A 72,089-nucleotide genomic window follows, 5' to 3' on the forward strand; every position below is an offset into this window, starting at 1 on the left:
AACTCAAAAATTATTATATATAAATTGATTAAAACTTGCATGAGTCTTTATCATGAAGTGAACTAGGGCACCTCCTACTTTTGTCTGCCTCCAGCCCCTATTTTCAGAGTTATGGCCCCTAAAATAGTCAAAAAATGCACATTTTCACCTTCTGACACACCTAGCTCAAGAAGTATATGATATAAATGGATGAAAACTTGCACGAGTCTTTATCATGTTATAAACTTGCACACCTCTTATTTTTTGGCTGGCTTCATTCCCGATTTTTTAAAGTTATGTCCCCTAAAATGGTAAAAATAATGCACATTTTCATCTAATTATGTGCCTAGCTCAAAAAGTATTTGATGTTAATTCATGAAACTTTGCTTGAGTCTTTATCATGATGTGACCTTGCACACTTGGCATTCTTCTTGAGAATCTTAACGTTAATTACAGAGTTATTGCCCTTGAAATAGCCAAAATAGTGGATTTTAGTCGAGCCCGTAAGGGAGCGAATACATAGTTGTCTAAATGGCTGTTCGGGGTATGTGCGTGCGTCAGTGCGTCCGTCCGGATTTCTTTGTCCGGACCATAACTTTGTCATTGATTGTGGGATTTTAAAATAACTTGACACAATTGTTCACCGCTATGAGACAGCGTGTCGCGCGCAATACCCGTGTCATCTTAAATGTCAAGGTCACACTTGGAGTTTATAGGTCAAATATGGCTAAAAATGACATTTTCCGGACAATAACTTCGTCATTGAATGCGGGATTATAGAATAACCTGGCACAGTTGTTTACCACCATGAGAGAGATGGTGTGTAGCATGCAACACCGGCGTCAATATCTTAAAGGTCAAGGTCAAACTTGGAGTTTAAAGGTCAAATATGGCTATAATTGACCTTGTCCGGACAATACCTTTGTCATTGATTGTGGGATTTTAAAATAACTTGACATTGTACCACCATGAGCGGTGTGCGCGCAACCGTTAATCTTAAAGGTTAAGTCACATCTGAGTTAAAGGTCAAATATGCTATAATTGACCTTGTCCGGACATACTGTCATTGAATGTGGATTTAAATACTGCACAATTGTTGCACAATGTCTCAGTGAGCAGAGTTTCGGTGCAACTCCATCCTTTTGACAGCTGGTGGGCTCGACATGTTGCCCTTGGGCATCTAGTTTGTTTGTGATGCTCATAGCTCAAAAAGTATATGGCAAAGAATAATGAATCCTTTTCATAAAATGTTTGTTGAGGCTATACCCCTTAAGACTGCAAACATTTGAATTATTCCTCTTATTTGTGACAAATGTACCTGTGGGACACAACCTGTGTCCTACAGACACATTCTAGTTATTATTTTCTGAGTTCAAATGCGACTTAAACTGATTGAGAAAATACTTTTTTGTAATTGGTTTATCAGTTTCGTTATTATCCTACTTTCTGTTAATTTTAAACGTTAATGTGAAATGTAGACGTTCTAAAATCGATGTAAGGTAAACATAATTTGAAATGCATTCTTCCATGACATTATTTGGTAACTTCTTTCTACTATTTTACCGGCCTTCTCCGGGTACATTCGTACCTCATCTAAAAGGATTTAATTTGAAACGCAATGTCAGTTTTGCTAGTTATTATATGTAATATGTGTCATTGTACATTTCTTTTGTACTTCATTTAAACGTAATGTCAGTTTAACTAGTTCTTATATGTTATATGTGTCATTGTATATTTCTTTTGTACACTGTCTGCTGTTGAATTTGTGTCTATTTATGTCATCATGGACTTTTTTAGCCTACTTGATTTGAAAAAAATGTCTCTTTATATAAGTGTACGTGCGTACCATGAAATCTTTATTATTCGTGGGGAACTGAACTTCGTGGATTTCGTAGTCAAATTCACGAAATAAAGTCAGTCCTAACGAACAAATAATATTTCGGGGAATCCACTGCTTTCATCTTTTAAATTTAAAATCCATTAATTTATGCAACCATATAGCCTTAAACAACAATCATGTTTTCGTACGACAGTTGATTAAAGATATCCATTGCCCATCTTTTGTTCCAATGTTTTAACTTAATTAAGATATTTACTTAAACTGTTGAAAATGCTCTTGAAATTCTTTTTGAAGAAATGTATGAATTGATTGTATATGTAAAGCTAAATTCAAGATAAAATCTTAAAAAGCCTTTATTACGAAACCTTTCAGATTTTAGTAGTGGTACACATTTATTCTGTATTTAGCAATACAGGCATTAAAGGTGTACTATTTTAAACGTAAGGCAGTCGAACTTCGTTCTCTCGAACTTAGATAATTCGAGCACCAACCTTCGCTCGAACTCATCATAAGGTCCCGACAACACCCCAATATAATGTATATTGTTCGATAGCTCGAACTGCCTATAATTCGAACAAATTTTGACAGTCTCGTCGAGCTCGAGTGAACTAAGTTCGACTGTACTAAGTACTGTTAATACAAACATCACGTCAATTGTATGTATGCATAAACTATATTTAAATTTCTTCATATTTTCAAATATGGCACTTCAGTCTAGTATACCTATTTTAAACAATTATCACTTTTTCTTTAAAAGTCGAGTAATATCTCCTGCACCAGAACCCTTGCATGTTTCTCACTAAAACTCTGATAACCTATAAATATTTGGGAGAATTTCTTATTAGCATAAAATGCAGGGCATGCTTTCACGCAGTAGTTCAAATGTTCAATGTTTAGTCTTTTGCACTAAACTCAAAAGCTAAACTGAAATGTCGATATATCTGGTTTGTGAAAACATATGTCAACATTTCATTGCATGTATAAGAAAGCAACGTAACGGGCACAAGACAGTTACAGAGCTGAAAATGTTCATATTACTTTAACGGTTGAAGATGTACAGGATTTGTTAAATATCCATTTAAATCTCTGCAATTTATCAAGGATTACTGTTAATAATGATTTCAGCAAATGGTATATTTTAAATTGAAGATAAAATCGAAGCACTCGGACTTAGGTACATCCATCAGTTTGCAGAAGCGGTTGGAGGTTGGCCAGTGCTTGGTTCAAACGCTGGTGGAAATTGGGATCTTAACAAATACAGTCTTGAAGATTTGCTAATACAGTCAAAGCGGCGGGGGACAACTACGTCACTTATCGCAGTTGGTGTCATCAATGATTTTTTACATCCAACGAAATACATACTTTATGTAAGTTTTAATACTTATAATAAAATATGGTTATTACAACACTAATTTGATCTTGGAATTTATCTTCCGCATGTGCGGAATTCACCAGGCCTGTATCTCCCAAGACGCACAAAAAGCATCTAACAATAAAACTATTGAATACTTTACATCTTTCAAATGCTATGATGTCATTTTTGCTTACGGATATTTGACTCTCGGACCGCTGACTGACAAAATGAAACTTGGCGCATAATTAGCGTAATACTTCTGAATGTCAAAAACATGAAGAAAAAAAGTACAGGTTTTAATTTTGATAATAAAGCTCTATATACATGTATATTAATTGTCGGGAACATATTTTCTTTCAATGTTTTGTTAAAACTTGTTCATAATATGTGTTGCCATGCCAATTCTCAGATTACCTTTCATTTGGGAAAAATGGGTGAGTATCTAGTGAAATTTGCTGTACATCTCAGGCCATCTTTTACATAATGCTCTTATGAATACATTGAAGTCTAGAACACAAAACATTACAGGAACTATTAGGCCTGGCTTTTCTTTAAAGTCTTTGAAAGTATATGACAACTTATTGTTTGTAATAGCGTCGATGACGTCACTAGCGTACCATGAATCACGAATCATGGTGGTGTAGTAGTGATTCCAATATGTTTAAGATAATTCAACATGTGTGATACAAATTTTTGTTACTTTCACTTTGTCTTTCCGCATATTATGAATATTATATAAAATAAAATATATACAAACAAATTTTATTTCCTTTAAAATTATGTACTTGGTGCCTTTGCACTTCTGCAATGAGCGTTTCCTCTTTTTCCTCCAGAAAGGAAAAGAATTTCTCGACAGATGAAATCATGACTCCATATATTGAACGTCATGGTGCGAAACAGGTCACACGCGGTTATCAATAAAACATCAAAACCCCGTATCTGACGTCGATCCAAAAAAGTAGCTTTTTGTTGTTTTCAGATCGACCAAGCTACGCTAGGAATGCCTAGTCGAGAGTACTACCTCAAAGATCGCGATGACAAAACTCTTATAGCGTACCAGACACTGCTTGAAAAGAGCTATGTTGCCTTCGGTGCTGAATCCAACTACTGCTGAAAAAGATGCAAAAGATGTTGTTGACATGGAAATAGAATATGCAAATGTATATGTACACTAGAATTATTTTAATAGTAACATCTAATAATGAACTTAATACTATATGTAAGTGAAGTTCCATTTAAAGTCTGAATGATAAATATATTTATTACATCTATATTAGTTTATTATAAGGTAAACCAAGTAGGACAATGAAGGCAAAACGGGGTTTCCCACATAATATTATACACAAAAATGGAATGGAATCAAATTAATTTGTTTAAATCGGTGGTTCTGTAATAAAACAAAAATGACGCCGTGAAGTACAGTTAAATAAAGTATACCAAAAAAGCAAAATTTTATGTAAAGCCGGAAGGTTATTCTGGTTCGTATCACTGTAATTGTGTAGCTGTATCAACAATATCAATGGCAGAAGCATGCGATAGTATTTCTAAATAATCAGACACTTCAATACTATAACGCTATACATATACAATGTGGCGGCATCAGCGAGTCCGATATGTCTCTTTCGGATGGGTACGAATCCAAATAGTATCCGTGTTGTACCGAATAATGTCTTTTTATTCTATGCTAAAAATGATAAACAATGCAAACGGGCCCCATTTTATCTATATTTAACGTGTTAAAGTGACTGGAACGAGTGATAATGGACACATATGCATTAATCTTTCATTGACGTTTGATTTCATGCGGGTATGGAATACGAGTGGTGTTCCATAAATACATAGACTCGCTATACAACTTTGTCCCCGTTATGTGCAATTTAGTAACATGTCTGCTAGCAAATGTACGTATGAGATTGGGATCACGTCACAAAATACAGAATTAGAGGGTATTTAACAACCATATAATACTGCACTAGAGGCCCAGTCGACGTTTAGTCGTATTAAAGGCAAAATCACCAGTAACTGCAAATAAATGTCTGTAGTAAAAATTACCTCAACTGTCTGAATTATAACTTATGATATTTGAAGTGAGTTTCTTAAAATTCAACGTCATTCGAGGTTGAAATAAACAATGTTTGTCTATTTATTCGTCACAAGAATATATAGAACTCTTAGGAAGAAATTAAACAAGGCAAGAACTCAGTAAAACACCGGCACTAACTTCTGAATCACTGTAAAAAATCAAGAATTTTAGTTGATCAAACTTGAAACGTAGCTCAATCATCAATTAGCAAAATTTTAGAACTTGATAAGGCATCACAAACCTACAAATAGTTTGTTGTATGGTTTCCAGAGGCAAATTGACAACAAGTCTAATACCTAATACTTCTGCTAATAGAGACTGATATTTTGATAAATTGACTATTCTTATTTTTTAACCGATTCACTTCTTTTTAGGTGAGAAAAATTGATAAGACTTTAATTTCAGCGATGAGAAAATGATTAAACTGATTTTGAAAAATATCGTACACAAGGTTGACGTTATGAAGACGTCATTGACGGGGACCGGGCAGTCAAACTGATACAGTTATATGCCTTTTTTTGGCCTATTTAGAAGTTATCGCATCTGTCTACATATCTTCTGAACGACCGTTTTCTATTGTATCAAATACAAAACTATATTGTACGATCACATTGTGCAATGGTGAATCGCTAGCTGGACGGCAAAATTGGTACAGAATATAAATCATGATATAGATGTTTCAAATGTAAAAGCTCAGTGTTATAAAAACGAAATTTTGTGCACTTTAGATAACACTGCCAAGTGATTTAAGAAGAGATGTTACGAAATGGTACAACAAAATGACCACTGGAGAGCTTGGTGATAAATTTCCAGGGGTAATATTGCAGCTAGTTTTAATGTTTAACATACTATACAAAACATAAGGTCCAAAATATACAGACTGGACATCGATATTATTAAAAGCAAATCTGATGTCTATATTGCATTTTTGTCTCAATCCCCAGTCACAGTCATGATTTTATATCGAAAAGAGACAAGGTTTTTATCTAATAATTTGTTTTGCCGTCGTCTTCTGAGAAATGGGCATCAAAATTGTATCATAAAAGCGAACTCGCGACCATAATATAGCAGAGTCGTTCAATATGCATGTACTTTTTCATGAATGCTTGAACTAAAAGAGAAGTCATAACTTTACGGCCAGAAGATGGAAAAACTTTTTCATGAAGTGGAATGTGATGTGTTGATTGTGAAGTTAGGTTTAATGATTTCTGTAATTATGGACAGTACTAGAAAGAAATGCAATTTCTTATAAATAATTACAATTTAAATTGTATAAATACAGTTAAATTTGATAAACAATACCTGTACACTTTGTAGGTTGAATGGAAAAAACTGATAACGGGCACGATGAAAATTATTGGGATGTCAATAAATGACTCTGAGCCGGTTGTAGCCGTATCACCCTCCTTTCTCCAGAAAATTGGTAATGTCATCAGCAAATACCCGTCTAGGTATGAGAACAAATTGTTTTGCAACAAGTACTTTAACACGCATACTATGACAATTATCAGACTGGAAGACTAGGGAAAAGGTGTTTCTATTTAATCCAGAAAATCATTTTGCATATATGCGTGCATGTTTTTGTGTGTGAGTGCGCACATGCGCGTGCGCATGTATGTGTGCGTGAGTTTGTTTGGGACAAGCGTCGTTTTTAAATTTTTTCAGTCATATGAACTATACTACTGGTAGTGAACACAATTTCCAACTTTATAGCACTACCTGACGGTCGCATCACACTGACTCCGGGCACTTACTGTCAAGCAAGAAAGCTTCTAGTAATATTTTCTTTATTATGACGCGATCAGGGATGCTTAAATAACTTATTCTTTACCAACATATAACTTCCTATGAACTAGAATATGACCAGTAAAGATATTGCTGATATCTTAAATATAAATCTTTAAGTGTAAAATGTAAAATGTAAAATCAACAGCGTGCATTGTGTTCTAACAACATATAAATGAACAAATAAACGTATGTTTTTCCGATTTTTTTTCCAGATTGATTTTACTCAACATGATAGCATGTTATTTTGATTTCACATGTAAGCGTATCTGTATTGAAATAATACATGTCTCTCTTTTTAGGGTGATTGTTAACTACGTTATTGGGCGTATGCTACTGAAGGGCAATGTACCATTATACCTTCCCGAAATATTTACAAGTATAAAGCTTAGATATCAGCAGGTATACACTAAAAATAATATGATTCATACAAACATCAATTTAAGCTAACGATTACAATAAAATCGTAAAAGTAGATCCGTTGGAAGCACCGAGAACAAGGCAAACAGTAAAAAATTGCAGACTCGGTTTGATTGAGTCTGTTCATGAGCAGTAATGGAAAATGCAACACTGCCCACGCCCCGTAGCACCGGCTTAAGCACTATTCAATCTTCAAATCTAAACAACACTTCTATTATCATTTAAAGAAAAAAAAGAAATGTGGCATCTAAATAATGCTCAGATAATACCCTAACATATATACCCCTTGACCATTTAAATTTTATACAGCGTCAGTTTGATATCTAAGTTAAACAATATAATACTGCATACTGCGTCTTATCAGTCAAGAAGTAAAACGAGCTATTTATAGAAACCATATTTCTAAAATTGAATTTCATTCTAAATCTTTATTTTTTGATATGCTACTTACATCTATGTCTGAAAACTATACAAGAAGATAAATGCAAATAGCTTGCACGAACTATCAAGGAATGCACATTTTGTCAATTTCTGTGAACAAATCGAAGTCCAAACATGAAAGATATATATTACGATCACCCGTCAAACAAAATCAGACATTAAGAGGTTTATTGTTAGTACAGATGAAACATATTTATATTTTCTTTTATCTCAAGTAAAATGAACGCGGATTTGGGAACGTGACGCTCCGATTTGCAGTCTATTGTTGATATATACCCGTTCCCATTCGTTACCTTATCTAACTTATTGTAAGTACATGTATCAGCATTTTATGGTGCACATGCAATGTGCTCTTATTTTCGGTGACCTTTGTCCTTCAGGTTTTAAGTGGAACTACACAAGCGTCACCAAGATGGCAGAAGTGTTCCACGAATGTTAAGCACGCGTTTCCAGAGGCTGTTGGAAGGCTATTTGTTGAAGAAAAATTTAGAACAGGAGCCAAAGAAAATGTAAGATGTATAGCCAGTTTATATGATTTGTTATCAAACGGTTATTTTCAAGGAAATACTTTAATTGATAGCACGTTTCATTCCATTTCAAAAGCATTCATAAAAGTACTAATAAAAATACAATGTATAACTTGTTTTTGAATGCAATACTGCGATACATCATTTATCCTGACATCATTGTTTTCTCGACATACAGCTATTATTGAGCTCTGCATATTTTGTATGAAACATAATAAAAAAATGAAAAAGATGAACAGTTTCCTTCGTGTCATAGTGAGACATTTTATTATGATTTTAATCATCTATTTAAGCTAGAAAATCTGAAAGTATAAAATGTTAGTATATATTTCTGCACCGGATATAAAGTAAAATAAACCAAGATGGCATCAATTTGCCTGATTTCCACTTTTAGACATGTGGACTGCATAAAATAGAAATAGGCGTTACAAATAACAACTGAAACACAACTTCATTCAGGAAAGTGTTTACTTTCAAAAAAGGTCAGGCTTGGGCCTTTTGATATTGATATGCAGGTTGTGAAAAAGGTGTGATTACTACGTGTTTTCGAATGATTTCAATTGATCAAATAAATGTTGTTTCAATTTATAAATATTCTAGAAATTAAATCCCATTTTTATAAAATAGCATATGAGCCGTGCCATGAGAAAACCAACATAGTGGGTTTGCGACCAGCATGGATCCAGACCAGCCTGCGCATCCGCGCAGTCTGGTCAGGATCCATGCTGTTCGCCTTCAAAGCCTATTGCAAGTAGAGAAACTGTTAGCGAACAGCATGGATCCTGACCAGACTGCGCGGATGCGCAGGCTGGTCTAGATCCATGCTGGTCGCAAAGCCACTATGTTGGTTTTCCCATGGCACGGCGCATATATTATCAAATTATATTTTTTTCAGTAGTACAGTTACACAACAGTAAATTTTGCAGAATATATCTGGATAATCCGAAAGGGATAAAATTATGAGAAAATGGTGATTTCACAGAAAAGTTTATCCTATTATTTTATTAGAAAATGTCTGTTTTTTGTTAGACTGTCGGGAACACATAATACCAAAATAAGTTTTATAGTTAAACTAACTATCATCAGTCAACTGGAATTTTCAGGTTCTTGAATTAGTTTACAACCTGAAAAAAACCTTCAAAGGAATGGTAGATGAATTAACTTGGATGGAAGACAGTACAAAACAGCTTGCAAAGGAAAAGGTAAAACACATGCCTTTCTGATGCAAAAGCAATGAATGGTAATGCAAAGGTGCCAATCTGCCGTCAATATAAATTTCTGTTTGATACCAGATATAATTGTGTTTCCTTCATTTATATATCAAAGAGAGCTTCTCTCATATTGTGTTTCTGTAAAAACAGATCTATTACACGTGCTTGTAAGATTTATGTCCTAAATAATGTTGATCATGTGTTAATCAAAATATTTTACTAATGTCGTAATAAAAAGTGAATGAAGATTTAAATGAGGTTTTGCAATTGATGACTTCAACTATCCATACTGAGATTTAAGTGTTATGAAGGGGACACATGAAGCAGTGATGTTAAGACGAAAATCCGTTTGTTTATAATCGTTTAGATACCTACCTGTGGTTAGCGACGATGCCCAGATTATTTCATAGATCTATCGTAATTCACAGCTTTTCATTACGGTTAATCATAAAATCAGTTATAAATATTTACAATTTCGAGAAGTTTTTCCACTTACCAAAAAGTCACTGCAATCGGAAAAATAACTGCAGTTATTCCCATAACACATGTTCATGCCAAAATACCATAATTGATTACGATTTCCTTTACAGGCAGACTTCATGGAGGTAATGATTGGTTACCCGGAGCTAATATTTAACGATAGTGCTCTTCATACCAAATATGAAAACGTAAGTTACTATGTTTCATTGATTTAAATGTTCTAATTTTAATTTCGTCAGCTGGGATTTCTGAAACCATTTAAACAAGTGAAAGAATTATCAAAATTGGAGTAAAAAATGAGAAAGGTATGAGTTTTTAAATATTTGGTCAAACTGGCGGCCGTTTTGCTTCCATGGCAACAAAAAAATGGCGGATTTATTAAATTTTTAGATATGCATTTGAAATGTATTTACTTATTTCTGTAAAAACTTTTCTCTACGTATTCCAGCTATAATGAAATAAATTATCATGTTTTACACCTTACACTCAAAAAACATATGAAAACTAATCTATTTAAAAGGTTATTCGTTAAATAAAGAATACACAGTGTGTAAATGACGTCATGAACAAAAAAAATGGCTGCCTCCATGTCAGCCTTTTTCTTAAATTTCAAACTATTTGATAAACGACATTGTGTCTGAAATCATTAGTCCTCCACCTCTGATTCATGTGGGGAAGTTGGCAGTTACTTGCGGAGAACAGGTTTGTACTGGTACAGAATCCAGGAACACTGGTTAGGTAAAATGCCCGCCGTTACATGACTGAAATACTGTTGAAAAACGGCGTTAAACCCAAAACAAACAAACAAACAAACAAAGCCATATCTTTTTCAAAAGAGCTCGAGGATGGCTTTCATATAAAATTAACTTATTGTCAGGCTTACCTTACCCTTTAAAGCAAAGTATAAATGTCAATATATATACATGTTTTGTTCTATATTATAATGAATCATTTATTTATAATATTGTTTTCTTAGTTTCGTTCATAATTAATACTTGAATGTAATTCTCCAAATATGTTAATATGTATTTATTGTTAATTATAATAAAGAAGTATAAATTTTGACCATAAAAGAAATACTTGCACGAGCATCAATTAAACGTATAGGGAAATACAACATCTCTCTCTCTCTCTCTCTCTCTCTCTCTCTCTCTCCCTCCCTCTCTTTCTCTCTCCCGTTAAACTGGCTTTAGTAGATACTTTATTATAAATGTATAATACAAACAACGCAGGTGAAAGTGATAATATAATGTAAATTTCATAAATTATGAATTCTGTCAAGATATGTATATGTATGTGATTTTAGGTCACAGTATACATTGATGATCCATTGAGAACTATTATGAGCGTAGGTGAAGCTGCAGTGATTCGTGGACTTCAGAAACTAAGAAAAGACGTTGACAAAACTGAGTATTGTTAACTTATCTTTTTTCCTGTATTAAATTTAGTGAGTGATAAACGGTTTTATATTTTATTATAATGACTTAAGTAACCGTATACTTGCCATTCCTGTGTTTTAATAAAGCAAAAAAAATTAAGATGATCAACTGCTAAAAGATCTGTAAGAGCTGTTTTGTTTCAGTTGGTTTTTCTCCGCTGCTGAAGTGAACGCCTACAACATGTTTCTAACGAATCAAATTGGTAAGTTTCACGTTAGAAATAGCGGACAGATATTCGTCCAAATATTGACACAATACAATACTGACAAAGACCCAAAGTGAATATTTGAAAATATAAACATTTATCGAAACATAAAATTAACCACTTGCGTATATTAAAAATGCTAATCATTAGGGTTAAAATAGTTCGCATTTAATGCATGTATAGCAAAACACAGTATAAACGTGTGCTACCACTAAAAACTGATGTTTTTATAAACGACTGTTATTGAGTGACATTTAATTCATATGGCTCTACATACAAAAGTAATATTTTTTCTTTAGTAAATCTAAATACAGCTTATGCTACTTTTCTACATTTTAATTAAATATCTAAAGATAAAACACTTTCGTAAAACTGGGGATTCGATTTTATTGAATTCAGATATTTGTAGCCAGGAAAACTCTTTCAAAAATATTGCAGTTTGCCTCAGTTGGTGCAAAGGGCTAGGACTGGCGTTTACAATGAACATTTTGAATGGTTATTTATGTTCTATAATAAAATGGACAAAAATATTTCACGATTATTTATTTCCACATCCCGTTTATGACTCATTCCATATAAAGGATATTTGTTGAACGAGAAAAGAGTGTTTGTGTGACATTCCTTACATGCGCAATAAAATCTTGTTTTAGGGATTGAATGTTGCACTATTTAGAATTTCCACCACTCAGATCCATTCAAAGTGAAAGTGAAATAAGAATCACTTCAAAACAATCGCTATACAAAGGAACCAGTTCATTGTTGACTTTGTTGTTTATAACTATAGGAAAGGAATTGGTGATTAAAAGGGTTATTAAAACTAACTTTAAATGTTACTCTTTCATTAATGAGAAATAATGCATTGAATAGTTCCTTATATTCAAAATATATTCTTGTTTTCATTTCAGTGTTTCCTGCCGCAATACTTCAGCCACCACACTATTCATATGAGCAGCCCGCGTAAGTTTTAGCCAAAAAAACTTAAACCGCTCATGACAAACAAAATGTACTTTTAACTCCGATAATAATCATATATCTATGAATTGTTTTGAAAGAGAAGAAATGGAAAACCACTGGTCGCCCAACACGACATAAATGAAAATGTTGCACGCTCGGTTTTATTGAGCTTGTTCATGGACGGTAGTTGAAAGGAAAGCTACCGTCCACGCCCTGTAGCCCCGGGTTGAGCAGAACCCAACATTATTACACATGGTACAAGTACCGCAATAAACTTTAGATACTCGAAGGTGTATTCATACGGAAGGCATTCCGACTGCGTTGATGTTTTTTTTTTTATTCTACACATGTACAGGTCATACGGTTTAAGGCACAGCATCACTTTAAAACTAGTCTTTTATTGTATTTCATCATTTATCTCTGTTATGTAATTGTGTTATATTTACATAATTATGAACATTTGTTTTTGCTTTTATGTTCGAATTAAACTACAGTAAAGGTTTTAATATTGCAGGTATCTGAATTATGGTGGCATAGGTTATGTAATTGGACATGAGATCACGCACGGCTTTGATGATCAAGGTATGACTAAGGAACAACGTAAAACTGTTAAGGGGACCTTCATTGTCGAGTGGTTTAGGTCGCCAACTTCTAATCTTTAGACCCTCAAAGATTTAGGTTTGATATCTCGCTAGGGGTGTAGAAATTTGCATGTGCTACATCGGTGGTTCTACCTAAAAGTGACCGTCATGCCTGAAATAATACCTAGAGGGACACCTTAGTTCTTCCTCGAGCATCAAAATCTGGAAAATTTGCAATATAATTAAATTGTGTCGATGTCATTCTAGAGCCAACAACAAAATCTGTTAAGGTATTAGACCCTTTATAGTAATGTTTAAAAAATGGCATTTGCTTGGTATATTCTTAAAGTTGACCGTGTTTCGCACCGTGTCACAATTTTACCGTGCTGTTTTTGTTTTTTTTATGACTTTTGTATAATTTATGCTATTTTCTCAAGCTCAAGTAGAGACAAATTTCAAAGTGATAGCCACTACCCAAACGTTTGCAGAGAATTCATTATACCATTAATTTTGATAAAAGAAACATCAAACTATTTGTAAACAATTATAAAACAGAAAATAAAACTGTCAATATCATTTTTTCTAGGGTGCCTCAAGTAAACGGATTTAATGAGACAGAATTCTAGCTCCAAAATTGAAAAAATAAGGTCGAATCCTGCGGGTCTGTTTTGAATTTTGCTCTCTTCATTCAAAAATAAATTTGGGTCAGAAGTAAAACCTACCTACATTTTTTCCACAATATGTAATCTAAAAGTGAAGGCAAAATAGAGAACTTTAACCGCATGTAACTCAGTATTTTTAAAGATGTCTAACTCTACCTCTCCTGTTTCAGAGGTAAATTCACTTTGAACAGCAAAAAATCGCTTATCAAATGAAATGTTTCCACTTTTGTACAATAAAGCAATAATAAGTCTTGAAAGAAGTAAAAACTTACAAGAAAAATGGAAAGTAGGAAAAAAAGTTCGGTCTCAGTGGGGCTTGAATTACGCACCCCTGAAAATTGCAGTCAAAGTAAGTTTATGGTAGGAATTGAATAAAGGTACTCTATTACGGATCTAATACCTTAAGTAATATATTGCTGCAATACCTATATCAATCATTATTTTACTCATATTAATATATAATCAAATATATTAAATTAAACATCAGTTACAACGTGCAAACTTTAAAACGATTTGTAGAATACTTAATGATAAGATATAATTGACAGCAATTATATTAATTCCAGTTGTTCTTCAATTGTGTTAAACATATTTCTAAATGCATTGCTGTTTAAATAATCAGTTTATCTTGAAGAAGACTTACCAGACGTATAACTAATTTTTATTACGGACAAATATAGGCCGAAAGTTTAACAAGTATGGTGGAATGATAAACTGGTGGTCTGACAATGATTCGGCTATGTACAAAGATCGGGCAAAGTGTATAATTGAACAGTATAGTAATTTTACAGTACCAGGAACAGGCGGAATGATGGTAGGCGTGCAAAATTGAATTTTATTATTGATTTTGATAAAATATCGATTTATTTCATGATAGCAATATCTTGTTACAAATTAAAAGAAAGGAATGATTTTTACAGCGGATGTTAATGAATATTTTAGCAAAAGCTGGGTAATGGTGTATCAGTATCTTCCTGGTATCATGCAAGGCCGTCAGCGTTAGAACAAAAAACTGATTAGTTTTTATTTAATGATAACAATGACTTTAATACTAATGTCTAATATCATTATAAAAGAAAAATGGAGATTGATTCTACATGTTTCTCGTTTTATTAAAGAAAGATTACCAGTGCTGAAATTAAAATTTCAGATGCAGACAGTTGACTATGTAATGGCTCAATTTTGATTAAAAATGTCATTCAAAATTTAATTGTATCAGTGTTAACAAAAACTTCATATGTGCTAGAAATAGACAGCAATAATATATGTTAATAGTACCTCAGTATTTGTAGCATTAGTAGCTTACTTCATGTACATTTGTAACGGTGCTTAGTAAAGAGTAGTGTGTGATCAGTTATCTATTGCATTTTAGAATAAGTTCTGTTACTTGAAGAGAAGTACCACACTGTCATTGTTCACGAATTGATATGTATTGTATATTTCAAAGAAACAGTATTTGATCACAAGGCTCAGCTGCGAAAACGAAATATCACTGACATAAATCTGACATAAACCTCTTTATTCAAAATATTAATTAGCATACACCAATTTTGTCCTCGGCTAATTCTTGATTGATCTTTTACAGTTAAATGGTAAACTAACACTAGGAGAGAATATTGCAGATAACGGTGGAGTCAAAGAAACATTTAAGGTATTCTCTCAAGTATGCATATGATATACATTTGATATACTTCGTTTTATTGTTTCACTATGAAAGTAACGCCGACAATGCATTTTATCATCGCATTATAAATGTAGTTCTTGATCTCATCTTTGAAATTTATTTTGACACTACGTTCTTCTTACCATATATGAACATCATTCCATTCTTGACTTGATCTGTAAAAAAAATGCAGTACATGTGATTGAGCTGGAAACTCAGGAACCTTTTCTGGCAGCAAGAGTTATTTATCAGAAATAGATCTTAATTATCATACCTGATGAATTTTTGACATAGTATTTTCAATTTAATTACAAGAAGTCGACCAAAAATCATAGCGTGATATAACAGAAAACCATACATGTTTATTCGGCATATCTATTGTCACTGTTAGGAATCTACTGAACTTTTTTCTTCAATGAACGATTTAGAGTCCATATTGTTCTTACCAGGCGTATCGCGAATGGTTGAAGACAAACCGACATGGCAAAGAAGAGCAAAAACTACCCGGGCTGAACTATACACCTAATCAGTTGTTGTTCCTAAATGCTGCACAGGTATGAACAACACAGAATAAAATGTGTATATCATTTGTTATCATCTACATATTGTACTCAGATTTGTTGGCACTGGCCTTTTTACTCGTTCAAACAAGGCATTGTAGAGACAAAACTTACGTTGTACAGAATTCTGTAATAATGTTTACAAATTTATTTTTTGCTCAACTGTGTGATAAAAAAACTTGCAAATTTGAATCAACCAGCGGAACAATACTTAAGATGAAAAACTGGCGTGGCATCAGCGGAGCTTGACAGTTCGAACTTTTAGCGAGAGACCGAAGGCTTACCCTGTGAATAACTTCCTTCCCCTCTCTGAAACTGTTCTTACTGCATATACAATAATGTTAATGTACCAGGTACCCTTATATTAAGAAACATTACGTATATTTGTAGGTCCACAGAAATAAATCAGACTCTAGTGTCAGACGCTGCTTTCAGACAATTTAATGCCGCTATGGCTAGATTAAATTTAGAAAAAAATGATGTTATCTTTAAAAGAATTCATGTACTTTTGTATAAATTAGGTATGGTGCGGCGAAACAAGAAATGAAGAAAAAATAAAAAGACTATACACAGACCCTCATAGTCCGCTAATGTTCAGGTATTGCAATATATATATATTTTGAAATATAATTTGAAAATTGTTGATAAACATATTCAAACAAACTACTAGTCACCTGTAAGTGTGTGTATGTACGTTCAATCATCTTTGCTTGTCAGAATAAAAGATTTCTAGTAGTAAATCAGGAATTAGAAACACAAGAAAAAACATCATTAAATCCCATATTGAACATTCTGAAAGTTAACAAAGTATCGTGTCAAAATGTTTTTCTTAACTGGTATTTACAAAAGCACAGCGAGTATGATAGTAGTTTATAATGCACTGAAACGGTAAATTCCCAAGACATGGCTTTCTATAGTTTGTCAACCCAACAACTGGATAATATTGGGTTATTTAACATTGTTCTGTACAATACGGAGATATATTTGGACGAGTACCCAGCTGAGGAAACCATATTGGACGAGCCGCTAGGCTGGGTACAAATATATCTCGTATTGTACAGTACAATGTTAAATAACCTTTTTATTCTATATCTATTTTATTCTAGTTTAAATTAAAAATGATTCACTGAATATCGTATTTCTGCCTCCAGCTTGGCATGGGTGCAAATATATATTATACAAACGCATAATCAAACGGCTACTTCACCCGATTTACTTTCGGGAACATTTTCACGCGTTTCGGGCATTATCGTACATAGGACTGTTGAACCGTCCAAATACGGAAAATACAGGATTTGTTTTTGTACGAACGTGCGTCCAATACGGTTATATATTGTAAGGTCACGTGTTGCAAATAAACGTTTACGATTGGATAAATGAAATAGATATAGAATAAATAAATATATTCATTACAGTATACACTTACTGACTACGAAAACATAAAATATAGACAATATCATATCGTCACGTGTGATATTTTTTATCATTTTATAATTTAAATCAAAATTTACATTAGGTATGCACTCAGTCAATCTTTTTACTTTTTTCTCTCAAAAACTAGAGTAAATGGTCCTCTGCAAAATTCGGAAGAATTTTCGATAGCTTGGAATTGCCCAGCTGGTTCCTACATGAATCCTTCTAGCAAGTGCACAGTGTGGTAGACGTGGAGGACAACAGAACGGATGACGACCATGTTTATAATGTTAAAACAACATCTGCATTTGACTTGTTATTAAATAAACTTAGCATTCAATATATCTTGTTTGTTTGTGACTTTCGTATTTTAACTCAGGTAAAATATAGATTAAACAGATATCAAAGAGACTAGGCTCCAGATGTTGGGTAAAACTGATCTTTCTTTTGAATTAGGTCTACGAACATTAGAGCATTAGTCTTTGTTTCTAAATTATCACTAAAATGCTTAATTGAGAACAGAAACATGAAACGTTCCTATTACCGGTATCTTGACCAAAACACCACGGAGGAATTCGTACTAAACGATCGCTTATATTTCAGGCAGTTTACTTTCTGTACCTCATTACAAACGATTTTCAATTTTGGGAAAAAAGCTAAAACTACTATTGTCGTATGATATGGAGGTCAGTATCTTTCAAGTTTTCGACTATTTTAAAAACGGCGTTAACCCCCCCCCCCCCCCCCCCCCCCCCCCCCCCCCTCCCCCCAAAAGAAAAACATACAAAAGATTATAATCGATTGTCTTTGATCATTATTTATGTACTAGCATTTTATTTTTAAATTTATGAAGAATAGAGCTTGTAATTGTTGTTTAGATTATCAGATTATATAGCATTTACTTGTGCAAAGGTATGCGTATATCTAAAAAGTAAAACGAAATTCTATGACAAGTGAATAATTCATCCATGCATACAAATTGAAAGTGAGCAACCCAAAATTGGTTTTAGAGTAACTTAACGACACATTCTAAACACTTGGACTTCTGTACAGGTGTCAACAAACGGGAAACCCATCTATCATAAATCTTCTTTAATCTAAAACGGTCAGTCAGAATATGATGTAGTCCTTCCTGAAATGAATTCACTTACCCTCACCGATGTCGGTTCGAGCCTCACTTGGGGTGTTGAATTCTTCATATGAGAAAGCCATTCAGCTGGCTTACGGAAGGTCGGTGGTTCTACCCAGGAGACCGCTCGTGATATATAAATGCACGGAGGGGCACCTGGGGTCTTCCTCTATCATCAAAGCTGGAAAATCTCCATAAGACCTATATTTGCGACGTTAAGCCCAGAAGTTCTTAAATAGTTAATCAGTCTAAACAATTTTCATCGATCCTTCTACGGTAACATGCAAGATACCTTCCAAAACTGTACTATCAAATAAAAATTGTACTGAGCGTTTAGCTTCGGACACTTTGGGAAAATACATTGTTTTATTTTGTCAGTTAGCGTCTAGACGACTCGTCGAATCCGAAAGATTTGCACATTGTAAACGTAGTAACGACCGGTGGGTTGTGAACCACAACAACTGAATGAAAACAAACTAGAAAAGTGGTAAACTCGAATTTTTCCCATCTTGAGATATCCATGGTCATGTACACAGCAAACATAAGGTATTTTGCGACCGAGCAGTTATACTCGTTGTAGGCATACAATCTGAAAACTGCGAAAGTTTGAAAATTAGGAAAGGTTATGGCATATAATCTATGACAGATAAAACTTCGCGAAAGTACTGGAATAGAAATATTCAGGATATATCTTTTTGGTATTTCCTAAAACGTACGTTAATTTCATTGTAAACAAACGTGATTTTAACCTATCATTGCTTGAAAAATGAGTGTTTTGGTGCAACGATTTACTACAGTATGTCAGAATTACTGCAGGTCATGAACAGACACAATCAAACCTAGTCTGCTATTATTCTATCTTTTACAGATCTTATTGACTGTCACAACAGCAATCTTTAAGTGCCGTATGGCGGCTGTAAAAAGTCTCTCCGTACTTTGGATTCAGTGTTATTATATTTTCTGGTCCCTTTGGATCATTTAGTCTATTCAATAGATCTGTAATAAATGTAAAAGTAAAGTTTCTTGTTTACCGTGGGTAGTCGACGAAAGTCTCCACCTGGAATGGATGGAACAACTTATTTCCAGCCGAGCCCACGGCCGGCGTCATATTTACCTCCCAAACATCCAGTCTAGGCCGATACTGCTGGAAACAGTATCAATTTAAGTAAATCACCCAGCACTGAACACTAGTCGGAATATCAGCTGCGACCGGGAATCGAACCCGGACCGCTGGCTAACCACTGCGCCACTGACTCTCTATAGAGCTCCACATAAGCCAGTGCAAGTGGGAGTGAGAGATGTTGCACATTAAATTACCTCTCATAAACAAACTCAGTCAAACCGAGCCTGCTATTCTTCTTCTTGGTTGTATTCTATACTTTCAGAATATCATTTTACAAATTTTATTGATATGACATTTCACATTGCCTTTCATTGTGTCCCATGTAATTTTCTGTATCAACCTTGAACCTCTATTCGAGTCTTAGTGTATAACCTATTTTTTAAGCCAATGAGACGGCTGCATTTTTCAAATGTTTGAATTTCTATTTCATGTAGACAGCTGAAGTTGAACACTTAATTATTAAGAGTGCACTCTTCAGAATTAAGTCTTCAGATACACTGCGCATGCCCATGTTTGCAAATTTATTAATAACACATCTAAAATGTCAAATTTGATTGAATTAAAAAAAAAAAAAAAACAGACGACAATTTCAGCAGACGACAAATTTCATAGCAAGAAAAAACAGATTTATTAATGACACATTTAAATTGTGTATAAATAGAATATACTGAAATATAGGGGAGACGTAAATAATGAAATAAAAGTAACATATACAGTACATCCTATGTTGTGAACGTAAGTCATTTCTTAAGGTTATTCCGTAACCATAAAACAGTAAACAAAATATTGGAAAAATGTTATTCCGGGTCAGTTTAATAAATGATCAAATGTCTAAAGCAATTTTGCGTCCATCCTTCCAGAGGATAATCTTTTTCACACATTTTTGAACGTACAACGTTAGGCATTCCTGGTCTTGTCCTCCATTTCAGTGTGTTTCATAGATGCGGAAACATTACATGCACTTTCTGGTGAAATGTTCTGTGGAGGGTTGACTTTTTTCTTCCATGACTTTGGCAGGAGAGAGGATGATTTTTTTTTCGTCCATTGTTTTGGCGGGAGGGTCAAGAATATTACTAATATCATTAACTTAAGCATATTGAAATTTTCTCGCTGGTAAGTTTGCACTGCAGCACTCCGATGCTTGCTGCGGCTTGTAACTGCCTTATCACTGAGGCGCTCATTGTACAAAGAAGTACATAATGTGACACGTGCCGAATGGTTGGTTATCTTGCGTCTAACAGTGGGAATGTTAGCTTCAGAGAAAAATTTCTTCATTCTCTGTTTCAAAACGTTTAGAGGTAAAGTACCAGAACTGTAACGGATACTATTGTTTTCATCAAGCCCTTGCAATGGTTTACGATACAGAGGTCCTTTCCTTGGCACATGTTCCAGATATTTTTCGTACATTTTAACAATACTTCTGTCGTTTGTCCCCTGTTCATAGTGAATTATTGGCTCCACGTTTATTTTCCTATGTAACAGACCCCCCTGTGAGTTTTTTCTCACACGTGGTGTAAATTTTACATACTTGCGTTGATTAGAATGATCAAAACCAATCTCAAATTGTTCAGCTTGGCAGTCAACATGCTCCTGAAACCCCCTAAATTCAAATGCTTTGCCATTATAAAAGAAAACAGCGTTACTGTGTCCTTCTGCAGAAACCATGTTAAACACATTGCTACACCACAGCTGCTCTTCGTCGTCTACAGTAACAGGGTCAGCTCTGCAGGGGTTCACACCTACACCAGCCTGTGTGAGTTCCTTCATACGCGAATCTAAAGTTTTACGGAACTGTGCAAAGTCAGTATTGTCCGATTTAAGAACATTTAATCCAGTCATTTTACACTCAGTACGAAGGTAGCGCTGCAAACCAGTTACAATCTGAATAAGTGTGTTAGGTGGGTAGGGCCCTCCGTCCTTTCTACGAGTTTCAACGATAAATCTCTGTAACCAATATTCAAGCATTTCCATGTCCTTAAATTCACCAACATTTTCGGGGATAGGATAATCTGGTTCTAATGTCGTCTCGAAGCGCCCATTTCTTGCAGAAGCCCATTCTCTCCACACTGAAGTTGCCCAGTTATTATTCTGGCGAGTTTTTTTTAGGAATTTCTTCTCAAGTTCATCTGTTGAAACCGAGGGGGCAACTCTTGTATCACCTTGGCCCTAAAATTAAAAACATAGCTTCATAGTAATCATCTTAACATTGTTTTTTTTTTGTTTTTTTTTTCTTTTACTTTTAAACCAAATGCCTGTGTTTTTAGACCTTACCATGCTGACACTAATAATGAGTAACAGAGTAACTCAGCATCTGGTTAAACTTGAAAATATTTTTTAAATGAATAAAAAAGCAGACGAGAATAAATTTTACCTTGTTCAGGCAGCAAATCCTAGGTTGCAATGGACAGAATCTGTGTTAAAGTAGGTACCTCTGTCATATTGAAATCATCGCCAAAAAGAGCTTCAAAATCCCCGGTTGCACATAAATCAAAATTGAATATTTCTTCATTTGAACTCATTGTTGTATGTAAACCTATGCAGACAATAATCACAATATGAATGTCAACTCGCTGCTCTAGGTAAAAACTGCACTGAGTAATCTGAAAACGTCTGCAGAGACATGGCTAGGTAATTATCACTTGACACATACATGGTGCCTAAAAATAGGTTATACACTAAAATATTTAGAGTGCATAAATAGGACTCTTCATGAATATCTAGTACGTCCCAACATGTAACTACATATTTCTTTCAGCAATAACCCTCAACTAGTCCCTTGACAGTCTCTTCTTGTCTGGCTTAAGCCATATAGCAACGGCAGATATATCAAGATCTTATTGTTGAAGTTTCATCTTTCTTTTAGGTGATTTCATCCAGTCTGTCAATCGCCTCTTCATTTTTTTATTCAAAATAACAAATAACATCCATATAAATAATAATCAACGTTTCCCACTGTCAAACAGCTGAAGACAAGCTCTGTCGATTCAAGGTGCCTGTGTGACACACAGGCATAGTTGTGTACTTCTACAGACCTATCATAGACGTTGAAAATGTAGTTTACTGCATATCTGCCTCAATCAGAACAATTTAGGGAAAAAAGATATTAAGTCGACGTTTGAATAAAATGCAATGTCATTCAAACTCTCAAAACAATTTGTTCTTGGAAACAGTCACTTCATGCAATCGCCAATAGTTCACACAGACATGTATCCCATCTCCATCGCGTTTTCTCACAAAACACAAAGATGCTGACAAAGGGTAACTACTTCCCTCAGTTATTCCCGAATCAAGTTGTCCTCAAAGAGTTTCTTCCCTTGCTCTGCAAAAGCGGTTCACATCATGTACTTCTTTTATAGGTCTTGCATCAGAAGTATATAATGTTCGCAATCATTTGGTGAGTCAAAGAAAACATTCTTATACCCATTCAGAATTACACAAGATACAGATATCCAAAAGGTAAAACATTTTTTCTTGTCGGAGGAGTTGTCTCATATGTCTCACAGCAAATTATTTGAATTTAAAGTCCATGCGAACACAAACGCATTGCCCTTAGAAAAATGTGCCTTAACCTTATCAACACCTTGGCAGATCAGATCAAACTTTAATTATTCTAAGAGTTAGTATTGTTTTCCAGAAAACATGAGAACAACCATATTTATACAAGCTACAAAATACTGAAAGTTATCCCAATTATATGGAATGCTATCTCATAAATTGTAGCATTAGCCATTTCAGCTAAGTAGCCTAAACCTAGAAAATAGTTGTGCGACATGTCAACACTGACACTAAGTGACCCCTGCATTATGTACAGAAGGGCAGAGATTTTCTGCATTGAAATACTCTAAGGGAATGAAAATAAGACAAGATTTAAAACATGTACAAAATTACAACAGTGCTACAGTTATGGTTGTAGAGGAACTTAAATTAATGATAACTACTCCTGTTCCAATCTACACGCCAGCCTGAAACAATATAAAAGCAAAGCTAGTTTCACACCTAGATAATTACAACTTGTCATGATCGATAACTTTTAAAGACCGATCTATTAAATTCCAAAAGGTTCCAAGGTTCGATCAAGCAATTAACTTCTAAACCATTAACTATCTGTATCTTAACTGATTCAGAATAAAAAAAATAAATTTGCATTATTCAGAAATATTTTCTTATCAGCGTATCTGGTATCATTCCCTTGAGAACGCCACCAATATTACAGGTACTTCTGTCAATTATTGAAAATATTTGCAAGAATATTTGCAAGCAATAAACACCAATACTTTACGCGCACGGGAACAAAATAATTTACTTGAAAACAGAAATTTGAATTCTGAGTAAACACTTTATAAAATTCTGTGGGAAAAAGCAAAAAGAGTTTATTTTTTATCTCGCAAAAAAATGATTTTATTGCACGGACTATTGTACGGACTATTCATCAAATGTTTGTTACAGCCAGTATTTACTTGTATGAGTGATTGCCTAAACATAGGTAGGGTTCATTTTACCTATCATTATTTTATCTTAACACAAAAATGGTTGCTTGTAGGTGTTAAATCAAACTGACACATTTTATCTTATTAGGTTGGAGGAAGACACATTGTATTTCGCTGGATATTGTTAAGAAATGTGTAGTACCTGACCTTTTCCGAGACCACTGGCAGTCTTGATGTACTGAAATAATACATATAATGAAAACATTGTCCGTATAATTATGTACTGCGATATACTGATTTTCTATAATTGTAGTAGTGTATTTTTCGACAATTCTGAATAACAACAAAAGATTATGTCAAGAATGTCTCTCACGGAGTGAATGGAGGAGAAACACATAAGCGGCATTAAATCAATGTTTAGAATGTATGTATGTATGCTTGTATGTACGTTTATGTAAAATTTATAAATGAGATATTTTAATTATTAGAAAGGAAACCTGTAACTGAAAAACCACCTTATATTACTTGTACTTCTCAGCTTTTAAAATGTTACTGTATTAATAAATTTATAGAAATATTTCTAAATATTTTTTTATAAAATGTTTTTCAGGTATAATTTCTAAAGGTACAGACCATGTTTCAACTGAAAATATATCTTATTATGGGCTAAACATATCTTTTGTTCGGTATTGGATTAACACAGCAGAAATTTACCATATATTTAGAACTAGTAAGAAATAATGATTTTAATGTATTTATTCCATTTTACTCGATTTGTTTTGTATAAAGAATTTCGGTCCATTTAGAACTTCGTCATTCTATTAATTGGCTTAATATGTGTCAGTTTTACAGCTTTATATATTCTGAAATGGAACGCATTTATAATTTCATTCTACATGTAAAAGATATGTTTTATGAATGTAATTTATATATGTTATGGAAAATCAAAACTCAATGCAACTAATGACTGAAACGGACGTATATGAAATTTCTTTATTTGCACATTATTGTCAACTTTGGAATCAGTCATGAAAATAATATTGCATATTATATTGAACATTTTTACCTTAAATAGTTAAATCACTGGACGCTGACGATGATGTTGACGTCATTATTCTGTTTGACTATGACGTGTCTATTCTGCGGATGCCCCAACTATTGAAGACAGGCAACAAAAAACTGATCAAGTGGGGAGAAAGACAAAATAACAATCAACCTGAAAATGTAACACATTTTAAAATATTTAAATATAGTATTTAACATCGAAATCAAAATGTTTGTTTATTACTATGACTGTGTTGTCAGTAATGTTCAAAATGCATCTTATCTTGTGAAGGCGTTTGATAAAAGATTTACTATGAAATTTACATTATCTTATTTGGCCCACTCAGTTAACGAACTAATAATAAACTTTCAATAACCTTGTTTGATGCAACATATTTCTATATACAACAATATCACCAAGTCGAAGAATGCAAAAAATAAAAAGGAATGATAATCATTATGACAAGTTTTACTTGTACTACATATTATTCTTTTTCATTTCTTGATTCAATAAAAGTACATTACGAAATATTTATTTTACAGCAACATTTCAACATTAAGCACATCAATTACACCTTTGCATTTGCATACATGAAACAGTTGGTATTGATTTAACTATAAATTTGTCATCAAAAATAACATCAGAGATGCAATACTCTCATGCTTTATGCTTTAAATATTCATTGCAATAACTAAATTGCCTTCTCAGTCGTAAAGCTTTAACGTAATACCATAGATTGAAAATGCAATCTATACAAAAGTGATTTTTTAATTTACACGGTGACTGATGGTGCGTGTAAAGCTAATGATAACGACAAGTGCTCGTTTATATAATTTGCGACAACATTTAAGATTGATTTTCCTTTTCAACAAGTGTTGTTTTTTTTCGTCATGGCCGGTCGCGTAAATGACAAGCATGATAAGTTAAAATAGTAACTACATATATTCAAATTTCTTTATTACCTTACTTTAGCTGTTACTTTTTAGGTATGATTCTCAAAATAGCCTCTAACAACCATGTGAGATTGTTAATATATTTTAAAGCTATATTGCAGAAAGGAGAGGAAGATAAATTTTGCATAGATCCAGATAATATTTGTGGTAAAGATGAATCGCCATATCTCAGCACTGAAGACCCTAACTGTATAAAAGATCTGAATACAACATGTGAACAAAGGTAAATATTTGTACTGAGAAGATCCGCCTTGTCTGTGATCTTGTTTGTGTAGAACTCAACAAAGCAAGCTGTTTAAAATACAACTATTTACAAATCGCTTATCTGCAATTACTTTAAGCTGCCGCAGCGATTCAGTGCTTTTAACGTAATGGTTTTTATCATTAAGTTGAAATCACTGAATTGTAAATGGTGATATAAAAGTCACTGTATTCATTTTTGACTGATAGAATTTGTTTTCTTTTGCAAGGGATGAGAGCGTGTTAACATTTCTCGGTCCACAGGCAATAACTGGCTTGGTCAAGCTATTGCAGTGGAGATCACTATTTCTTTTCTACGAGACATCTACAGGTACTTCAAAACATAAATAGATTTACTATGTCAGTATTGAGTACCAATAATATTATTTATGTACTCATTACCAGTCTTAGAAAAAATGTCAAATTTTGTAGTGGCTGTGACAACATATTGTTATGGAATTAAACGTTCGCAAAAAGATTGTAATATCTGGAATTCTCGTAATAATTCCTTAGCATTTACGATATGTGTGTTGTGTTTCATCTTTTTATAAATACATAGAAAATACAATGTATTTCGTTTTCAGAAGTAGAAATCTCTGATCTTGTTGACAGTCTATCTAAAGAAGGTGTTCTCCTTTCCTTATTCAACATTGACCAAGAGGAATCTCTGCACAATCGTCTGCAGCAAATTTACCAACTCGAAGTTAACATACATCATCGTCAAGAAATTAATATTGTAGTAGTTTGCAAATTCTCTTGTGCTCGATACATACTAAGAACGGTATAGACTTACAGTTTATTAATGTGTCTCTTAACATGCATTTTTGTCATTATCATTTACATATTCAATGTCACAGAACTGACACTGTTCAAGTTATTGACTAATTCATGTGATGTATTTTCTATCTAATAATACATGAAAACGCCAGAATATACTTCGAGAATTTAAATTTTATTATAGACAACAGTTTGACGTAATCATGACATTAGTTATATCATTGTACCTTTTCTTAAATTTATTACAAAAATGTGTACATTATTGTTGTTTATGCATTTCCTGGGTGTTAACGTATATTGATTCTTTGCATATCTTGCACAGGCAAACAAATTTGACGCCACAAACCTAGAGCACAAAACCCTCTTGAAAATGTTCTCAAGATGGCTGATCGTTGTGTATGGACATAGTCAGGGTGTGTCAAGTGCTCTTCAATCATGTGCTTTCAACCTGGACAATGTGGCTATCATTGCTTTCCCAGGAATCAGCGGAAATGGCACTGGGGTATTCAAGTTTCTAGGTGTTTCTTTTTTCTTTATACAAACTTGAACTAACATCATACTGAGAAACTTTCCGTTTTATTAAGGGCTATTGTCGGCTATTTGGAGTGAATATAATTGATAAAGTGATAAAGCTAAAGCTGAAAGCATGAAAATAAGTGAATGACTGTAGGTAACAGTTAAGAACTTCAAATTCTGTAAAAAATCATTTTCTCACCTCCTTATTCCATTTTGAGTATTTTATAAAGAAGCCAATGTGATATAATATCATAACTGAAAAAATTCAGATCACACTCAAATTGTCATCTATCAACACATAGCAAATGCGAGATTGACATGGCGTTACGATATATATAAAAAGATTGTTATTAAAGAATTGCACACATATTATCAATACATAATATAAACACCATTTGAAGAGTTTCCAAATCATTCAAATCTACCCTTTTCAGTCCCTAAAAAATATTTTTACTTCAAGGTATTTAACAAGGTTCTTCAGTCAGTACTTCTAGAAATCCTGAAGGAGGAATTATCCGGAAGTCATCTCAAGTTTAAAAAGGCGGTAATAGACCAGTTAGAAACGGTAAAAACGCTAACAGGCAAACTAGTTTTACCAAATATTCATTTCATTTGATTCATTATGATACAATATTACTGTCGTCTTCACGTATGATAATAGATATGTTGTAACACTCTGTAAGAATGAGGATATTCATCAACACTTCTATTGTTGTCTTGGTAAAATGTTGTACTCTATAAATGCAAATGCGAATTCAAGTAAATTCCAGTATTTGATACGCTTAAGAAGAAGGCATAGGTCTTAATTTTCAGAAGGCGGCAATTTGGAGCCCAAACTGTCAATGTTTGGCATATAACATTGACACATTACTACATACAAAGTCTGGAAGGATGTTTAGCTCGGTTGGTTACGTAAAAAATAATGGTAATGTGGTTGTGACATCGGACATTTTTCCCAATACAAAGTATGGATACAACAAGAGACATTTTAATGTTTCAACCATACTGGCAAGTTTTTTAAATTTTTCTTTTACATATTTCAATTCTGCAGATTTATTTTTACATTTTATTTTTTGTTTTCACTTTTAAATCCCTGGCATAACTTATACAAAAAGCATTGTAGAGTTTATAACTTGTCTAGGAAATTTTATCCTCAAACCATTAAGGGACTAAAAAGGGGCTTAAAATAGGTCATGTTAAAAAGCAGCTAATGAAAGTTATAATTAAGCATATATAGGAATGTATGATTATGTATTTCGATTATGTTAAACTCCACATAACGTAGAAAGTATAAAGTGTCTGGTTTTATGAGTTCGTTGCAGGGGCTTTGTGTTGTATTTCAACATAACATTATTTATGCAGTATCCACCATTCGTCATCAAGAAAGAAATAAATGGCACCATTGAATACGAAGGATTTTGCATGGATCTTTTAAAGGAACTGGCAACGAAATTAAATTTTACGTGAGTGCAACTGTTACAGTCTTTTGAAAATATATTGAAGCTGGTACATAATTTTCCTTTAATTGATCAATGCATTGCATTTTGCCATTGTACATTTCATAAAGACGACCACGGCTACCATGTTTACTAATACGTTGAATTATTGCATTGATAATTTTCTTTAGAAATGAAATAATAGATGCAAAATATTTAGTACTTTGATTAAAGAAATGTTGTTAAGGATGTAATGATATTCATGAAAGTGTGAATAATCAACTGTGTACAAAATGTATGCACATATGTGCTTTTGACAAAATTGCTAATATAAAATCTCCCCATCTCTTGTATAATTATTTCAGATATACAGTCACAGAGCCTTCTGATGGTAAATGGGGAGATTATGAGGATATGAATTTAACCTATAATGGTCTAGTTGGTCAACTCCAGAGACAAGTTAGTTATGTCATATTTTATGTACCCGTTTTGATTGTAATTGTTTGCGTCTAAAGAGGACGGGTTTTGGTTGTTTTCAATGTCTCAGGCTTAAAACAAAATGAATAATATTGCTCTTGGAGAAGATACTTAGCTTTTAGCATTAAACAGAAAAGATTTTGAATGTATCAAATATTGCAAGTGCAAGGGAAAATCGGTTGCAGTCGTTTGTAAATATTATTTTCAAAGTTCAAAAGTTTATTTTACAATTTTAAAATGATTCTAAAAACAATAAGTTGTTAAAGAAGATACACTCAGAACGCAAGCCGAACAATGCTGTATTTCCAAAAAAAAAAAAAAAAAAAAAACACAGAGTGTAACTGAGTTTAGAAGTTGATGAAAATTAATTAGGAATACACTAAAAACAATCAGCAAACTAACAAACCACAAAAACATTTTATAAGGTCAGAAATCAAACTTGCTCTCTTTACTGTACATGTAAGTACTTAAAAAATAAATTGTAAGACACCGCATGTTTAAAGTAAGTGTATTATGATGTAACATTCTAGTTGCTTGTATTTTTCATTGTTTTGTATTATAAGGAAGTAGACATGATTGCAGCTCCTTTATCAACGTCACTTGAGAGAAATAAAGTCATGGATTTCAGTTATCCGTTCCGATATGAGTATACAAGCGTCATCTTTAAAAAAACGGATGTTAATGCCAAAAAATGGAGGACTCTGGTTGACCCATTTAAATGGGAAGTTCTTGTTTGTATAGGTATGTCTGTATTAAGACATTTTCCAGTAGCAACAATATACAAATTGTAGATTCCGCTTGACCTTATATTTGATATGTAGTAAAAAGACACGTAATAAATGCAACAAGAAATCCAACCAGCATACAACATTCTTCGTAGAAATAGGAATAAGTTTAAATGTATACCTATGTATCGTAATAAAAACAACTTTGACAAGACTTTAGTCTGCGATATAGTTTTAAATGAGTTAGGCTGGTAACTATGCACCAAGTAAATATTACATATGAATATGAAAAAAGCAAAGCCTCTGAGCGAGCGTAGCTTAAACGACATAGAAACTATTCACTGCTCAAAATAATTCGCGAAATCCTATTCACTTGAAAAGAAAAAAAAATAGTGTCATAACTGTAACAGCGAATATCATACGTTGCAAAATTTATGGAAAGCCGGTGTTACGGTGACGTCATTACCTATTTGCCGCGTTCATGTGGCTTTATGCTTATTAATGACATTTTTTTTCCATTTTCTGGCCAATGCTTGATCTTTCAAAAGAAAATATTTTTTTTCTACCAACAGGAAATCTTTCTTGCATTTTTTTGAGTGATTGATAATATTCAGCAATCAAATGAAGTTCTGTATTCACTGCGAACAAAGCTTTTCCTGTGAGCACCTGTCCGCTAGGGTGCGCTTTTTGTAAAATAAAAGCAAAAGTGAAATTATTTCCATAACATAACTTTTTAAAAATAAAGACACCCAAATGAATATAGAGATTGTAACTCAAATATGAAATTAAAAAAAAAACACAGTTTTTTCCCGACTTTGACGGAAGTAGAAAAAAATGGCGGCCCCCTGACGTCGACGAAGGTTTTTCAGCTACATCACTTTGCCTCATTCGGCATTGTCACAAATTGACATACGGGCCTTATTTTATCTGTAGTGTAAATGCAGGTATTGCATCATCTTTTTGTAAATTTTTGAGTTATTGAGGTAAATGTCAGATTTCACGCATAAAATACCTCTCATGTTTTTCTGTATTTCATAACTTAAATTTCCATGTAAATTGTATTAAATTCTGTTCAGTAATAAGAAAGTTGATATTTTATAAACTTCAGTAATTCGTGTTTTTATCCCCAAAACCACTATAATGGGCCTCAAATTGTCAATTTAAATTCGCGCCAAAGTAGTTAGATTCCCCGGCTATATCGTGAATCCCGTGGAAACACAAATAGTCGGAGTCAAAATATATTAAGTAAGGTTGGAGCAGCTATTGTAGAGGAGGATCAGAGAGATTATGACAGATTAGATCCGAATGAAAGTAGTGATGAGTTTTCGAGTAGAGTAGAAAAGGATATAGTTTTGTGTCCTATAAAGCAGGGTACAGAAACGTACAAAGATGTAGAGATAAATCCGGAGTTACCAGTAGAATGTAAGCAGGAAGTAGTAGACTTGTTAGAAAATTTCTCAGATGTACTGACAGATATTCCTGGAAATACTAACTTAGTTGAACATGATATTCAGTTGTCAACTACAGATCCGATAAGAGTAAAGGGTTATCCTATTCCTTTTCATTCGCAGCCAGTAGTGAAAGAGGAAGTAGATAAAATGTTGGAGTTGGGAGTAATCGAACCATCAAATGCACCATTTTCCTCCCCTATCGTTCTCATAAGGAAAAAAGATAACAGTATAAGGTTCTGCATAGATTTTCGCCAGGTCAACAAACTGACGGTTTTCGATGCTGAACCTATGCCAAACATGGAGGAGATGTTTTCAAAGCTATCTAAATATAGATATTTTTCTAAACTAGACTTGAGCAAAGGTTACTGGCAGGTTCCTTTGTCTGAAAAGGCTAAACCCATGACTGCTTTTGAAACCCCAAAAGGTTTGTTCCAGTTCCGTAAGATGCCCTTTGGATTAGTTAACGCACCAGCAACGTTTTGTAGACTGATGCGGAAGGTTTTGAAGGACCTAGGGCACTCGGATAGCTTCATAGATGATATCCTGGTGTATACAATCACATGGCCTGAACATGTAGTAGCACTTTCTGAGTTGTTAACCAGACTAAGAGAGGCTAAGTTAACAGCAAAACCGACTAAGTGTTTTATAGGTTTTCAGAAGCTAGAATGTTTAGGGCACATGATAGGAGATGTTCAGACCCTTGAACCAGTTCCAAATAAAGTACAGGCTATACAGGATGCCGAGAGACCGAAAACCAAGAAGGCAATACGTTCATTCTTAGGTGTAGTTGGATTTTACAGAAAGTTTATCCCCAATTTTGCCGCCATTGCAGTTCCGCTCACAGATTTGACGAAAAAGGGTCAGCCAAATCTTGTAGAGTGGGGTGAAGGTCAAGAAAAGGCTTTCCAGACTTTGAAGGCTAGCTTAATGGGTCCGCCTATTTTGAAGTTGCCAGATTTAGATCAGACTTTTATATTGAGAGTAGATGCTTCAGATTTAGGTTTAGGCTCAGTATTGCTTCAGGGAAGTGATGGAGAGAAATTACCTGTAGCGTATGCTAGTAGAAAATTGCTACCTAGGGAGCAAAAGTACTCAGTGATAGAGAAGGAGTGTTTAGAGATAGTATGGGCAGTAGCTAAGTTTCACCGGTATTTGTTCGGTAAAGACTTTGTATTAGAGACAGATCATCAGCCGCTCACTTATTTGAATAAAGCGAAACTTAGCAACTCCAGGCTGATGAGATGGGCATTGGCATTGCAGCCATATAGGATCAGTATTAGAGCAATTCCTGGTAGAGAAAATGTAGGCGCAGATTATTTGAGTAGAGTGTAGACAGGTGGCTATATTATATGGTGTACAGATAGTGACAGTGTGTGTTTTCTTTTTGTGTTTGCTATTTTCAGTATGTCATTTTGCTTTCAATTAAGAAAATTATAAATTTTCTTTTTAAGGGGGGACGTGTGTCACAAATTGACATACGGGCCTTATTTTATCTGTAGTGTAAATGCAGGTATTGCATCATCTTTTTGTAAATTTTTGAGTTATTGAGGTAAATGTCAGATTTCACGCATAAAATACCTCTCATGTTTTTCTGTATTTCATAACTTAAATTTCCATGTAAATTTTATTAAATTCTGTTCAGTAATAAGAAAGTTGATATTTTATAAACTTCAGTAATTCGTGTTTTTATCCCCCAAACCACTATAATGGGCCTCAAATTGTCAATTTAAATTCGCGCCAAAGTAGTTAGATTCCCCGGCTATATCGTGAATCCCGTGGAAACACAAATAGTCGGAGTCCATGGCTTAGCCGTGAATCCCATGAAATTTAGTATTTGGCGGGACATTATCCTTTAAATAGACTGGACTAGATATGCCTTGCGCACACCACCTTCCGACTTTATAGACGAATCTATGTCTGAATTATTTTCTTGCTAGAAATTTATGCTCGATCGAGGTAAGAAATTTATTTGTTAGATTTTTGTATGATTTTTGCATTACGATTTTTATTTGGTAAATTTTTGTGCATTCTACAGAATTCTGTAACATTTACTTTTTGGCACATGATTTTGGCTAGTTTCAGTATGTCAGGATAATTTATTAAATTTTTCAGACTTTTGTAAATTATTTAGAAAGAGGAGTCTAAACGTTTCGTTTATATAAGATGTTAGATTTATACTGAAATTTGTATCGTGATAATTGTAAAGCACTGTTTCAAAAACTTATGTCAAACATTTTGTTAATTATGGAACGCCATTACTGCATTGTATTGTTATGTATAACTCTATATGGCAAGTCTAGTACCATGTATGTATTATATTATTGTAATATGAAATTGTGTGACAGTCTATTGCATACACATACAATGTCCGTTTTAGTGTATGGCATTAGATATTATATGGATGCCAACTATCATATAACGTTTGATTTATATTGAATTTTGTTAATTTGTAGTTGTAAATAATAGCTGCAGTTTATCATTTCCATTACTATAATGTTTCATCATATACTTTTCATATCATTTCATACTTTAACTTCAGTCTTTTAAGTAAGTAATCTTTGTAATATGGAAGTAATAAGTGACGTATTTTAATCATATGACGTATGAACTTAGTAGCACATATGTTTTGTATAAGTAGCACGTATTATTTATGGGAGCCTACGGAGGTATGGTGTACCCAAAGGAGCAGCTTTATGCCCTGATTTATTTGTTTTACTATGGTGCTTACCATATGTTATATATTTTAGCTTCTTCCGCCAGACGATTTTACCTGGTGATGTCATAACCCGGAAGTACAATGCCCGAGGTTCACTTGTCTTCACTCGCCTGGATGTGATATTCCCAGCGCAGAGCTTTCGTCCCATGGTTGTGCCGTAAACCGCAAAGACGATGATTTTTGTTATCCTCTGAAGTCAGCTCAGGGATGCAATCACCTACCACCATAGGGAGCCAACACGGAATCAACGTATTCACGGTTTAAAGGGACTGAATTTAGAAGCTACGTTTTGTTTGTGCTACTTAAAGTTCGCAATTAAATTAAAGAACTGTACCACGTCAGATTAGAATGGAACTATAAGAACTTTTGTATCTAGAGATACTGAACTTTCTTTTTTTTTCTTTCTTATAATCAGTTTTTTTTCTTTTCATATCTATTCATTGTTAATAATCATCTTTTGTAAATAAATTTGTAAATATTGCAAAGGGTGTTGATTTGTTCTGATGGTTACTGTCGCCGGTACGGCCTTTCCTGTCACAGGCATACTTTTGTTATATTCGCATACACATTGCCGTAAGGCGAGCTACGCACTCGCTAATAATTTGCCCTATAGGAAATTGAATCCAGGTTAAATACCTGGTTAACTTACCACGACCGACCGAGATAAGCGAATAGACTAAAAATATCCACTGAGTTCCTTGCAACACTATAAGATTTTATTTCTTTCATTATCTTAAAGTTATCCATTGTCAATCTTTTACTGAATTACCTAATCTTTAGGTTTTAACTTCTAATGTTGAGAATCCTCATCGTATGTATTAAACACTACTACGTCTACAAATTTATTGTGTATGCATAATTAATGGCACGCAGAACAATAGATTGTTAAAAATGTCCAGCTTTTTAGTGGTAGCACACATTTATACTGTCTTTAGCTAAACATATACATTGAATCTAGTGCGTACTATTTTAAACCTTATGTAGAAATTGTTTATAAGTTTACATATATTTTGCAAGAAATAACGAGGAGAGCCGAGAGTACTTTTGTAATTTTGTAATTATTATTCGTCATAATACGTCATTTATATTTTCAGGCTTTGCTCTACCTATAATGACTGTATTGGCATTCCTTATTGAGAAATATAACCCTTATTATGAGACGCCAGATCATTCTACGGAGCGAGATCGTAATGGTGGACTCCATAAGTGGCATAGCTCTATCTGGTATATGTATGGCGCATTGTTATGCCAAGGTGAATAATAAATCACGAAAATGAAGAAAAAAAGTTTTATCATATATTTTATTAAGCTTTTAGTGTCAAGAAAAAATATTATCGTAGTTGCATTTAAGCATTTGTAAATTAATTTCATTATTCTGAGAACAGCTGATGGCAATAGGCGAATGTATATGTATGAGGTATGTTAAAGCGACACACATCAATATTTATTTCAATGTTTTATCAATTTAAATTGTTAATTTCTGGAAAAGGCAGATGAAAAATCTATTCAGTGATACCCTGGCAGTATTTATTAAACAAAAATGAAACAATGTAGCCTGTAAACTATGTCCACAATAAGCCTTCACATTAGTCATAAATCAAAATGATTTTTTTGGTAGTTGCTGTCTGTTATGACGTTTAACAATGAAATCTATATCCAAAAGTAAACAACATAAAGGATATGTAAAATTGATATGATTTTCAACACTGAGAAAAATTTTAACACCGTAAATTAATATCAGTGTACTAAATATGTTATTGCGTAAAAGGTCGAAGTTGGGGCATTTTCGTAATTATTTTGTACGTGTCTTCAGAATTTCGGAAGACACTATATTTTTCATTAAATATCAATACATGAATACATTTATCTTAACTAGAGGCATGTCGTATGAAAGGATATATTTCTTCTGATTTGTGCAATTTTCAGGCGGAGTACATTTGCCAAATTCAACAGCCGGTCGAACATTAGTGAGCTCATGGTGGTTGTTTTGTATCATCATTGTTGGAATATATTCTGGCAACCTTATTGCCTTTCTCACAGTCACAAAAGAGAAACCTCCGTTTGAAACTCTAGCTGAGATGATAAAATTAAAAGGTTCATACAGATGGGGCACTCTTTCAGATACCATATTTGCAACTGTACTATTGGTATGTATGTTTTTAAATTGTCAGATTATTTAAGGTATGACCAATGTAATAGTGTATCTCCTTTTGAAGAGTATTAAATTCCTACAATAAACCTACTCTGACATAAATTTTTCAGGCGGCATAGGTTCAGGTCCCGCTGGTACCAGATTTTTCGTTGTATTACTTTTTTCTTGTCCGTTTTTACTTTTTAGCTCACCTGAGCAGGTGAGTTTTTGTGATCGCTCGATGTCCGGCGTCTGTCTGTCAACATTTAGCTTGTGTATGCGGTAGAGGCTGTATTTTTCAATTGATCTTCATGAAATTTAGTCAGAATGATTGCCTTGATCAAATCTAGGTCGAGTTTGAATATGGGTTATATGAGGTTAAAAACTAGGTCACTAGATCAAATCAAAGAAAAATCTTGTGTATGCGATAGAGGCTGTATTTTTCAATTAATCTTCATGAAATTTAGTCAGAAAAATTGATTTAATTAAAATCTAGGTCGAGTTTAAATATGGATTATCTGAGATTAAAAACTAGGTCACTAGGTCAAATCAAAGAAAAACCTTGTGTATGCGATAGAGGCTGTATTTTTCAATTGATCTTTATGAGTTTTGGTCAGAATGATTGCCTTGATGAAATCTAGGTCGAGTTTGAATGTGGGTTATTTGGGGTCAAAAACTAGGTCACTAGGTCAAATCAAGGAAAAACCTTGTGTATGCGATATAGGCTGTATTTTTCAATTGATCTTCATGAATTTTAGTCAGAATGATTGCTTTGATGAAATCTAGGTCAAATTTGAATATGGGTCATGTGGGGTCAAAAGGTAGGTTACTAGGTCATATCAAAGAAAATACTTTTTTAAACTCAAGAGACCACATTTTTGGTCCAATCCTAATGAAAATTAGCCAGAATATTTGTTTCCATGAAATCACAAGGTTAAACATGTTTACACTGTTATGGTATGTTTCTCAGGTGAGCGACCTATGGCCATCTTGGCCCTCTTGTTTGAAGACTAATTATTGATTTATTGTAAAAAGTGATATTTTTTTTTAATTTGATAAATCATTTGATTTCTTTTTCAAACTGAATTTACCTCTGAAACAGAATGGGGCAGAGTTAGACATCTTTAAAAATATTGAGTTACCTGCGGTAAAAGTTCTCTATTTTGCCTTTTCTCTTTAGGTTACATTTCGTGGAAGAAATATAGGTAGGTTTTACTTCTGCCCCAAGGTTATTTTGTAATGAAATGAGCAAAATTTGAAACAGTCCAACAGGACTCGACCTTATTTTTTGATGTTGTAGTTTTATTTTCTGTTTTATAATTGTTTACCAATTATAAAACAGAAAATTGTTTGACGTTTCTTTTATCAAAATTAATGTTATAATGAATTATCTGCAAACGTTTAGGGCAGTGGCCATCACTTGGAAATTTGTCTCTACTTGAGCTTTAGGAAATAAAACAAATTATACAAAATTTTAAAAAAATGTTAAAGGCTTAAAATTGTTTGAATTTTGGAAACAAATCTCTCACCTGATACAGTTTATAGCTGTAACATTGTTTTGAACATTTGAAATAGTCATCCCTTAATATAAATCTTTAATGAGGCACGCAACTAAATTTGTGTTATTTCAAATTAAGTGAATACTTTTGTGAAGGAATTCTTGTACAAAAATCACTCGTGTAGGTTGTAACATCTATTGAAAAGCTCTAAAGCGTTCATCATCCAATAGAAATGTGATAAAAAAAAGGAATTAAGCTGCACATAAAGAGCACGGATTTAGAAATTTTAATATTTGATGTTTATTATCTAAACATTTCTAAAATACTGATGGTAATCTTGTGGCTAATAAAGGATAGTACATTATATTTTTTTTTATAAAGGGATATCTTAACTGTTTATGTTTTGTTAAATTTGTTGTTGCTACATTGAAACATTGAGCGTTCAAAATGGTTCTTGTCTAATAAATCAGTTCTTTGAAAAAATATTATAGCCACATACTAGTAATTAAATCCAATAGTATTTATTAAGTCATCAGTTGTGTTTAAGACCATTTATAGTTTTGAGTTACTCTAGAAGTATTTAGGTGTATGAGTGATAAAACAGGATTCGCTCTTAAAAACGAAAGAAAACTCACCCGACCTTACTGTAAATATCACTTTTTTGGCTTAAAACCAAGGAAAATAATAGCAGACTCTGTTCATATGAGGTGATAAAATGTCAACCATCCTCATTTGTGCGAGCAACGGTATACGAAAACTTTATAATCATGTTACGATGTAAATAAATAAATGCTAAATAAAATCTATAAGAAGGTCCTTGGAAGCATTGAATTCAACCAAGTGTAGCAGGCTTGATTTGATGTAGTCTGTTCTCGAGAGGTAATGGAAAGTTATTGCTTATAATCTGACGCACTTGTGAAAAACAACTTTTCATGTATAACGCAAAATTAACAGAATACATACATTTGAACCATTTGAAACATTTATAGTAAACGTCTTACCGAGAAGATGAATTGTATATTTTACCTCTCTGACAATTTCAGAATAATGTATTTATCGGAAAAGACAGGATGATAATGTAAAATTGACTTTATGAATAACCTTACAGAAATCTGATAATCCGATATACAAAGCCATAGGAGACGGTATTCGTGACTTTAACAAGACGGACCCCAATGTCCTGAGTACAGACCCTGAAGTGCATATCGGAAAAGTAAAGAAAGGACAATACGCTTGGATAGGTAAATGCCAATATAAAAAACTGTTTACTTCCATCAAAATACAACAGTAGTTACGCCACGTCGACATATATTATGTAACGTGTCGAGAATATTGTAACCATATTTTGTCACCTATATTATATATAGACGTTCCAGAATCGAAATGCTACAACAGAACGATACTACAATTTATAAACATACTCTGAATCCGTTATTTGGCGCGCAGAGTGATTCGCTAGACGTCTAAGCACTCATAACTTAGACTGAATTATTCTTTACCAACACAATATTCTTCCTAATCACAACATGTTCTAACAGTAGTCACTAATTTTTGCATTTGCGATTTTGACATACATAATAGTAACTATATTAAAACATACACCTGATTATTAGAAATATTTACACTGTTATCAGTCTTCGAAATATTTACAGGTGACAAAACGTCTATAGAATTAGCTATGGCGAAAGAATGCAGTTTAACGTCAATCAAAGAAGAATTTCTGCCTCTTAAGGACGGATTTGGTTTCGTGAAAGGGTCACCCCATACTCCTATCTTTACGAAACAGTAAGTTACACAATGATAGCTTCATTTTGGTATCTATTTATGCGCAATGGTATATTCAAGTCTCTCACTTCCACAAACTGACAACAATAAGTTTTTCATTGTGCCTTTTTTAAAAAAAACAAAAAAGAATTCATGGTAAGAGGTAAATTTCAAATAAACAAACTTATCAATCAAGTTTTATTAGCTTCATACATCCATTAACACATACATTTGTATCTCAGTAGTTCGCAACTTACCCTCATCGATGTGGGTTCAAGCCTCACTCGGGGTGTTGAATTCTTCATGTGAGGAAGCCATCAAGCTGACTTACGGAAGGTCGGTGGTTCTACCCAGGTGCCCGATCGTGATGAAATAATGCACGGAGGGGCAGCTAGGGTCTTCCTCCACCATCAAAGCTGGAAAGTCGCCATATGACATATAATTGTGTCGGTGCGACGTTAAACCTAACAAAATAAATAAATAAATAAGTTCGCAATTTAGATGCGTGTAAGCTGTTTAAAGCATTTGTTTCGTTGATATTCAAATAGTGTTCAGTTACTAATTTGAAGAATGTTTTTTTTTCTTCAGTTGTTGTCCACGTCAAGTAGCTCTACTATTGTACTTACGATTACAATTGAAAACATTTTTGTATTAACTAAATTATGCATAGATTGCTGGATGTATTCAATAATATAACACGTTATAACCGAAGATACGATACCAAAAAATGTTTAGTGATTACTGATGCAAATTATTTCAATTTTGACTTGTAGACGCACCAGCAACTGCAAGTTGACACCTGTAAGAATCAAAATTGTTTATGTTTCTTATTACAATTTCATAAAGATTTTTAATCATTGTATCAGTTTGTTTCTATCTATCTCCTTTTCGTTTTCAGAATTATCAAATTATTTGAAGGAGGACTTTTTCAAATTTGGAAGAGGAAATGGTGGCCGAAAGCAAATTTCTGCTCCGGAAGTACTGTTACAGAGGCCAAGCCAATTTCTTTGATAGATGTACAGAGTGCTTTCTACGTCTGTTTAATCGGAATTCTCCTCGGATCAGTTGCTTTCATCACAGAACTTATCGTCCATAGATACAGAACTAAAAAAATAAATAAAACCAAAGGCAGTCAACCTTCAGAAGGCTGACAACATACATTACTGGAAACCAAGGGAGTATCTGCGGATATTACCATTTGATGTCGTGATTGTACACGGAACTAGTACTCTATTATCCCGCAGGGACTTGCAAGACAAGTCAGTGAATTTCGTGATGAAATAAAACCACGTCAAGTAGCAGTTTACGTTAAGATACATTATAAAATCGGTCACTGTTTCAGATTTACTTTTGAATAGTTTTCATAAGATCATATTTATGAATATTACATATTCCTGTTTCACTCCTCAGAACTATTGAGTGTTTTACACCTTTCGCTAGTCTTCAATTATCTTCAAAAAGACTGGCCGCCTTGACCGATTGTTTAAGGTCGCTGACGTCGAATCATTTGCCCTTAAGTTTCGAACCTCGCTTAGGGAGAATTTTTCATTTGAGGAAGCACAACCGGTGTCTTAGGGAAAGTCATTGGTTCTACCCAGTTTCAAGCCCTAACCTGAAATAATGTCATGAGGGTATCTAGGCTCTCAATCCACCATCTAAAGCTGGACAATTCATAATATGAGGTTGATTCAATATATGCTATCACTAGTCTTTCATCAAAACATTGAACACAAAAGTACGGGAGTTTCGCGTTTTTAATAAATTAAATGTACTTTTACTAGATTTACAAATATTAAGTTAAAATTGATAAAGTCATCTACTGTTGAATCATATACAATCGTATACAGTGGCTGTTTTCCAATATTAAAATGACACGTTCAGAAAAAAAAACAGTGCTTACATTAAAGTCCTGGTTCGTTTGCTAGTGTCTCCAAAAACATTTTCTTAATTATATCGTATATATGATAGTTCTGTGAGGACGTTAAGAACAGTGGTTCGTAAGATTAAAATTTTAAAAGGGGTCAAAATAGTCTTAAAGATAGAAACCATCCAGGCAGGCATGTTGTTGCAGCAACAGAGAAAAAAGATTGCTACTGGTAGAAAAAGATTTTTTTGTTTGGTTTAATATCGCACCAACACAACTTAGGTCATATGGCGATTTTTCAGCTTTGATGGAGGAGGAAGACCCCAGGTGCTCCTCCGTGCATTCATTCATCACGGGCGGGCATCTTTGGAAGAACCACCGACCTTCCATAAGCCGGCTAGATGGCTTCCTCACATGAAGAATTCAACGCTCCGAGAAAGCCCGAACCCACATCGGTGAGGGGTAAGTGATTCAAAGTCTTCGACTCTATCCACTCAGTCAAGAGGTCCATTGGTGGAAGAAGATAGTCGAAATACTATTTCTCAAATACCTATCTATATAGCATTTCAGAAGGGTCTGTACATCATATTCTTACTGACCGCTATAAATTAAATAAGATTTATGATAGATGGGTTTCCCATTTGTTGACATCTGAACAGAAGTCAAAGCATTATAATGTGTTGAAAACTGCTGAAGAAAAAACAATGGCCGAGTAAAATTCAAGCAAGGTTGGTCATTGCAAAAGGGAGAAAAAATGACAAGGTTTTATAGTCATTATCTAGCTGCTCGAATTCCTTGCAAAAAGGGCACAAATGCCTATACAGCCAACATCTACAAACATAAAGTACTTACAGCTGTCACAAACGTCTATCAAAAGAAAATGTTGAAAGACATATTGTTTAGTCATGACAATGCGTCCGCCCACAAATGCCACTCTGTTATTATGAATACATGCATTATGAGAAGCCAATTTAAAAAAGACACAACATTTTGTGTTTGTTATCTGACTCTGTGTACCACATAGCTCTAAGTTTTTCTCTAGTGGAAACAATATCAGTTTTGGACTCTTGTAATTTAAATTCCAGTAATTTCCGGTAATTATTGTAGATTGGAAATAATTATTTTTCACGCGTAGAAGGTCACACATAATTCACATTCAGACTTTATTTAGCATATATCTATTAGAGTATTCATATCTAAGACATTCATTGTAGGAACATTTGCTCGATCGACATTGTCCAGTAGGAAACTGACATTGAAAGACGGACATATACATTTTGAATCAAGATCCTATCTTTAGTTTTATTTTATATATTGCAACTCTATGATTGTTACCGAACGTGGAAATGTTTACTTTAAATACAAAACATTGAAGTTAAATAGTGACGTTACTTAGGTTAGTAATATTATTTTTCATTTTTCATTTAACGTTGACATTTATGCTTTTTCTTCATGCGTGTAAGTTTATCATATCTATATACATGCTTATATAAATTTTATAACACTTGTTCTTCGTGTGAAACTATGCCTTTCTGTTTAATGCGACTTCTGTTTGAATCTTAAAGGTCTTCTTCATATGAATGAATTCATCATTTTATGCGAACATTGTCTGAAGCTTAATGCTTGAAGGTCAACTGTATGAATTTAGCATGTTATTACGCTTCGAACCTTGTCAGAATCTTAATGGCTATTTTCATTCGTGCGAATTTATTATGTTAATGCATTTTTACATTTAATGCGACTTTTGTCTGAATCTGAATGCTTGTTCTTTGTTATTTTTGTATGTGTTTCCTATGTTGATATAGATATGTATTTAATGCTAGTCTGTCTGAACATTATATCTTTTCTTCTTTTGTATCAGTTGCCTGCGTTGATACACATGTATTTAATGCGACATATGACTGAACATAAATGTTTTACATTATTTGTATGATATGATTATTTATATACTTTTATATCAACATCATCCCGTTTCAAATTCAATAATGCAATGAAAGCATGAAATAAATTGGCCATGTTTGTATAGCATGTTTTCTCGATTTCGTGTAAAGTCTGATCCCTGCCGCATAAATACGTTTAATAAAGCTGTTTTTGAAAAAAAAAATGTACCTTTATATTTCTAATAAAATTTGTTCGTTATAATGAGCAATATAATAATTCAAATAATTGAGTAAGATAATCAGGTATAATCCCAAAATGGTAGGTCTAATGACAACGCTACTATTATTAAGAGCTTTTCCGTCCAATACTAGCTTACAACAGAAGAGAATGCCAAGACTTAGTTTGAAAACTTTCGGCCAAGAAGTAAAAGAAAAATCTGCTCACATACAGAACTTTAACCAAGTTTCAAAGCTAAACGCGGGAATATTTTTTAGCCTGTGAGATTATTTTATGATACGAATGATATGTGCTAAGTTTAAAAGCATTTCAGTGTAATAAGAAGACACAAGTTTGACAAAGGTTAGACGTACGTAACTTGCCCCTTGTTATTCTGTATGTCAGAGTCATGTCGGAAATTTGAAAGCAACAGGCTTAGCATGTCTTTATTATAGGAATATTAGATTCAAACTTTAAATTTAAAAACATGAAGATTATTTCATATAGTTTATGAAAACTTAAAATTAGCAAGTTTATAGTATGCATCAGGTTTAAAATAGAACACACTGTATCCATGTATATATACACACAGTATATATGTGTACTACCACTAAAAACTGGATGTTTTAACACTCAGCAGTTACTACATGACATTCAATAATGAATGTAGCTCCGTATGAGGATTTTATACATATGGAGTAAAGATAGTTTAGTGAAAAATTGTCATTGGATATCATTAAGGATACTTGTTCACATGCAAAACATTGTGACGCGGACGGCGACACTAACGGGCGGGTGAGAACTAAAGCTCTACTACCAGCAAACTTTGAAGAAGTCGACAATACAAAGAAAAATTAGGCATTCATACATCTGGGGCTCCGTGCTTTCAAGACCATCTCGCATCTTTTTCTTATGAATTACTTTTCATTCATTTCAAACGTAGGAGTCTTTTTTTAAATGTTTTATTTTGCTTCCTAGTGTAGTAATAAAACATTTCCGCATTTTATATTAAGAGATTCTGCCTTAAAATCGAAATTGTATGATATAAGAACACAAGACCGGTTTACCACTAAAAATGATAAATGGTAAAACAGATATTGAAAAGTACACGAGGAAGTGTTTAGTAGACTTCCACACGGTTTTAAAAGACAATCATGAATTTCATACAAGAAAATGAAACTATCTTATCATCAATATTTTCGTGCCTTGATGCCAGCGGCTTTGGATATGTGTAAAATAAGACACGAGACCTGAAGGGTCATGTGCATTAATTTCTTCAGATCCCCATTTACGAGTAGTTTCTCTGACTTAAACCATTGATGTAATTTGATTATGTAACTTTAATATAATAAAACAATAAATATATCTTGAAGACTGAATCTTTAAAGTCATTCCTTTCATAAACAAACATTCTTCTGGAAAATCTACCAGGTATCAATTAATTCAGAACATGTAGCTGGGTCACGAAATGAATGGTTTTCACGGTTACAAGTGGTTTTATATCGATATCGGTTTCTAAACCGAACATGAAATTTCGAATATTTGAAATATTTACCTAGAAAAAAATGCCGCTTCGTGTTAAATTTTAGACGATGTATACATATTAGCCATTTAGGACATTCTATTTTTTTATGGAGAAAAGGTAACTTTATTCGTATGTACATCTTAGGATCAAAGAAGGAAGGGATTTTCATCATTATTGACCTCGTAACACAGACTAGAAGTCATGATATAAAACCTAAATAAAATACTCCGTCTTCAGGCATGAATAATTTCAAAATAAATAGAAATTATATGGAACAGGTATAGGCTCTTTTTTGGTATCGAAAATATTGTTTAAGATAATCACAGATGAGAGTACACATTTTTGAACTACTTGGTCTCTGAAAAGACAATAATATATAACTGCTAGCGACTGTTGGAACAGAAAACGTTTTGATATCGCGTCACAACCCACTTATTCTATAGGAAAAGACCGGTGAACTGATGTTCAAGGAATATCTGGAAAAGTCCTCTTAAATCTTTAATTTTAAACCCATTTTTCTTAAAGTAAAATGTAGCCAAGCTATTGTTTTGACACCCAGGAAATGAAATGCAATGGCTGTTTTAGCTTGATCAACGGAAACGCATTGGCAATGTAAATATCTGAGCACTAACAAGCAGTGAAAATCACTCGTTAAACAAAAGAGATAATCGAAACATATAAATAGTAAAATCCTACCGGATGCTTTACAAAACGTACATTTGAATGCCATAACCTCGAATCATTGTCGTTTTTGAATGATATGTTCAATTTCAAATCTCTATTTTTAACTATGCAAATATGCTTCGAAAACAAATAAGCAGATTTAAATTTGCACTAACCATGAACTAAACAGCTCATTTCAAAGCAATCCCAGAAAATACTGCACGATAAAGAATTTCATAACTTGATCAAAATGAGGAATATCTTTCTTCCTCTGTATCTTTTTCAGATGTCATATACATTATTTTATGTGAGTATTGACAATTCTGAGATTAGTTACTCCTTGACTTTTGAAAACTCATGTTACTCAAAGGAATACAGATTTCAAATTATGCTAAGATTGTCTATTGCAAAGTGCGTGAAGGAATGCGGTGCACGCCCGCATTGCTGGGCTTTAAATTTCAGGCGTAGAATCAACGTGTGTTAGCTGTTTTCTACTTCAATAGTGGACCAGCCAAGCATCGGAGATTGTATTCTTGTGAAGAAGAATGATATTGCCGTGACTAAGGTACATACATCAATGGTGATGTTATTATTCATATATTTTCAACATTATAGTTGAAGTAATCTCTACATCTACTGAGAGTAAATATCTATATTATTTTGACGGATGTGCTTTCTCAAAACGTGTTCTAAGTTATTAAGATTTTGTAACAGAGAACGAAATATAATTTATTAAAATGTAATCTCTTTGGATATTTACATTGATTTGTACATTCTAAAAAATGTACAACAAACGTTCAGTATCAAATTAGGAGTATGACATATCACGAAAGTACTTTACTCAAGACATTTTTAATTTCGGAGTTGGTTCATGCATTTCAAAATGTCTATTTGATCACAGTTTAAGATTATAATTCAGTCATTACAAGTATGTTTTATATAAGTATTTGATTTATCGAATCTTTAAAATTCAACACCTACTTATTATAGAGTCTTTGTCAACTTGATTGTAAGTATAGAGAAGTGTGTGAAAACACTGCCAAAGAAAATGGAACAGATAGAATTAAAGGTAAAGCTTAGTGGCATTCTCCTTGCCATATTTCAGAATTAGTTTTTTCAAAATCGAAACAGCCCCTTCTTTTTGATTCTCTATGCTTAACATAGAATATATTAGAAAAATAGCCACATCTCTGATGTCAAACATTTTTTTATGAATCATGAATGAATAGTAAAGAAATTAATCAAACTTTCCGCATTTATACCTTTACTTTGATTTTGCATTTGGGAAAGGAATTGAATTAATTTATGGGTTTCTCTACGAAATCTACATAATACCTACAGAAACTGACTAAAATGCTGAGTGACGAGTTAGCAAGTCCTATTGGAGCCATTTCATAACCTATTCAATACCTTGTTATGCAATAATTTCAATTTTTATTATTCTTAATTCTTTTTAGATATCCTAAATAATATGTAATATCTTTAACACAGAGTTTATTTAATAATAACAACCCAAATGATAATTTAAAATATCACTAAATAATAGACGGATTTACAACGTTTTATGTTGCCTTTATATTTTACCGGATGTTTTTATTTTAATGCGCATGCGCTCTTTACGTGTAGCAGAAAGACCGCCCAAAAATAAGTAAACCTGAATAAAATCATCAATATATTATGATATGCTTGCCTTAATAGAGAAGAGCTTGATCACAAAATTTATTGTACAGAATACCTTGATTAAACATAAATATGTTATTAATCATAGCCTACGTGAGAAGCCGGCTTTATTCTTATTTTCGTCATAAAAGAACAAGCATTCCCAAGTCTAGATCCACTCACAAAACTAATATAAATCTTGTGACCACCCCACCAGTTTGATATTGTTAAATAAAAACATAAAATTTTAAAGAATCAATAGAAATAAAAAAAATAAAAATTTTAAGATGATAATTATCTATTTGAATACGGAATGAATTGATCCCTATTTGGGTATAATTGGATACAAAAACAAAGAAAAGATTGTGTCCATCTTTATTAATTAAATCCATACTTCAACTTCCCTTAATTTATCTTATGATTTAAGTTCGACCTTGAATATATTATCATGTAAGCTCATTACGTCAGGTTGTTGAGTTCTGTCAATTCATGTTAAAATGTCCATACAAGCATATGCTTTTTGTATTGATTTCTTATTTTTTCTTTAAGCTACATTTGTCTGGATGAAAGATCAATATTGCTGAAACATAGTTTATCACCTGTTCATTATGAATCTCTTATCATCAATGGTAATGCGCATTAGTTGAAGTATATGATTTTCGGCAACTTGATGACAGATGTGGATTAGCAAAGATTTACTTATATTTTCCTTTGTCCTGCACTGGTACTTTATTATAATACTTTATTATTTAATGTAATATAACTTTAACGTTTATATTGTGCGGTCATGTCTTTTTGTCCTAGGTAGAGTTCGCATGCGCAAAATTTTACTTCCGTTGCTAAGGATCGCACCATGTGTAAATCCATCTTTAGTGTCTGACACCATAAAGTGATTCAATGTATCATTACATATATGAATGACATCACAAAATTGAATATTTGATAAAGGATTATACAAGTGCAACATCAAATAAGCTAATTCTATGCCAGTACTGTAAACATTATTGGTTTGAAAATTATAATGGCACCGAAAAGGGTAACTAAGCAGTTTGAATCGGCTTTCTTGCAAGCTAACCGCACAGCGATTTCTAAGTCAAACCAATATTTTCACGTTCCTGTTTAAATCTGCCACGCAACAGAATTATAAACCAAAATACGTTTCTTTTTGAATGAAGATTTTATCAAATATTAAAGTATCGTAACTGAATCACCGGTTATCTGACAGATGAAAACAAAATAGCTTGAGTTGCTATATAAGTAATTCATACAGTATTTAAAAGACCATATACCAAAGCAACTTTTCCGAACTGTTGTGAACTCAAATTAAACAATCTTAGAACAAGTTTCTTAAGTCAAATTATCCAATTTTCTAATTTGATGACATGGAAAAGGTGGTCTTTATTTATCTCTGTTTTATAACAAGTTCTATTTTGTCACTTTAAGAATGCGTAAATAGTTCTGTTCCTGAGTATGATGTAATACTTGGAAACCAGAGAGATGTTGGGAAACAGATTAAATACAAAACCGCTGTCGTCAAATGTCTGCCAACAGGATTTTGGAGTGAATTTGCTAAAGGTGTACGAAGTAAGTATTATGCCGTTACCGTTGTCCCCGTTTTATGATACCCAATCCGTACTTTTGACGAAAAGGTAGCACCCTACTGCTCCCATTCTTCCAGCTTTATGATACACAATCCGTACTTTTGACGAAAAGGTAGCATTATATTGCTCCCATTCTTCCAGCTTTATGACAACCAAGCCGTACTTTTGACGAAAAGGTAGTATTATATTGCTCCCATTCTTCCAGCTTTATGACACTCAATCCGTACTTTCGATGAAAAGGTAGTATTATACAGCTCCCGTTCTTGCCGTTTTATGACACCACATCCGTACTATCGACGAAAAAGTAGTATAATTACACTTCTCTCGCTCATTCTTCCTCTGTTTAGAAAATCATCTGTACCTTCGACGAAAAGGAAGTATTATATTGCTTTGGTCATAAGGCTTTGTGGCATAGCGTTCTTTACATTCGTCGTTTAAACACATATATCAAACCACTGAATTATGCACATGGTGTACATTGTTCACATATACTTTGCCAAAAATTAATATTCAAGTTATCATTTCGGAACTGTCTTAAACATTCTTTTACTCAAGTGTAGAACACGGCTTTAGTTACGAACATACTGTTGCATTAGTACAGCTGTTAATATGAACTTCAAGGTGAATTTTTATAGTTTTGTCTAATTTTCTAAATTGAGTACGCCACTGCTTTCATAGCACCTACAACTGGAAAGAATTGCTCAAGTAATTTGGACTGTATAGAGACGGAGAGAATCTGCATCGAAGGAAAATGTTTTTGTAACCGACTGTGTCGGTATAATGCCAGCATGACAGACTGTACAAAAGGTACATCAAGTAATATTATAATAGACTAATTTAGATTTTTAAAACTCGTTCATTTTGTCTTTGACGCTTTTTATCCTATTTAAATCAATCACGCAACAAGGAAATTACAAACACATTGTTACATGAATCGAGCGATTTTACCCATGTGTATGCCGTCAAAAAGTCACGTTGGTTGGCCACTCTGTACCGTTCTGTAACCAAAACATTACGCTGAGAACTCGACGATAAATTGCTCGACTATCCTTGATATCCTGTACTTTGTATAGTCATTCATTTTTATTGTAATATCATTTGCATATCAGTAATAAGATAGCTCTGACACTTCATCAGAATTTTATATGTATTCTTATTTTCTTTGAATATTGAAGATTATAATTAACCATGTTTTACAGATATTTGCAAACATGCAATGTGAATATTATTATTACATATTACAGTGTTTGCGTCTATGTCACAGACTTCGAAGTGTTTGATGCCCTTGCTTATATATACAGCTGACACTGTAGATGGTTGTAAGCTCGCCTGTATAAATGAATACGACTGTCTCTCAACTGATGTTTGGTGGAACCTCTTTGGAAAGGCAGTATGCAACATGGGATCTGTTACTCGTGAGATGATACTGGATGCTGACCCTCAGAAGCTACAAAATAGAAAGACCAAGCTTTATACCAGAATATGTAATTAAGTTAACTTTCACTGCGATAATTATGTCAATATTATTGTTTTAACTGAGATAATTTAACAGTTTCTGATACTACGTCTATTTTATATTACATTGAGTGACATAAATATTACCCATTACTGGCAATTTTATATCATGATTGATATAAGAGTGCTTGCCATGTTACGTCCTATTGTCGTTTCAACTAGTTTTGCTTTTTATGGCATTTTGGGGCAAAATTAGGCCAAGGGTAGATTCCGAATTATCTCAGACAATTATAATTGCATTCGTTATCTTTCGTCGGACCCTTAAGTATGTTTCTCTTAATGCTTTGTCTTCTGAAAAGGAATTGAGTACATACGTTATTTTTGTTCTTAAGGTTTGCTTTTTATATAAGTATACATGAAGTTTTACGTGTTTTATATGCCATGCCTTTTGTTTCCATTGCGTGTGTTACAGATCCACCTGGCGGGGATTACTTTTAGTACACTGTCCCATGACTTTGGAACATGACTGGGGTAAGAATGAGATTGGGTGCGCACAATACACCGGTTTAAGCTCCCCAGTGGTGTTACTGCCACCGACCGTTCCAAGGCGGTGTCCCACTGAGTTCCTTTATTTGTTCTGTCCTCAGGCTGCGTTAGGATTCTTTTCGATTCATTTTATATTTCAAATACCCTCACCGAATTATCATTTTGTGTCTGGTTCTAATGCGATTGATCAATGAAGGTTTTAGACTGCTGTATGTATACATTATCATCAGATAACATTGTAATCATCGTCCTGATTATATAGAGCATTATTTAAGGGATATAAATGAGCTAGTTGTGGAATATACTTTTCAATCAAGATAAATACAAGGCTGTTCAACTGATACATGTCTTATACATCTGACTAATAGGCACGTTTTCAAATGAAAGGTCAATTTGTAGGATTTGTACCTCTTTACATATCTTTGTTCAAAGTGATTTACGTACCATTGTAGAAACTCAGGGCGCGAAATTAAATCTCTACCAATACGTATACAGAGCGCGAATGTCTCCAGATAAGAGAGATGAAAATAAGATATAGACACGTCCGGATAATATGAACAATACATTTTAATACTAATAGACTGCCTGGGCCTTTAACGTGTCAAGAATAGAGCACCGACACTGGACCACCTGACCCCAGTTCTTATATTTAGTACTATATAATCTGGAAATACATACTTTGAACCGCATATCATAAATTACAGTGCTATGGGCTTATAGCCGGCAATCGTACCAGGGTCGGAACTGGCAGTCTAATAGTTTTACTGCTGGATAACAGTCAACTTATTAACAATAATCTTTCGATTCAGTTGTAAATGGTATTCTTGTAATGAAGTTTTACGATATATGTTGTCATGTGATTTAGCCCCGTTGTTGTTGATGTTATTGAACATATTTCTCAAAGGCCAAGATGTGTCACAAGGGTCAATTCTATGACTCTTGTTTTCTAGTATATAAATGACATTGAAGCTGTAAGTTGGATAACTGCAGTTTAGTAGATTACTTGCAATAGGTTTTCTCTTTCCACGTTGGTAAGCTCAGTAACCCTTTAATTCAGGTTTTCGGATCTGAATACAGGCAAAGCAAACTAAAGATCAGTTAAAGGTCAAATCAAACATATTTTTGATATATTAAAAACTGAAGTATCTCTTTGTGTTAAAGTTTTTTAGATTAAAGGTAAGTTTCTCTCCCAGCATACTATAGAAGCTTGACAGTGTTTCTGTTTCAATGTCATTCTGGCTGCATATTATGTCATTTTGTCACTGAACATAGAAACAAGTTTCAGGTCACTAAAAATAATTCAATTTTTTAAATCATATTTAAGAACCAAGAACACTTTTCTTACTCGAACTGATAACCCGCTGCAAGTAGAACTGAGGAGTTTCTGTTTTCACAATTAAATACAAGTTCATGCATGAAACAGCGTGTCAACAATCTAGTTATATTGACAGTACGGATTAACAGTCTACATACAAACTTCAAGAAAGTGGTCAATTTTCATTAACCTTGGTGAATTGTTTTCGGGGATGACCTTCCTTCAAAATGTTTTGTGTTTATTCTATATATTTATATAGTATATCTTGCCAAACAAGAGGAAGCAATAATATATATTTAAATCAAAAGACTTTATTTTTCTCTGAGGTAAGTGTCAAGGAATATATTTCTGAGTCTTGCTTTCTTAGGTTTTAAGAACTCATAAATCAGGCATCAGGCTTCAGAGTTGGTAGAATCCTTTTAGCTAAATACTTGTGGTGATGATCAACACAGTACGGCATACGACAAAATATGGAGTGGAGTCTGGAGTGAGATCTTGGAGTCTAATTTTGGAGTGAGATTTTAGAGTCAAATTGAATATGGTTTTTCATTCAAAGTTTGAACAGTTAGTAAGATTAAAAGCAGTGGTATTATTGGTTTATTAGTGAAATTTCATAAGAAGAAAAACAATAATGAATAATGCATGTTGCTGTTGCTGTTGCCAACTATAATAAGACTGGTTATTAATCAAATTTAATATAACGGGAGACTAGTAGTTATACCTTTGATTATAGAATGATGATAATTTGTTTTATATAATTGTATACAACAAAAACTATTGATTATTGTACGTGTCTTTAGAATAAACATGTATATCACCAATTATGTAACCGTCATTATTATCATCATCATTGATATCCTGAAAACCAATTTATCGCCTTTGACACATAAAATAATTGAACACTCTTAAGCAAAAAAATTGTCCAAATTTCAATCATCGCCATTACTATTAACACCAATACAAACACCTATAGTCATCATCAACAACAACAACAACAACAACCGATATCTTCCGACGACATCCGTGTACATGTTGTTCATCAGAAAAATAAAACATCAGTAAAACTAACGATGAAAATGATGATGTAAAGACAAATGATGATGATGATTGTGATGTTCATATTGATAACAGTGGTGATGGTGATTGTGATGAAGATGTCAATGATGATTATGATGGTAATGATAACGATGATTATCTGGTGTTTTGTTGTTAGTGATAATGATGATGGTGGTTGTGGTGAATATAATAATGTTGATGATAATGCTGGTGATGATTATCTTGATGATGGTGGTGCTGCTGATTATGATAGTGTTTGTAATGATGATAATTGTCATTATGGTTGTGTTGATAGTGGTGATCCTGATGATAGTAGTGGTGGTGATAAAAATGTAGATGATGATGATTGTTGTGGTTGTGATGACTGTGGTGGTGGTGGTTTTGATGATGATGTGACACATCAATATGTCAAAGCATAAAGAATTACATAATGAATGGACTTTACAAGGCACACACTTAAGAAACAATTTGAAGGTGTAACAACTGAAATGTGAGGGAAATGACAAAACAATTGACCCAAAACTTTCTAATTGTCCTTTTTCCATAGCAGGAGCAAAATTTATTTATTATTGCCTGTTATCTTTCAGGATTTTTTTCTGATCAGAAGACATGGTAGTTAAATCGGTGATAAAGGAGCACCCATGTATGAAGCAGTAGAATAATGCCACAACTTGCACTGATAAGTCCAGTGTGTTCAATGTATAATATAAACAAGATTAATGTTTTCATGCGTCCAAATTAGCAATATGTTTTTGTTTTGGTAGGTTGAGAAGTTCAAGTCTGATATTAAAATAATTTGAGAAATTAAAAAGTTCCAAACATCAACTTTTTAGTTCAATACTGGTAAAAATACCATTTTCTGATGCTGTTGTTAATGATGATGATGATTTAAAAATGAAAACCTAATATACAGTTATTATATTTAATTGAAGCGTCACTTCAAAAAATGTTTTAATTACACTTTCATCATCACAAACATAAATGATTTTATTCAATAAAAAGCAATATAAATCATCATTATTATCATATACCTGCCATACTTATTTCACTGACAACATTGTAATGTAAAGATCTTCATCACTACCAACATCATCATTAAAAACATCATGTCATAAAAATCATTATCGTCATCATCATTCGAAGCAGCAGCAGTAATAAAAAATCAAAACAAAATCGCATAACTACATGTCATTCTTTTCCCTCCCTTTCTCAATTAAAAAAAAAATAACAACAACATCATCATCATTGCTATTAACATCATCAGTTGCATTTTCATCATCAGCACTGAAAAACATTGACAAGGTAATATCAGCATACTTCGCATGAACATCATTATAGAAAACGCTACAAAATCATCATCATCATCATCATCATCATCAGTAGCTTTGCTCTTCCCAACAACATTCTCGTTCAACCACTTTCCTTCTTTATAACATTCATCATGTAATCAATATATCTGATTTGGAAAAAAACGAAACATATGATTTTGACTCCAAAATCTCACTCCATTTTTTCACTCCAAGGTCACACCAAAATCTCACTCCATGACTCCACTCCAAAACTCCACTTCATATTTTGTCGCACGCCACACAGTACATATCATTTTAGTTAAAAGTATATATTTCATTTAATACCAACGTTCAGTAAATCTTCTTATATCAGCCCGTTTGAAATCATACTGGAAATAAAGGTTTTCATGTGTCTTTTGCAAATGATGGCAGGTTTTATTATCATAACGTAAATTAATTAATTAAAAATGTTAAGTAATTTAATCTCCTTGATTTTTTTTCAGTCTAGCAAAAATGTGAATTTTAACAATTATTGTCGCAAATTATTTACTCAGTTCTGCTTGCAAAGTGTAACTTTAAAAGTACAGCGATGGTCATATTGGGACTATTCAAACTTAATGTTGAAGGAAGTCCCCAAATACCTCATCCGACACGAGCTTGCGCGTACGGGGATGGACCTATTTGTTGCAAAACTTGTCGGAAGGCTTCCTCATACGATGGAATTAAGCTCAAACAAACCTTGAAGCCAGTAACAAGAATCATTTCAAATATGATTTACAAATAAAAATAATGACAGTGTATGAAGATATGCCTCTGCTTTCTAAACATTTAGGTTGTGTTTTCCCCATTGATAACATTAATATATCTTGAATTCTCCATAATAATCAACGAGAAATAAAACTAATCATCCAAAAAAAAAACACACAAAAAAACAACAAAAAACAGAACAAAAAAAAAACAGTATAGACCAAATCTAATTGAAGATGTTCAATTTGTTTGACTTGCGGTTTATGTAATCTACAATTGCATGTCAGTAAGTCATCGAAACAGCATTGTTGTCTGGCACTGACAACATTGATTAGAGAATTAATAAGAAAATGGAACCCAGGGTGGCTTGAGTGTTGCTAAATATACGTTTAAATATGTTTTATGAGAATGTGTCCGGGAAAAGTCCATTATTTTCTTGCATTATGTTGTTGACAGGCTATACTCTAACTGAGGTAATTATCATATATATAAACGTCATTTTACGTGTTTTACTATAAATATTTTGTCTCCGCAAAACAAAAAGTCATGTTTCTGCAGTAAGTGACATAGACCGAATTTCAGAGGGTAACGCAGATGTTCCAAAGTAATTAGATTGTAAAAAACATGTTTTTGACTTTGAACATGAAACCCGTTCTTAAATTGTAAAAGAGACGTTTTCGATAGAGTTAATCAAAGGCACATAACTTGAATTCCTTAAGTTTGTTGCGTTCGACAAACAAACCTACTTCGCAGCTTTGGTTAATAACAAGTTGCAGGAAAAGTTTCTAACAACGTACACGATCTGTTAAAAAAACTAAGTATAAAGAGATTGATTTGGATGTAAAAAAGTAATTTACAATCTATAAACGACTAAAGCCCTATTATTATTGAGAACTATATGAATGACAGAATGCGTATCTTTTCTTAGTAAACTATTCCTATGACAAATCCATCATTCTGAGGTAAAAAATCTAGAGAAACACATACATGTTTATTTTGTTAATCCCAATGACGAAACATGCCAAAATAGTAGGGCGTGTGTTGTGAATGCTGTTTAATGTTGGTATTTGAATACATAAAATAATTGTATAATCTCTATTAAAAAGTTATTAACACAAAGTTCTAAACAAATAAGAAAAAACACCATTTCTGCACAGGAATTTTTTTTATTTTATATTTTAAATTACTTATCATCCACCTACAAATATATTCTGTAAACAAACATAAAGAAGATTAACTGTAAATAAACTGTTCATATTTTTCATTTGAATAACTTAATATACTGCATAATTCTGTTGCTATGTTTGTATGTAACAAATGAGTTACCGGTGACGATAAAGTAGTTCTAGGTCAATCTGGTTAATGTTAGGATGCATTTTAACTAGGGATATAACATATCTTAGTTATCTTTAGGAACCACTATGAACAATGTCCTCCATTTAACTGCAAAGTTTACCCTTCTTTTCTAGGCAATGAAGAAATGCTGTGAAAATAAATCACGCTGAGATTATTATATATATAATGAAATTTATAAAGATATATGTACTAGATAAAAAAACGGAAGGCATATTATTTTGTAGGAGGAATTACTGAACATGTTAAAATGAATAAAGTTAAAAAAATGTAATTGCTTTGTCGGAAATCCCTTGTAATAAATTTACAAACACATGATATCATGTGTAGGTTTTTGTATTTTACTTCAACTATAGAACCAATCAAAGAATAATTGTTTGTTTATGAGTAAAGTTATATAATTGCTTGAGATCTGACACTTCTCGTCATTCCTGTTTACAAACTGTCTTGTAGATACGGTGACATACAATCACACGAGTCTATAAGTGTAACTTCTTGATATCAAATTACTTGGGTTTCAACGCTGTTATATCAAAAATTACACTGGATTTGGATTTTCAAATGTGATGATTCAATGTAACTTGTCCTCCTGTACCTGGCATATAAATTCCGGATACTAAACATCGCCATTAGATTGTAGCAATGTCAGTTTGGTCCGAAAACAAAGTCGAGCCTGAGTCAACCCTATAATATTTGAAAATAAATAACTAATCCATAATTAATAATGAACTTAAATTTGAACATGTCCACTATCAAAGTATTAATAGAAACACTGAATTTTAAAATCCATGGAAATGTGTGTTCAAAAGATAACGCTTTCTACGCTCTGTGTTTGATCAGGAGCTACAGTAATGAGAAAGTTAGACAATATAACTTATCTTCTGGAGCTCTTGTTCAGCAGATAAATGTAGTGAAACCTCTGATCAGCTAATGAATTTAACCCCTATTCGGGAGCCTCTGAACTTCTGTTGAGGAGCTTATACAGTTTAGACTTGAGCAGCTGATGCAGCGTAACATCTATCCAGGAGCTAATGAATTTAACCCCTATTCAGGAGCCTCTGAACCTCTGCTGAGGAGCTTATACAGTTTGGACTTGAGCAGCTAATGCAGCTTAACGTCTGTCCAGAAGCTAATGAGGTTTATTCTCTGGTTAAGAGCTATGATGTTAAAGTTCTGTTTTGGAGATGATACAGCGAATTAGATAATAAATGGATTTCAGAAAACCGGTTTTCTATTTCAAATGGGCTTACAGACATTATCGAGTGTCTCATTTACTATACAGGAAAAGTATCACTGTGGCAGGGATGAATTTGAATAAATGGGAGAAACATGGTAAAATAACTTTCACGCGATACCACCTGACAAATCAAAATCTTTCCAAAAAGTTTTATCTATTTTAAGGCATTGTAGGCAAACACTTTGAGGAATGCATTACCTTGTACAAAACAGGGAAAAGCAATAGAAAGAAATCTTAATACACTTGATAATCATATATCTAAATTAGAATTGCATAGTTCGCGCCTTTATTACATGAACCTCATCGCATCTTCTTTTATTCAAACATAATTTATATAACTTGATGCAACACTTGAGCAATGATAAAATAAATCGCGGGAAATATTGCAACTAGCAAGATTCCATACCGGGAACCTTACTGATCAAATATCGACTGTTTTTGTCCCGCAACATTGCAAACTATATATTTTAATTTAATTATTGATAACATCCTTGTAAATGTTCGGATTACATAATTTGATATAGAATTTTATCAACAATAATTTTGCGTATTACCTGATGCTGATCAATACCCGACATCCGAACAGAAAGTTTCATCAAAGTCTCTAATGTTACTTGCTAATCGGAATTGTCTGTGAGAATGATTAAAAAGTTGGTTTAATGGTCACCAATTATTTCATATCTTAGACAAAACAAATACAGTCGATTTTAAAAATAAAAGTTCATTTCCTATTATGACAATTTGACACAACAACTATTTTAGCTTCACTACTTTAGAAATATTTACTCTGAAAGATTTTAAAAGCTATGAAAATTATATATAATTTCTCGGGCAAATGAATGCAAGAATAAATTACTTAATATATTATCATAAATCTGACGTTATTTATTAGAGAAATTAATTTGAATTATCTAATAATTGTAAGAGCAATTCGGGGTTGGTTTTACAAATGTCAAAGATGCAAAATTATATGGTATTTCATTGCGAAAAGAGCCGGTTCTAATAATTCTAATTGTTTATGAGAATGTCACTATAGCTTTTGGTGGTCTAACTAGTTATTGCCAACTTAATTGGTTATTCATAAAGTTTCCTCAATCTGACAAAAATCCATCTACCTTGTATTTCTTGAGAAAAAGGTACGCCAGGTTATCAGTATAAAGACACAAGGACACTTTCTCAAGGAGGAAAATGTGTTTTCAGACTCAATTTAACTGAGATTGCAACTGTTTGTTTGGTTGCTTTCGGCGCTTCAAAATGAGTTTTTGAAATTTAGTAATAAAAGATACCTTGAGGACATGTGCAACATAAGAGCAAAGTGGGATTCCATTTACCTTCAACAAAACTACGGATATGAAATACCTCAAGAGTGAAAAAAAAAAAAAATCAATTAAAAATATTAACATTTCACAATTTTGATTTTTTTAAAAAAAATTTTGCGTTAATGATAGAACGTATGCATTTTTTAAAGTTTTTATAAATAAAATTGTGGGAAAATTTTTTATCAAATATTTTTTGAACCCTTGGGAAAAGGCATTTTTTTTCCGACCCAAATAATGGGGGTGTTTTCCTTCTTGTCGAATTCAATATGGGGAGATAAAGTGATTTGTATAACCGTTATAAGATGTCCTTGAATTACGCATTTGGGTAATTAAAAAGCTTAAAAAATTTTTTGGGAAAACCGGGAAACATTTTTTTTAAAAAATTAAACGAAAAAAAATTTTACCCCAACAAAATAAAATATTTTTCTCTTGTCTTAAAATTATGGAATTTTTTTTAATATTTAAATTTAAAACCCAAAATTTATCCAACTTTATTATTACAGTTACAATTTTAATTAAAAAAACAAGAACTTAGACACAAAAGGGCCATCTTTCTGATTTTATTTTCTGAAAAAAGAAAAATTGAAAAGGGTATTTTTAAAAATCCAAAAAAATGTCCGGGTCAAAAAAAAATACTCATTTTTTAAAAAAAATTTTTTAAATTGGGATCAATATAAAGTCATATTTTTACGTTTTTACTTACTAAGTTATTATTTTCCCTTTATTCAAAATTTAGATAAAACGTAGTTTTGCGTTTCAAAATTTCGTGCATTGTGATTATTTAAATTTTTTGGGAATATATAAAAAAATTCATTTTTTAAAACCAATATAGAATATTGTGATCTGGATTAGGGTTGAGGAAAAACAAGTGAAATTCCCCCCAATGGGGATCGAGAAATGCAGAGTAGGGTTTTTTTACCCCCAAATGTATTGCTGTTTTTTTTTTGATTCCAAAAAAATACTTTTGGCATTTTTCCAAAATTTTTCCCATATCAGGAAACCCGATAGCTTTCCTTTGAGAAAAATTTTTCAATATCATGGGTACTAGTATTTCTGACAATTTTTTAGAATGTATTATAAATTTCTAGCTAAAAACCCGCCCAAAAATTTTCCGGGTACGGGGCCCTCTAGAATTTAATTTCCAAAACAGACATTTGCCCTTTGTTTTTTTTGGGAAACGTATTTTTAAAAAAACGGGTTAAAAAAAATTATATATGGGTTAATAAAAATTTTGGGCGGTTTTTTTTATAATTCTTAAAAAAACGTGTAGAAAAAATATTTTTTTGGGGCGGCTTTGCATCAAAATTTTTTTTAAAAGCCACATTTACTTGTAAAAGCGATTGCATAAATATAGGTAGGGCTCTCTATTTAAAATTTTTTTTTCCATTATTTTATCTAAAACAATAAGGGTTTTGGCATGTGGGTTTAAAAAAACCCCGAAATCTTATCTTTTTGGGTTTTTATCTTTGGGGGAAAGCCCCCAGGGATTTTACTCCGGATATTGTTTAGATTTGGAAAACCCTTTTGAATGGGAACCAAGAGTCTTATTACCCCCCATGCCGTAGGGAAATTTTTTTCCGTTTTTCCCTTTTAAAAAAAAAGCAAACTTCGGTGTTTTTTTTACGATGAGAAACAAAAAAATTTGAGGAAATTTATCTCGGTTTACCCTATTTAGGTCTTTGTAATGAGAAAAAACTCCCTTTCAAGACAACTTCCGAAAGTGAAACCAAAATTCCGGATAGATATTTTGGGAATATGCGTTTTAAAAACCCTTTAACCGACTGTAATAGACCTTTTCTGTTAATGAAATTTTGGATAAAACCCCCTAAATCAAAAACAACATGATTTTTTGATAATTTTGGGTTTACAATGTAAACCTGAAACGGGGCCTTTTAAACTATGTTGTTTACAACATGACCCTTGGTTTCAAGTTTTAAGCTAAAAATTTTTAAGGCCCTCCACTATTTATTTTCATATGAAAAAGTTGCATTTTTGGGTGACATTTTTAAGAAAAAAGGTTTGAATGGTTTAAACCAAAACCTAAAAAGTAAGTAAAAAACCCTTTTGTAAACTTTGTTCCGGGTTTTTTGGGGAAAAATTTACCATTTAAAAATTTTATTTCTGTGTTTTTTCCCTTTAAGTGTGCTTTAAAAAATAAAGGGAAATTTACATTTTAAATATAGACATCAGAAATGCAACTACGCTAGGAAACGGGGCAGGTAAAAAAGGGAGAAACCCTCCCCCTTTTTTTCGGACGCACTTTTCCCCCTTTTTGGGCAGAACCTCCCCTTTTTGAGCTCTAAAAATTTAACACAAAAAGATAAACGGGATGGTTATATTTTCCCATTATGTAAAAAATGTAAAGAAAGAAATACATGTTGTTTGTTTTTTTTTTGCATAAGGTAAAATTTAAAAAAGCCCCAAATTTGGGGTTCGATTTAAAAAAAAAAAATCGAACACGGGGGGGGATACCCCCCCGACCCACCCCTTATCCCGTCACAAAAAATTTTACCCCAGCGCCTTAAAAAATTTCTGGGGAACGGCCTGCGGGTTGTCAAAGTATTTGAGTGACATTCCTGATAAGTTACCCTCATTTCCCCTTTCCTATCCCTCCCTTAATATTTAAATTGACCATAAAAATGTTGATCCAGGTTTTTTTTAGTTTATATTATAAAACCAACTGAAAATTTCCCAATTTCCCAAAAAGGGGGAAGTTTTTTCAACCTATTTTCCAAAACTAACCGGTTTTTCCACAAAGGGGGTTCCCTGTCTATATAAACCATAAAATTAAACAAGAAACGCAGCATTCCATGTACGTTTGATTATTTTTTTTAATTATCGTTGAAATTACACTATCTAAAAGGGGGGAGAGTTTTTGAAAAAAAAGCTTATAGCTTCGTATTCATTTTGGTAAAATTGTGACAACTGCAATTATGTAAAAAAGTATCATTGTGATAAAAAAAGGTTATTATGACATATCCACTAAACTATCGGTTATATGAGGGCCCATATCGATTAAATATCCCTTAGGGAAAGAGCAGAAAAAAATGTATAAAAATGTACTAAAAAATTTGTTTATAAATGTTTTTTCAGGTATAAATTTTCCAAAGGGGTAAGAGAAATTTTTCTACTGAAAAAAATATCTTATTAGGGGAAAAAAAACATATCTTTTGGGTTCGGTTTTTGGTTAAAACATCAAAATTTCCATATATTCAAAATTTTATAAACATAATGTTTTTTTATGTTTTTACATTTTTTAAACAGATAAAATATTCGGAAAATACCCGCCATAAAATACTTTTATTGGGGCAGGAAAAAAGATTTACAAAAATTTTCCCATTTATGTATTTTTTTTTTTCCTTTTGGAAGTACGATGTATTCATGAAAAATGCCCATTTTTTTTTTAATTGCAACTAAAAATTTTTAAATTTGGAAAATTCCAGTGTCCTTATATTTCCTTTTCCTTTCGAATAAATGATTAATTTTTTAATTTTAACAAATTAACAGTTTTTAACCCCTTAAGCCGGCGCTGCAAGCGTGGGGGGTATTGCACTTTTTTTTTTAAATCATTCATTAACTAAACCCAGTAAAATTTTAAATTTTTTTCCATTTTTTTTTCCCTTTGCGTTCTATGCTTCCAAATGATCTTCTTCTAGATTTTATTTATAGGTATCTACTTATAAAATTGATAGAAAATTAAAATTTTCTTTCCTTTTATACTAAACTTTTTCTTACCAAAAAAATTTTTTTTTAAAAAATTTTTAAAACACGGGACGGCGACGAGGAAAATTGACGTCATAATTTTGTAACTAGACGTTCTATTCTGGGGATGCCCCAACTTTGAAGACAGAAAACAAAAAACTGATCAAGGGGGGAGAAAGACAAAATAACAATAAACCTGAAAATGTAACTCATTTTGAATTATCAGTATTAAACACTGTAAAAAAACTATCCCTTGATTTTGTTTTACCGCTATGAATGTATTGTCAATAATGTTCAAAATACATCTCATCTTGTGAAGGCGTCTGATAAAAATGTGGTGGTTATACAATCTTATTTGGCCCAGACAGGTAATGAATTAATAATAATCATAACCTTGTTCGAAAGCAACATATATTTAATCAACACGAAGAATCCAAAATTTGGGAAAAAAAAAAAGATTAGGGAAAAATTTTTTTCATGGGGAAAACTTCTCTTTCACTAAATTCTTTTTTTTATTTCGTGGTTCAAAAAAAAAGTGAAATTTTCCAAATATTTTTTTTACAGAAATTTCTCAACATTTGAACATCAAATACCCAAATTAAATTATAGTATTTATTTCTTTTTGAAAAAGCAGATATGAAAACGGATGATATTGATTTAATTTAAAATAAAATTTTAAACAGAAACAACAGCATAGAAGACATACTGCCATACTTTAAATATTTATTAAAATAATTATCTGCCTTCTCAGTCGTAAAACTTTAATGAATTTTTTGAATCAAAACAATCGCTCGTTTCTATTATTTGAGGCTTGCATTTTGGTGAAATTTTGTTAACATTGTTGTTTTGCCGTAATGGTCCCCGCCGCGTAAATAGTTTTTTGGAAAAGGGTAAAAAATAGGTATTTCTATTTTTTCTTTATTTTTTTTCGTTACCTGTTTTTTTTTTAAGTATGTTTTCCCAAAAAAGGGAAGTACCTCTTACATACATAAAATTTTGTTCCCTGTTTTTTTAAAGCTATTTTTGCAGAAAAGGGGGGCACGTTTAAATTTACAAGAACCTGGTGATTTTTTGTAAAAAATGAAAAATTCCCTTTACTTATTTCCTTGAAGATCCAATTGCATAAAAGATCCATTCCGCATTTGAAAAAAAGGGAAAATAGGGTTTTTTTTATGAAAGGGATCCGTTTCGAGGGTTTTTTGTTTGCGTAAAACTTGACAGAGAAAAGTTTTTAAGTTTTACACTAGTTTACAAACGCCTAACGTTTTCCGCACGTTTCCCTGCTTTGACCCTTAAATTACTGAAACTAAAGGGTTTTAAATAAATAAGAAAAATTTGATAAATGACTTTCAAAGGGCTACACTTTAAGAACATTTAAAATTTATATATTTGATAACAAAATTGAGAATTACGTTAAATGCGAAATATGAGATATTTACACATATTTTCAAAGTTAGGAAACAATAGCAAAATAACAAACTAAGACCTTCAAATTACAAATATATTTTCTTATAAATCTACTTTTGGTAACTTTTTTATCATTTTAAACTTTTTATAAGAAAATTGGCCAATATTTTTTTAACTTGAAATTGACCGAAAAAGTTAAAGCAAGCATTTTCTTCTTTTATTGTACAAATTATAGTCAATTCTACTCGTTTTAGGGACGGGAAAGAATTTGTTTTCTTTTGAAAGGGGAAAAAGGGGTTTTAACCCTTTCTCGGCCCGGCAGGCAATAACGGTTTGGTCAAGCATTGCAGTGGAGATCACTATTTTTTTTTTTTCAAACGAGCCCATCTCCCGGTACTTTTTTTAAAACATAAATAGTTTAATAAAAGCCATATTATACAAGGAAGTAGAGACCCCTATACGTTTTGGAATAGTAAAATATATGTTCTCATTACAAGTCTTTGAAAAAAAAGTCATATTGGCGTAGTGGGCTGTGAGAACATACTGTTATTGAATTAAATTTTTGCTAATATATACATGTTGCAATATCTGGAATTTTCGCAATAGTTCCTTAGCATTTACGATAAATCCGTTGTGTTTGAATAAGTTTCATAAATTTTTATAAATACAAAACAAAAACAATATATTTAATTTTCAGAATTAGAAATCTCTGATTTTTAGACGCCCATCAAAAAGAAGGTGTTCTCCTTTCCTTTTTCAACATTGACCAAGGGGAATTTCTGCACAATCGTCTACAGCAATTTACCAACTCAAAAGTTAACATAAAACCCATCGTCAAAAAAATTAAAATATTTTTGTAGTTTGCAAATTCTTTTGCGCTGGGATACATACTAAGAACGGTACAGATTTACACCCTTTATTGATGCGTCTCTTAGTGTGCATTATTGTCATTATCATATAAATTTCACAGTTAAAGTTATTGACTTTTTTAAAGCATTTAATTTACTTTTAAAAATACTTTTAAAAACGACAACATATATTTTGGGGTTTTTAAATTTTAACATAAAAACGCAATATGACGTTAACTTTAAAACAAATTACATAAAATACTTTTTCCTTAAATGTATAAAAAAGATATGTGTACATTAGGGGTTGTTGATTCATTTCTATGTTTAACACGAAACAAACCCTTTTTGTATCCCTTGCACAGGCAAAAAAATTTGACGCTAAAAACCCAGAGCACAAAACCCTCTTAAAAAATTGTTCTCAAGATGGCTGATCTTTGTGTAGGGGCCAAGTCAAGTTGCAAGGCTCTTCATCATGTGCTTTTAAACCTGGAAAAATGGGCTACCATTTTTTTTCCCGGGAAATCAGGGGGAAATGGCACGGAGGTATTAAATTTTTCCCTTGCCTTGTTTCTTTTTTTTATCCCAAACTTGAACTAGCATCATTCTTGGAACTTTACTTTCCTTACGAACGGCTATTTGGAGCGAACCCCCCATCGAAAAACTAAATGAACAGAAACTTTAAAAAGGGAATTCCTATAGTTTTTTTAAATTTTTGGGCGCACCTTTCTGCGCGGGCCCCACTATCTATGGAAAATTAAAGTGAAGTCAACTTTTTTTTGAAACATTGAAAGAAAAAACTAAATATGAGGAATTTTGAATAAAATAACATTTTAATTTTTTTATCAGTAACCAATTTTGGAACTGGTTTATTTTTTGGGGGAACATGTACTCACCTGACCTTTGTTCTTCCCCAAAATTTTTGGGCTGTTTTTAGACAGGGGGGGGCCCTTTTTTAACACAAAGCCCCATTTTTGGGTTCATTAATTTTAAAGACAACTGCCCTTTGATTGATAAGACAAAAAACCCCTTTTCCCGATTATTTAGTATTAAATTTTATAGAAAGGATTCCCAAATTTTTTTTAAACTTTTTCTTTTTAACTTCTAGAAAATAAAATGAAATTTAAAAATTTTAGGTCGGTTCCCCACCATTTTTCGTTAAAAACGACCCAAACACAAAGAACGCAAGCCGAGCAAAATTGCCCTTTTCCCTATTAAACAAAAGTGTAATTGATTGTAATTTTATTTTGTTTTACGTAATCATTCATCATGCATTTATTATTCAACTATCACATGTTGCAAACTGTTACCCCTTAATCCATAAATGAAGAAAATATGCAAAAGCATTTAACAACTGGAAAATGTTAAAAGTTGAAATAAATTAATTGGAACACAATAAATAAACCGGGGAAAAAACTAACAGTTTACAGAACAATTGTATGGGGTTTAAGAACATTTTTTGTTTTTCAAGCGGTCAAAACAAAAAAATTTAGGGGGTGCCCCAAAACCCATTTTTAGCCATTTTTAGGGTTCACAATACACTTATTTTTTCACAAGAAAAACGGGAAAAAAATCTATGAAACATTTTGTTTTTTTTTTTTTTTTAAAAATTTTTAAAAAAAATTTTTCTTCAATATGGGTATTTTCCATTGAAAAAAATTTCACAAAATTAAATATGAAACAAGACTTTTTTTCTTTTGTACCATTATTGTAAGGATTTTTTGTAATCCCAAATAAACTATAATATTAAAAAAGTATAAAATAAAATCTTAAAAAAAAAAAAACCCTTTAATTGGCGTCTAAAAGCATATTTTGTTGGTATTTTTAAAAAGGCAGAAAAGTAGGGAAAAAGGTTAAAAAATCCCCTGGCATTTTTCAGCAACAGTAGCAGGTTCAAAAAAATTGTTCACAAACCCCAAGCCTGGTGACCAATTTTTTTTTTTTTTTTCTTTGTTTTCACACAAATTTTCCTACCCAAAATATGGAATTTTGAAAAAAAAATCTATAAAAGGGAAAAAACTCAAGGGAAATTTTCTCTTTAAAAAAATATCTGAATGAAAAAACCTTTATTTTCCTTTTTTGAGCATTTAATAAACAAGTCTTGAAGTCCCCAGTAGTATCGGGGACTAAAAATTTTTCAAACCCATTTTAAAATTTTGTCATCTATCAACACGTACAAACTAAAAAACCCGAAACGGCTTTTACGATATGTATAAAAAGTTTGGGTTTAATTAAAGAAAACCCAAACATATTATAAATTTACAAAATTATAAACACCATTTAAAAGATTTTTCCAAAAAAATTTTCAAATCTACCCTTTTTCATTCCCAGAAGTTTCAAATTTTTTTAACTTCTGGGTTTTTTAACGAGGTTTTTAAAGGCCCAGCACTACAAACTACTGAAGGAGAAATTACCCGGGAAAAGTAAACCCAAATTTTGAAAACGGCGTAAAAAACCGATTAGAAATGGTAAATACGCTAACGGGGAAAACTATATTTAAAAAAATTTTCCATTTAAATTTTGGTTTCCAATTTTGGAAATAAATGTTGTTAGCCCGCCCGTTTACCCCTGCTATCATTCTTCTTGTTGATTCTTTACTTAAAAGGGAACCTTTTTACGGGTTTTTTATCAACTTTTAAAAACGAAATTTTTAAAGTGTCGTGTGGGGGGCTGAAAAATGCCCTCCCCGTATTTTGGATTCAGTTAAGTAAGTGCACATGCAAATCGAAGTAAAGATTAAATCAATGCACTATTTAAACCTGTTTAAAAGAAGTCGTGGGTTTTAATTTTCAAAAAGGCAACTTTTTTGGGCCCCAAACTGCCCAATGCATGGAAATATAAATTGACACATTACTACATACAAAGTCGGGAAGGGATTTTTTAGCCGGCTGGGTTTTTTTTAAAAATAATGGTAATGTTGTTGTGAAACGGCATTTTTCCCAATACAAAGTATGGATACAACAAAAAGACACTTTAATTTTAAACCCTTTTAGAGGCCAAGTGTTTTTTTATTTTTCTTTTACATTTTTTTCCTTTCCCTGCATATTTTTTTTACTTTTTAAATTACTTTGTATTGTGAACATTTTTTTTTCATTTTTTAAAACCCCTCGGGCGAAAACCCCTAAAAAATTTTTAAATCCCTCAAAAACATTGGGTTAATAATGCTAAAAAAGCAAAAAAAAATTATGGGAATTTTTTTAAATTTGTTTTTTCGAGTCTTTTAAAACTCCCCCAAAAATAAAGTGTAAAACGTTTTTTTCCCCATGATTTTTCATTGCGGGGGATTTTGTGTTTTATTTCAACATGAGCATTTAACGTAATGAAAAAATGCCAGTTTTCTTCTGCGTTTCCCCCAAATATGTCATCAAAAAAGGGAAAGGAAGGCACCATTCCCTTCGAAGGTTTTTGGGCATGGATTTTTTAAAAGGGAACGGGAAAAAGGGAAACCTAAATTTTACGTGAGTCAATGCCCTTTTAAAAATATTTTAAATTGCTGGTTCACAATTTTTGCCTTTAAAAAAGACGACCAAGGCCACCAGGGTTTTTAAATATGTTTTAATAAAAAGCATGAAAAAATAAATTTCTTTTGGGACTGAAATGATAAAACATTAATATTTTTGTATTTCAATTAAAAAATTTGTTAATTATGTAATGAATTCATTAATGGGCATGTACACTTGTGCCAAATAAAACTTACTTAGTAATACTTACTTACTTACTTTTAAAGCGTGAAATAATGAGTTGTATACAATTAGTATGTGTATATCTGCTGTCGACAAATTTGCAGAAATTAAAGATCTCCCTCTCTCTTGACAGAAAAAGTATTGAATTCAAGTCACAAATTGTGTGTAATTATTTCAGATATACAGTCACAGAGCCTTCTGATGGTAAATGGGGAGAAAATTGGGGTTGGAAAAATTTAAAAATATAATGGTCTAGTTTCAACTCCCGAGAAAGTTTTTTAAAGTCATAAATTTAAAATTCCCCTTTTAATTCTAAAATTTTTTTGTCTGGGGATACGGGTTCAGGGTTTTTATTAATGTTTAGGCTTAAAACAAAAAAAACTACTGCTCTTGCTAAAAACATTTGTTAGCTTTTTAGCATTTAGCATAAATGTATTTAAAATTCTAAAATATAAGGGAAAATCGGCTGCAGCCGTTTGTATATATTTTTTCAAAAAGTCCAAACATTTTCATAAATTTATTATTCTAAAAAATTTACCAAAAAAGAATTTTTTTAAAAACGACCCAAAAGCTAAAAAGCAAGCCGGGGGCAATGTTTTTCTTTCCTAAATTAAAAAAGAGTGGGAATTGGGTTGTAATTTTTTTTTTTTTTTTTAAAGTAATCAACCCTCCTGCATTTATTATTTTAACTAACACCGTTTTCAAACTTTACCCCCTTAATCCATAAATGAAAAAAAATATGCGGAAAACATTATAACAAACGCAAAATGTGAAGTTGTTAAAAGAATTAATTAGGCCCAATAAATACAAACAGGGAAAATAACAGATACAGAAAAAAAATTTTATATAAAAAAATTTAAACTTGCCTCTTTACTAAATTTCTTTAAAAAAAAAATTGCACGAAAAGAATTAAAAACACCACATTTTTTAAATTTAGTGCAAATATGGTGTTCAAGTTAAATTTTTTCTTCCTCTTTTATTTTATTCTTAGGAAGAGACATGGTTTTCAGCCCCCTTTTTCAAAGTCACCCTTTAAAAGAAATAAAGTCAGGATTTCAGGGTTTTCCGTTTTCCCCTATGAGTATACAAGCGCACTTTAAAAAACGGATGTTAATGCCAAAAAAAAGGGGGACTCTAATTTACCCATTTTAAAAGGGAAGTTCTTGTTTTGATTTTTGGTTTTTTTTTTTTGTTTTTAAAAAGATAATTCCCCTTTGACATAATTTTATAACAATAATTTACAAATTGTGGGTTTTTCCCTTTGACTAATATTAAATCCAAAAACACCTAACACGAAATTAAATTTCAACAAGAAAAAGCAGCCACACATACAACATTCTTTGTGGAAAGAGTAATAAATTTTAAATGTATACCCATTCATTCTGAAAAGAACACATTTGACAAGCAGCGATGTAACTTTTTAAATTTTAAGTATTTGGGAACAATGCACCCAGTAAGGTTTTTTAAAAAGGGTTTTTCTTTGCCTTTCAGAACATTTAATCCAGGAAACAAAAAGGGTTTTAAATACCTGGGTTTAATTTTCGTAGCCCACCGAGTAAAATGGAAAGATTTTTAAAAAAACTCCACTACGTTTTTTTTGCAATACCAAAGATTTTACTTTTAATTTTATCAATTAAAGAATCCCCTTCCCTTTTTCCAATTTTTATTTTGTCCCTTTTGATATTAACCTCAAATGTTAAAAAATTCCCCACAGATGCAAAAACATTACTAACAAATTAATTGTGTATGCAGAGGGCCCCATTGATAAATTTAAAGTCATGCAGAACAGAAAATTTTTAAAAAAAGTAAAGCTGTTTTTGTGGAAACACCCATTTATACTGTCTTTAGGGAACACAGATACTTTTTAAATTAAAATGCGACTACTTTTAAACCTTATGCATAGTACCCGTAAATTTTATGATTATATAACTAAATGCAGAAACTTACATATATATGACATTTTACATATTTTTGCAAGAAATAGTGAGGAGAGCCGAGGGTGCATTGTAATCATATTTTGGTCATAACACGTTTTTTATATTTTCAGGCCTTTTCTCAAACCCATAATTTACAATATTTTGGGAAATTTCCTTTTTGAGAAATATAACCCTTTTAAGGGACGCCAGATCATTCCCTTTGGAGCGAGATCGAATGGCGGGCTCCATACGGGAACTCTAAAATGGTTTTTAAAGGCGCATTGTTATGCCAAGGTGAATAATAACTCACAAAAACGAAGAAAAATGTTTTATCATATAAAAAAGTATTTAATGAAGTATTCAGTGTCAAAAAATAGAAAACAATCTTTGTTAATATCTAAAAAAGGCAGAAGTATTTACAAAACAATGATAAAACCATGTAGGTTGTAAAGTATCTCAACAATAAGTTTTCACATTAGTCACAAATCAAAATGCTGTATTATGTTACATCATACTAATAAGACATCAAGCGAATTAAATTGTTTTTTTATTTTAAGAAGCTTTTATCTGGGTTAAAACGTTTTTACACTGAAGTTTTTCATTTTAAAAAACAAAATTTAAAAACATAAAAATTTAAAAAAAAACCCAAAAATAATTTCCCAAAACTGGGGGAATATTTAACAGCGAAAAGAATCATTTGTACACTAAATTTTGTCACTGTTTAAAAAAATCAGAGTTTGGGGCATTTTCATAGTTTTTTTTGTACTTCTCTTCAGATTTTCAGAAAACACTATATAAATCATT

General features: G+C 32.5%; 3 protein-coding genes across 4 annotated transcripts; 2 read left to right on the forward strand and 1 right to left on the reverse strand.

The window, feature by feature from the left end:
* The first annotated feature begins 3,045 nt into the window (after nucleotides 1-3,045).
* LOC123554771 (neprilysin-1-like) lies at nucleotides 3,046-17,933 on the forward strand. Of its 2 annotated transcripts, none has more exons than XM_053547740.1 (17): nucleotides 3,046-3,186; nucleotides 4,153-4,333; nucleotides 5,985-6,071; nucleotides 6,574-6,707; nucleotides 7,344-7,443; nucleotides 8,283-8,411; nucleotides 9,533-9,631; nucleotides 10,231-10,308; nucleotides 11,427-11,530; nucleotides 11,703-11,761; nucleotides 12,670-12,721; nucleotides 13,233-13,300; nucleotides 14,642-14,775; nucleotides 15,547-15,612; nucleotides 16,053-16,178; nucleotides 16,706-16,782; nucleotides 17,746-17,933. In XM_053547740.1, exons 2-17 carry the CDS (start codon nucleotides 4,253-4,255, stop codon nucleotides 17,843-17,845), a joined length of 1,494 nt encoding a protein of 497 aa, XP_053403715.1. In that variant the 5' UTR covers nucleotides 3,046-3,186; nucleotides 4,153-4,252; the 3' UTR covers nucleotides 17,846-17,933. The 2 variants fall into 2 exon arrangements, with proteins under 2 accessions (XP_053403715.1, XP_045201041.2); XM_045345106.2 differs by having other exon boundaries at nucleotides 16,074-16,178.
* A 2,813-nt stretch (nucleotides 17,934-20,746) lies between these two features.
* Nucleotides 20,747-22,368, reverse strand: LOC123535173 (uncharacterized). The gene is made up of 2 exons (XM_053547063.1): nucleotides 22,279-22,368; nucleotides 20,747-22,015 (listed from the first exon to the last, which is right to left on the reverse strand). Exons 1-2 carry the CDS (start codon nucleotides 22,366-22,368, stop codon nucleotides 20,747-20,749), a joined length of 1,359 nt encoding a protein of 452 aa, XP_053403038.1.
* A 3,941-nt stretch (nucleotides 22,369-26,309) lies between these two features.
* LOC123556009 (uncharacterized) lies at nucleotides 26,310-54,206 on the forward strand. The gene is made up of 16 exons (XM_053547064.1): nucleotides 26,310-26,497; nucleotides 26,745-26,845; nucleotides 27,099-27,295; nucleotides 27,614-27,793; nucleotides 28,268-28,396; nucleotides 29,170-29,270; nucleotides 29,609-29,702; nucleotides 30,284-30,461; nucleotides 35,707-35,865; nucleotides 36,539-36,759; nucleotides 39,351-39,483; nucleotides 39,895-40,027; nucleotides 48,364-48,443; nucleotides 49,258-49,398; nucleotides 50,660-50,899; nucleotides 53,863-54,206. Exons 1-16 carry the CDS (start codon nucleotides 26,310-26,312, stop codon nucleotides 54,204-54,206), a joined length of 2,619 nt encoding a protein of 872 aa, XP_053403039.1.
* Nucleotides 54,207-72,089: the final 17,883 nt, after the last annotated feature.

Source organism: Mercenaria mercenaria, chromosome 7 (assembly GCF_021730395.1).
Source record: "Mercenaria mercenaria strain notata chromosome 7, MADL_Memer_1, whole genome shotgun sequence".
Lineage (NCBI taxonomy): Eukaryota > Metazoa > Mollusca > Bivalvia > Venerida > Veneridae > Mercenaria > Mercenaria mercenaria.

Excerpts from the sequence above, each read along its gene's own strand:
- LOC123554771 (XM_053547740.1), top strand. The coding sequence starts at position 4,253 with ATGTTGCCTTCGGTGCTGAATCCAACTACTGCTGAAAAAGATGCAAAA. Across the intron at positions 6,072-6,573 it reads TTGGTGATAAATTTCCAGGG|GTTGAATGGAAAAAACTGAT; the intron begins GTAATATTGCAG and ends TACACTTTGTAG. Across the intron at positions 8,412-9,532 it reads GAACAGGAGCCAAAGAAAAT|GTTCTTGAATTAGTTTACAA; the intron begins GTAAGATGTATA and ends TGGAATTTTCAG.
- LOC123535173 (XM_053547063.1), bottom strand. The coding sequence starts at position 22,368 with ATGAGTTCAAATGAAGAAATATTCAATTTTGATTTATGTGCAACCGGG. Across the intron at positions 22,016-22,278 it reads ATGATTTCAATATGACAGAG|GGCCAAGGTGATACAAGAGT; the intron begins GTACCTACTTTA and ends TTTTAATTTTAG.
- LOC123556009 (XM_053547064.1), top strand. The coding sequence starts at position 26,310 with ATGATTCTCAAAATAGCCTCTAACAACCATGTGAGATTGTTAATATAT. Across the intron at positions 28,397-29,169 it reads AAACGCTAACAGGCAAACTA|TATCCACCATTCGTCATCAA; the intron begins GTTTTACCAAAT and ends TTATTTATGCAG. Across the intron at positions 30,462-35,706 it reads GGAAGTTCTTGTTTGTATAG|GCTTTGCTCTACCTATAATG; the intron begins GTATGTCTGTAT and ends TTATATTTTCAG.